The sequence below is a fragment of the Rana temporaria genome, chromosome 2 (assembly GCF_905171775.1).
Source record: "Rana temporaria chromosome 2, aRanTem1.1, whole genome shotgun sequence".
NCBI lineage: Eukaryota > Metazoa > Chordata > Amphibia > Anura > Ranidae > Rana > Rana temporaria.
Genome location: NC_053490.1, coordinates 373,837,049 through 373,909,137, shown reverse-complemented (window position 1 = coordinate 373,909,137; position 72,089 = coordinate 373,837,049). Strand labels below are relative to the sequence as shown.

General features: G+C 44.6%; 1 protein-coding gene across 1 annotated transcript; it reads right to left on the bottom strand.

Moving 5' to 3' along the window:
• Window positions 1-12,632: 12,632 nt before the first annotated feature.
• On the bottom strand, window positions 12,633-57,868 carry LEMD2 (LEM domain nuclear envelope protein 2). The gene is made up of 9 exons (XM_040337807.1): window positions 56,584-57,868; window positions 26,143-26,183; window positions 25,604-25,679; window positions 22,789-22,865; window positions 22,631-22,710; window positions 21,972-22,114; window positions 15,251-15,352; window positions 15,050-15,152; window positions 12,633-13,688 (listed from the first exon to the last, which is right to left on the bottom strand). Exons 1-9 carry the CDS (start codon window positions 57,848-57,850, stop codon window positions 13,505-13,507), a joined length of 2,073 nt encoding a protein of 690 aa, XP_040193741.1. The 5' UTR covers window positions 57,851-57,868; the 3' UTR covers window positions 12,633-13,504.
• Between the last annotated feature and the right edge of the window lie 14,221 nt (window positions 57,869-72,089).

Here is a 72,089-nt window from a genome sequence, read left to right as displayed (position 1 = left end):
TTGAATTTTGAATTGAATTGAGGTGAGCGGAAGCCAGTGGAGGGATTGACAGAGAGGAGTAGCAGACACAGAGCGGTTGGTGAGATGGATGAGTCTGGCAGCAGCATTCATGATGGACTGAAGGGGGATAGTCTATTTAGAGGTAAGCCAATGAGGAGAGAGCTGCAGTAATCGAGGCAAGAAATGACCAGGGAGTGAATTATGAGCTTTGTTGTGTCATTGGTTAGGAAGGGGCGTATTTTGGAGATGTTGCGGAGGTTGAGGCAGCAAGATTTGGACAGTGATTGGTCATGAAGCTTAAAGTGGAGATTCACACTAAAACAATTATCTAACATTGCATCCAGCATACTAACGACATGTACAGTATGCAGGTATTTTTTTTTTTCGCTGTACATACGGTTATATTGTTATTTTCCCCCCGGCTTCCGGGTTCTGATTCCCGCGGGACAGGGCGTTCCTATCCCTGGGTTAGATGATTGACGTCTGGTGAAAAACTTCCCATGGCGCACAAGGTGCGTCACCAGTTTTCCGTAAATAGCCGACCTGCGAGTCGGCGCTCTACGGCGCCTGCCATGTAGATCTTACTGCGCAGGCGCCATATAGAGCCGACTCGCAGGTCGGCTATTTATGGAAAACTGGTGACGCGCCTTGTGCGTCATGGGACGTTTTTCACAAGACGTCAATCATCTAACCCAGGGATAGGAACGCCCAGTCCCAGGGGAATCAGAACCCGGAAGCCGGGGGGAAAAATAACAATATAACGGTATGTATGGCGAAAAAAAAAAATACCTGCATACTGTACATGTCGTTAGTATGCTGGATGTAATGTTAGATAATTGTTTTAGGGTGAACCTCCACTTTAAAGAAGAGTTTAGAGTCGAGGACTACACCTAGGACCTTGGCATGTGGGGATGGACAGGATAGTTGTGCCATCAATTTTGAAAGAGCGATCAGAGGAAGAAAAATGATAAGTTTGGTTTTGGATAATACAATGTAATGCCTGTAAGTGAATAAAAGTTCTGTTTGTTAACATAATAAATATAAATGTACACCATGTACCTTTAGGTGTTTTTAATGGGCCAAAGATAAAGTATATGAACAGGGGACTATATTTAGAAACCCAAGCAATGGAAAAATAAAGATGTTTCATGAGAAATGGTGTGTGGAGTGAAACAAATAAAAAAAATGGGCAGCCCTGCTAGTCTTCAAGACCAAGCTTTTTATGTAATGCCTTTAACTGCAATCATAACATTTGCACACATAAAAGTGATTCATTGAATAAGGATCATCAACTCTAATGTATGAAAGAAAAATTAGCACACCCTCTATTCTGAATTTCGATTAAACACATCCACATAATGAGCACAATGGTGAAGATTATCTATAGTAACAATAGCTGCCATGTGTAATCTAAAATTCTGTCCCCTCTCCAAACCTCATAAATACTCAGAAAAGCACATTTGCCGTGGTTCACTGACTCTGCTGCCTTTAAAAGATGTTTGCCTGGAGGATGCATCATATGGAGGGAAATGGACCGAGCAGAGACATAGGCAAGACTCTTGCTTTTAACCTACACTAAGTTTGTTGCAGACACTCAGATTTTTATGTAGCACTTCATGTTCATTTTTAGATTTTAAATGCTCAACACTGGTAAAAGAACATGTTTATCATAATGGCAGTGATAACCTATTCTAGATGCATTGCTAGAAGACTCATCGCTGCAATGGGGGATAATGTATGCAAATGATATACACGCAACTATGCACCACACACACACTTCTCTAGAGGTGTGTGTGTGTATGCGTATGCAAAACAGACCAATGTTTAATTGCTTGTGTATTATATAATTAGCAACAAAGAATACTAATAGCTGGCACAGCCTAGCCCTTCATCCAAGTCTGATAATTTATTATATTCACCAAAATTACAAATTGTGTTTCAAGACTTATTCCAGTTATGTTTAAATTTGGCTAAAGGTACAGTCATGCTTCCAGCAAGACTTCATAATGTTTGGCTGTTAATACTGCTGTGTCTTGGGCCCCAACTAATGACCAAGTACATAAGATGTTTAGTATATTAGTATGCCTCTGTACCTCCAATGAATCTTAAAGGGGTTGTAAAGGTTTGTTTTTTTATTTTCTAAATAGGTTACTTTAAACTTCCATACTGGGCACTTAAACACCCTCCTGACCAGACCAATTTTCAGCTTTCAGCACTCTTACACTTTGAATGACAATTACTCAGTCATGCAACACTGTACCCAAATGATTTTTTTGTCCTTTTTTTCCCACAAATAGAGCTTTCTTTTGGTGGTATTTGATCACCTCTGCATTTTTTATTTTTTGCGCTATTAATGAAAAAAGACCAAGAATTTGTAAAAAAAAATTATTTTTTTTTAGTTTCTGTGATAAAATTTTGCAAATTATACATTTTTCTTCATAAATTTTGGCCACAATTTATACTGCTACACGTCTTTGATAAAAATAACCCAACATTTTTGGAAATTATTTGGTCTGTGTGAAAGTTTTAGAGTCTACACAAGCTATAGTGCAAATCATAAAAAATGATCACATCTGATCACACCTGATGTACTGAAGGCCTATCTCATTTCTTGAGACCCTAACAAGCCAGGAAAGTACAAATGCCCACAGATGGCACTGAGGCGGCACAGATGGCACTGAGATGGGTACTGATGAGCACCGATGAGGCCTGTGTACTGGTGGACACAGGTGGGCACTGATGAGGCGGCACAAATGGCACCAATGAGGCGGCACAGATGGCACTGAGATGGGTACTGATGTGCACTGATTGACTGTGGCACAGGTGGGCACTGATTGCAGATGTGCACTGGGCACAGGTGGTACTGGTGGGCACGGTGGCACAGTGGTACTGGTGGGCACGGTGGACACACGGTGGTACTGGTGGACACACGGTGGTACTGGTGGGCACATGGTGGTACTGTGGGGGGCACAGGTGGTCCTGGGGGCACTATTTAGTCACTTTTTTTTTTTTCGCCGGTTACTCACAGATTTCTCTCCCTCCTCACACGCGGTGTCTGTGTGAGGAGGGGAGATTCGGCAATGAGAGATGATCTCATATGTTTACATGAGATCATCTCTCATTGGCCCCACAGATCGCGCTGCAAATAGCCACTGTGATTGGCTATTTACCGCGATCTGTGTTTGGCTGTGTCCAAGGGACACGGCCAGCACAGCAGTTCCCGGGTGCGCGCGCGGGGAACGAGCAAAGGAGCGGCCGTAAAAAGACGGCCTGTTAGAGATTGGGAGCCGCGCTGCAGCCGTACAAAGTCGTACGGCCGCCATCTAGTGGTTAAGCTAGTGCATTCTTGGCTCACTTACCTTTTCCTTCGATTTCCCTTATAAATGTTTTTTTTCTTTGTCTGAATTTCTCACAGCGTCTACCCGCAGGGATGTAGTCCCAAGGGAGGGGGCGAGCATGCTGACTAACCCCCAGCCAGAACGGCTCGGATGATGGGGGGCAAGCTTACTGAGGAGAAACAGGAAGTGAGAAATTCAGACAGGAAAAAAAAAAAACTTAGAAGGGAAATCGAAGGAAAAGGCAAGTGAACCAACAATGCACTAGCTTAAAGGAACCTATTTAGGAAATTAAAAAGGAAGAAGCATCTTCTTCAGGGCACAAAATTGATGTCCCCGCAAGCGCCTCCTCCCAGGCAACATCACTGCTAATAGTTGTACTTTTTACCTGTACTGCCAGTGATGGTGAACCTTGGCACCCCAGGTGCATTTCCCATGCTGCTCAACTACGCTCCAGAGTACATGAGCTTCATAGGAAATGTAGTTCCAAAACATCTGGGGTGCAAAGGTTCACCATCACTGTCTGTACAAATTGAATCATGCTTTGGTGGGTTTGTTTGCCTTCCTCTGGATTAACTGTGGGTATAGGATTGCATAATTTCCCCCACCTTTTAATGGTTGAACTAGATCATGGGTCTTCAAACTATGGCCCTCCAGTTATTCAGGAACTACAATTCCCATCATGCCTAGTCATGTCAGAGTTATACAATGCCTAATGGGATGTGTAGTTCTGCAACAGCTGGAGGGTCATAGTTTGAGGATCCCTGAACTAGATGGACTGGTGTCTTTTTTTTTTTTTGAACCAGACTATACAACGATGTGGCAGCATGTATGTGTACTTACCATTAGCTCCTGCTCTCAGAATGAGCTTCAAGTACTGGCTCCTGATTGTATGATCATTGTAATAGCAAATCACAGTGATCACTGAAAGGAAAAGCCTTCCATGTATCTTTGACAAATGGTAAACTGTTGGGCGCAAATAAGGGAAAATGTCAATGCCTCTAGCAGTTGTCCTGAGAGGAAGCCAACTCTACAACAGAACCACATAGAGAAGATGGCGGCGCCATGTGTGTGTGTGTATATATATATATAAATAAATGCAACCCGCATGCTACTCAGTCAGGCCAATAGAAGACGCAGCCAGGTCCAAGCACATAGCCTGTAGCAGCCTGCCAACTCCCCCGCCACAGACATCTCCTTACACTGGTCAGGGGCATTTCTGGGATCCCACTCAGCATCCCCGACATGGCTCTGCACCACCAACAGCCTTTCCATTGCTGCAGGATGGGAAAACGGAGGCTCTTATTCTGTACATGGACATATATCCACCATCTTGTGAGTTTTACTAAATGCTTTTTAACTTCCATCTTCTGTGTGTGGTCCCCTGTCTCTTTGGCCCCTTTCACATGGGTGGACCAATTTAGTCAGGCGTTCAGCTTTTTTTTTTTTTTTTTTATGGGACCATCCATTGCCCTCTATGGAGCAGTGAATGTAAATGAACATATGTCCGTTTACACCCAACAGCCAATCCAAAAATAGACAGATGGGGATCCATTCCCCATCCGACTGGCGGATCAGATGACGGTGGTCGTTTACATCTGACCGCCCACAGAAGAAATAGGGCTATGTCCCTGTCTGCTCTGCATAAGTGGGAACAAGAGAATGCATGGCAGGAGCCCTGAAGAATTATGGGAAACCGGCTTCAGATAATTGAAAGCTGCTTACAGGTATAAAAGGGCAGCACCCAAGGAATTCTCTGCTTTACCTGAATAGCAGGCAAAATAGGTTTAGCGCACTCAGTAAATACTTTCACATGCAATTCTTTGAAATCATCTTTGACAGTGAAGCTCATCACAGAGGTTGGCTAATAACAATGTGTATGGGTAATGTTTAGTGGCAAATTCACACTCACCAAAAGTGTTGGCGCTTTGCCCAATCAGACCCATCTGGCATTCAGGTTTGAACAAGGAACAGAGGATGCTGAAAGCTGCAGTTGCCATCTACAGTTACTTCTTACCTTTTATTATTCTTAACATGACAGGCTCTTATAATTATGATTTTATGTATAACTTTGGCAATCGAATGTGTTTACTGGTGCTTAAAACCGGCTAGGGATCAGGCAAGATAAACAAAAATAAAAAAAACGCAATCACCAAAAGTTTTAAATATATGGCATAAGACACAGTGATGAAGTAGCTGATTGGACAAGCTGGCAGCGTCTTCTTTTACCATTCCTCCATTGGCAAAAGCATGATTATTGAGATGGTATACAGAGTCTGGCATCATACTTACAGGAAGTACACCAATTATGGCAAAAATATGTGGACTGCCGTCCTGGCCCCACATTTGGCAGCCATGTATAATTCCATAAAGAAGGGTCAGTCGTTCACGCCTGATCTGCTGACCACTAACATTGTAATGATCCCGAAGACGGATAGGGACCATTCCTCTTGGGCTAATTTCAGGCCAATCTCCTTAATTAATATCGATATGAAAATCTTGACTAAGATTTTGGCCAATCGCTTGAATTCTTTTCTCCCACGCCTGATAAAGAAAGATCAGGTGGGCTTTGTCCCTCATCGACAAGCGGGGGATGCGATTAGACAGCTTCTCCAAATTCAACATGCCAGGTCCCTGGAAACGATGTTTTTGTCCCTCGATGTCAATAAGGCCTTTGAAACATTGTCTTGGCCTTATTTGACACAAGTCCTTAGCCATTATGGCTTTGGCGCTTCTTTTTTGAGCTGGTTTTCAGCGATCTATGACTCCCCCCAGGCCAAGGTTCGGTACTATGGATTTGAGTCGTCCACCTTCCCCATTAGGAGGGGGACACGGCAGGGGTGTCCGCTTTCCCCGCTCCTGTTCGTCCTGGCCCTTGAGCCTTTGGCTGAGGCCATTCGATCCTATCCGGACGTGTCGGGGGTGGAGGTGGCGGGTACTTCGCACAAATTGTCACTATTTGCAGATGACATTCTGTTTACCATCACCAAACCTAGAATTTCTCTCCCCAATTTGTTGTCACTTTTGGATTCTTTTGCCTTGTTCTCAGGCTTAGCAGTAAACCAGGCAAAATCGAAGGCAATGTCTATCAACATTTGCCCCTCAGATTTAGACTCCCTACGGTCTGCGTTCCCTTTTCAATGGTTGACCTCATTACCCTATTTGGGGATTAAGCTTACCCCGAAGTACTCCGAATTGTATCAAGCCAACTTTCCTTCTTTGTTTGGCAAATTGTCAGCTATGCTCGCCTCTTGGTCCACTCTTCCGCTCTCTTGGTTCAGGAGAGTGGCGATGGTACATATGACCTATCTTCCGAAACTGATTTATTATTTTCGGGTTTTACCTGTCAAGGTACCCTCTCACATCCTTAGAATACACCAACGTAAATTTATGCAGTTTATCTGGGGCCCTAAGAGGCAGGTGCTTTTTGCATGCAGAATTAATGGTGGCCTGTCGGTTCCTAATTTGCATGCTTACTATACTACGGCGGGTATCGCTCCATTGTCTTGTCTCCATGAGAAACAGCAAATGCCATTGTGGGCTACTTTTTATTTGGTGGACTCCCACCCGACACCTCTAGCCTCTCTTCCATGGTTCCCTCGAGCACATCGCCCGCCTTCTATAGGTCCTTGTCTGGCCCATTCCCTTAGGTTGTGGGATGCGGTTAAATATTCTGCGGGTCTGATCTCCCCTCATCTTCCGCTACTTCACCTCCTTCATAGCCCGTTATTTCCACCAGGTAGGGATAATCCCTTACAGTTTGCATGGTGGACTGAACATGGCTTTGTAGACGTTCATTCTATGCTTTCTCCAACCAAGATTATTGCTTTTTCACTCTTACGTTCCTCCCATGATATTCCCCTCAGGGAACACTATAGCTACTTACAACTCCGACATTTCCTTGAGCGCCTTATCAGATCCCAACCTACCCCCTATACCAGGGATATGCAATTAGCGGACCTCCAGATGTTGCAAAACTACAATTCGCATCATGCCTCTGCCTTTGGGTGTCATGCTTGTGGCTGTCAGAGTCTTGCTATGCCTCATGGGACTTGTAGTTCTGCAACAGCTGGAGGTCCACTAATTGCATATCCCTGCCCTATACCATGACCCCCTTCGAAAGCTTATGTAGATCGCGCCCCCATTCCCCGGGTCTCATATCTCTGATTTACACAGCGATTATCAATTCTAAGAGACCGCCTTTGAGACCTTATCACCTTCAGTGGGAGGCTGAGCTTGGGAAGCAACTCAATCCGGAAGACTGGCGGGCTATGACCATGGCATTGTCTAAATGTTCTACGAATGTTCTCTTTCAGGAGAACACTTATAAAGTGTTTTATAGGTGGTACTATACCCCGGCCAGGCTGGCGAGTTTCATACCTTCCTACTCTCCTTTGTGTTTCCGTGGATGCTCTCAGGAGGGTACAATGGCACATGTCTGGTGGACCTGTCCCAGGGTATGCAGATTGTGGGTTAGAGTTTATGCGTTGCTCCGCAACCTCTTTGATACCAACTTAAAGAGGGACCCTTTTACGGAAACCGATCACGGAGCTTCTCTGCCCTGAACGCCAGTTGGTGGTGCATGTTTTTACTGCAACTAAATTGATCATTGCAAGGGCCTGGAAGACCCCGGTTCTCAGCTTCGAAGCAGTTAAAAACTGCATTAATGATATCATGGTTAATGAGAAACTTACTGCTGTGTTAGCAGATACCTACAATAAATTTCTCCGGGTATGGCAACCCTGGGTGGCTTACAACCACCCTTCACGATTTGACCCAACTCTACTTTCTCTTTGATGAGTCTCTGTTCCCCCCGCCCGTGGACCCCCGTCCTTCTTTCTTCTATTTTTTTTTACTTTCTTCTTGCTGTTCTTTTCTATTTCTTTTTCTCTTCATTGCTACTTGTTCATGCTACTTTTCTAGCTGACTTTCTTTCTTTTCATCCTCCCTTTCTTTGTGGCTTGGGCCCTCAGGCTTGGTCCTGTTGGCCTTGGACACAGGATGCATTATTTGTTTTACAATTTGGAATACTGATATCCTCTGCTATGTGCCTGCTTGAACTTTATTTTTGTTATTTTTTATAATTTTTTTGTAAGGTTGTGTATCGTATAGCAACTGTGCTTTTAAAGCGGATGTGCCATGGGAAAAAATATTAAAAGCCAGCAGCTACAAATACTGCAGCTGCTGACTTTTAATATTAGGACACTTACCTGTCCTGGAGTCCAGCGCCGATCGCAGCAGAGGACGAGCGATCGCTCGTCTCTCTGCTGCTCCCCCTGCCATCCACGCTGAGGGAACCAGGAAGTGAAGCGCTTCCTTTGCCCGTGAATGCCGGGCCGGAAGTGGGTGCAAATACCTGTCTTTAGACAGGTATCTGCACCCCCCTCCCCCTGAAAGGTGTCAAATGTGACACCGGAGGGGGGAGGGTTCCGATCAGCGGGACTCCACTTTAGGGTGGAGAACCGCTTTAAGTTCTACATTTACCCTGGTGTGTTAACCGGTATGTTCAAAAGGGAGATGTACCGCGCTTAGGAGAGAGTATGTAAGGGTGGAGCAATGAACTAGGGTGGTATTGGTATTGAAATGACTCAAAGACGGTGATAGTGAAGACTGCAGCCCCCCTGATGTATAATCCCCTAGGGGATACAAAACTAAATGTAAAAATGAAAGGGGTAGTGGCGCTGTCTAGAATAGAGGCTGAATGTATCTAAAAGGTACAGATGTGACTTGTATGTGATCAAAACAAGTGAAAAGGATACAAGTGCCTGAGTGTGATAGTATGTGGTAGCCTAATTGGCATATAGTATACACTCTGAATGTAGTACAACAGGTGTGCAAACAATTGGCTATTAAGCCGCAAAGGTGGTCACACAATGTGTGAAATATAAGTTAAGTGATGCAAAAAGGTTACAAACTTATATATATCAAAATAAACCGTGATCGTCAATCAACGATAAGTGGAATCCGAAAATGTAAAATCCAAAATTGTATATGTACCAGCAGAGTGGTAAATACCAATAAGTGTGTAACTCAGCAAAAAATGCAAATGAGGCTATAATCAAAAAAATCAATGCATAAGTCCAATGGTTAGATATAGCAACCACAATATGTAGTCCACACAATGTCAAAAAATAAAGATAAAAATAAACATAAGAAAATGTATATATAGATAAGTGTCCGTGAACTGGTGCACCCACAAGGGTGGTGAATCACAAAATGCAGTGGTGGATTCGCACAGTGCTCCGGTGCTCCCCTCCTGGGTCCCTACTCACCAAAGACACTCACCCCTGCAGGGGTAAAGTGCAAGTAGAAAGGATCTCCAGCAGCTGCGATATCGATCTTCCTGGGTCCTATGGATGCACAGATGTCCTAGCCCGAATGGCTCTGCTTCTTTTTTATTTATTAGTTCCGGGGATCCTCCAATGAAAAAAATATTCTCATGGTGCAGTATGTTCAAAAAATGGGGGGTTTATTTATTAACACTACCGCTGGGGCATGTGCAATACAACATACATAAAATAAACGTTTTTTTAAAAACCAATTTCCAAAGGGTTAATGGGATGAGGACAATTGGTGGGGATAAATTATAAAAACAGAGTGATAGGCAGTCAGTATGCAAAAGCATAAGCCTCCCAGCACAGCACTACTATCCGGTAAGATCGTAAGTGTCGTCTCCAGCTGGGGAACGCCGCGCGCTCAACAGGGTAACAGCTGATCAGTCCGGCAGTGCGTGTGGGTGTGCGTGTATCCGCTTTACGCACGTTTCGTATTGATTACGTCTTCTGAAGCGGGGCCCGCTTCAGAAGACGTAATCAATACGAAACGTGCGTAAAGCGGATACACGCACACCCACACGCACTGCCGGACTGATCAGCTGTTACCCTGTTGAGCGCGCGGCGTTCCCCAGCTGGAGACGACACTTACGATCTTACCGGATAGTAGTGCTGTGCTGGGAGGCTTATGCTTTTGCATACTGACTGCCTATCACTCTGTTTTTATAATTTATCCCCACCAATTGTCCTCATCCCATTAACCCTTTGGAAATTGGTTTTTAAAAAAACGTTTATTTTATGTATGTTGTATTGCACATGCCCCAGCGGTAGTGTTAATAAATAAACCCCCCATTTTTTGAACATACTGCACCATGAGAATATTTTTTTCATTGGAGGATCCCCGGAACTAATAAATAAAAAAGAAGCAGAGCCATTCGGGCTAGGACATCTGTGCATCCATAGGACCCAGGAAGATCGATATCGCAGCTGCTGGAGATCCTTTCTACTTGCACTTTACCCCTGCAGGGGTGAGTGTCTTTGGTGAGTAGGGACCCAGGAGGGGAGCACCGGAGCACTGTGCGAATCCACCACTGCATTTTGTGATTCACCACCCTTGTGGGTGCACCAGTTCACGGACACTTATCTATATATACATTTTCTTATGTTTATTTTTATCTTTATTTTTTGACATTGTGTGGACTACATATTGTGGTTGCTATATCTAACCATTGGACTTATGCATTGATTTTTTTGATTATAGCCTCATTTGCATTTTTTGCTGAGTTACACACTTATTGGTATTTACCACTCTGCTGGTACATATACAATTTTGGATTTTACATTTTCGGATTCCACTTATCGTTGATTGACGATCACGGTTTATTTTGATATATATAAGTTTGTAACCTTTTTGCATCACTTAACTTATATTTCACACATTGTGTGACCACCTTTGCGGCTTAATAGCCAATTGTTTGCACACCTGTTGTACTACATTCAGAGTGTATACTATATGCCAATTAGGCTACCACATACTATCACACTCAGGCACTTGTATCCTTTTCACTTGTTTTGATCACATACAAGTCACATCTGTACCTTTTAGATACATTCAGCCTCTATTCTAGACAGCGCCACTACCCCTTTCATTTTTACATTTAACCGGTATGTTACCTAAGCCAGCATTAGGTCAATCTAGCAGGCCACTTGAGTTGAGGACATTCTATTGCCGGCCTTCTGGATTCGCTTTTGGATCCCTAGGAGCTGGATTGATCTCAGGTCTACGGACTATCTTTTCTGATATATGATAGCTTATGGTGTGTCCTCCACTGCTTTTTTCTTTGCTGATGTGTTTTTTTCAATAAAACTCTTTGTACAAGAAAAATATGTGGACTGCCTCCTCTGGAAAATTCTAGTAGCCCGGCTTCCACATTTGTAGCAAATTAAAATCAGACAAAATCAGAGTTCCTTAAAATTATACTGGTTTCTAGCTCAGAACATACTAAAAAAAAAAAAAAAAAAAAAAAAAAAAAAAGTAAAAAGTCATACTTATCTCCACTAGGCAGTTCATTTTGCACAGAGTGGCCCCGATCGTCCTGTTCTGGGGTCCCATGGCAGCTCTCTCAGCTCCTCCCTGCAATAGCTAGCCTCTGTGAAGCTCTCTCCCGAGGGGGTTACCTTGCGGGCATGACTCGGTCCTGCCCCCCCACATTATTGGATTTGATTTACAGCAGCAGGAGCCAATGGCTGCGCTGCTATCAATCTATCCAATGAACGCAGAGACTCCATGGAGAAGAGAATGCCGGGGATGAGCCGAGCAGTTGAACAGGCTCAGGTAAGTAAAACAGGGGGGGAGGGCTGGTGATTGCTAGGTGTTTTTTTCACTTTAATGCATTTGGATGCATTAAGTTGAAAAAGCACAAACCTTTACAACCCCTTTAAGCCAAGCATTTACAGAACAACTGGTGTATGTGTGTAATTTATATATATATATATATATATATATATATATATATATATATATATATATATATATATATATATATATATATATATATATATATATATATATATATATATATATATATATATATATAAAATATATAAAATCTCATCAATAGTAGGCTGCATCATTTCTCACAGTAGGTTTGCTTTTTTATGTTTAACAATGATCAGTTAGGAGTTTTACCTTCTAACCAGCCTTCTACCTGGCTGTAAATAAAGCATAGGACAAGCAAGTTAAAGCATGTATTAAATCTGTTTTGGGTAGCTACTAATACATTTTACTTAATTCACCAGAGGGAAGTCCACCTTTAAAACCCTCACTTGTGTCACACTTCTTTGAATTTGCTTTGATTTTATCAGTCTTTCCATTGGTGGGGTCTAATTACTGATTTGACACACAGAGAAAGTGAAATGTGGAAACAGACCTCCTGCCTACATGAAATTCATTGTTCTCTATCGTAATGAACAAATCAGGAAAAAAAGAAAAGCACAAAATAACCCTTGAAATTATAGCTAATCAACATACAGGTGCTTCAGACTGGCACTCAGAATGATACATTTATTCAGCACAATAAAATACAGCAATGACTAACATATACAAAACAGCTCTTTGTTCTACATAGTGGCTGGTGTCAAAGAAACTGATTTTCATCACAGAACGGTGGCAAGTCACTGGTTAAATCCAGTGAAGGTATTGTGTTATTCTGTAATAATTGAATTTTATGCCTCTCTGCTGCAGCTTATAAACAACATCTCTGCTGTGCAGGAATAACTGCTGTCCAGAACGAGAGCAGCCAAGCGAGGAGACAGCAAGTGTCTAGATCTCCCATGAGCCCCTGCAAGAACAAATTACAACATCTCATGCACCACCCCTTCACTCCCCCCAACCCTCTTCCTACTCATGAAGCAATTACAGTCAAAGAATAGCACAGAGCCTTGCAAAAGTGTTAGGGATAATAAGCTTTCATTGAGTTCATCACCTTTTAGGTTACCAAGAAATTTGGATAGTGTAATGCTAGGTTCAATAGACCTATGGGGCAAAGAACTGCTTGTCGGGCATCCACAAACAGATGTAAGCAACTGCAGATTATTACAAATGTTATACATGAAAACATTTAAATACAATGTACAAAAGGAAACATAAAAAAGTACAACGCTCCCAATAACAGAAAGCAAAGCGCGAGTCATTCTGCACCACAGGTATTTTTATGTATTGCCATGTATATATATAAAAAAAAAGTCAAGTTAAAAAAGGTGGAAAAGATGTCTGACATTACCAAAAACCCTTCTTCAGTGCAAGGATGCATAAATCCCAAAAGCCAACTAGTGTGCCATAACAGAAAAACTTGCTTACAATTGCTGAACATTACTTTTCAGGTCTCAAACTAGCATCTATCTGCCCAATGTAGACAACAAAGTGGGTGAAAATCTTTCACTGGAAATGTCATGTCGTGTTTGGGTCCAGCGCCACACAAGCAAATCTGCTCCAGCCACCCGTTGGGATTCTGTACGAAGTCGAGATTCATTGTCTTCAATAAATTGCACAGCCCGATCCCAGACACTTTTTAAACGTTTCCTAGAAAGATTAATGGAAAAGGATTTATATACATTTTTTTTTTTTAAAGTTTGTCATTATATACTATAATGTCTATGCTACCACTCGTATTTTTTGTTATAAGATATGCCAAAACCTGGTGTGGACGAACAGTCGGAGCCAACTGGCCAAAGCAAAGTGAATTTTTATGTGCAAGCAATATGGTGCTTGGGGAGGGAACAAGACAATACTGTTCCACTGCATTAAGCTGTTGTGCAATATACAAGTGCAATATCCACTTGAATCAACTACAACCGTCCCAATGTCATCACTTTTATAAAACACACTTACTTGGAATGAAGTGCCCGAAGCCTACACATAATCAAAATGTGGAAAAATTATGAATTAAGCAAAACAAGCTCAGTAAGACAGGGGTAGGCAACCTCTCAGAGGCTGAGATCTACCTGGACAACATGGAGGGGAGGAAAGCAAAGTTCCCTGCCCCCCTTTCACATCACCGCCCACAGAAGTGTACCCACCCATGCTGCCTCCCGCTCTGCAGTTAACATAAGAGTGAGGGAAGCTGGGGGGAGGCAGAGCCGTGGTCACAATACACTTGCCGGCTTCCTGCTAATGATAGCTTGCTGAACTAGGGCAGAGACAACTAATTGGCATAATCAATTATCAAAATAGTTGTCCACTATTTTCATAATCAATTAGTTGGTCAGCCGATTAGTTGGTCTTCATACAGAATGCATTAATATAGCGCAACACACCTTAGTACACTATCCATACACGTCAGTATACACAGTGCAACACACACATAGCTCAGTACACCATTTATACACGTCAGCAAGTGCCTGAGAACTTGTGAATGTGTGAGTAGTAATGTCTCATCAGACATGTAGTCCTGGGCAGAAGGGATTGAGCAATTCTAAAACGAATCAAACTTTTTTTTTTTTTTTTTCAAAATTGGTTCAAATCTTGGGCGGTTCAGCAGGGACTGGACGAAATTTTAACCATGTATGGGCAGGACTCGGGTACTACCAGCATTTTGGATTTTTAGGATGCTATAGCCCCTAGCAATACTCACACTGCACTCCCCTGGCAGACGGCTACCCACGGGCCCCTGCCCCCCTCCACCAGTGGAACACAATAGCTCCACGGGTTGTAGAAAAGAAAAATCGCATAATCCATGGCTTGCTTTTAGCAGTGCTGCTGGGTGACTATTGCCGATCCAGTTGTTGCTCTGCAATTCAACCACATAGGGGTCTTTCTTCTTGCAAACAGACTCTTTGCAAGCTCCAATAACCTGAAAAGCAGGATGCCCCTAGTAACTGCAAGTTACATATCCTTCATCTGTGCACTTTAAGACAAGATAAGTATGGGCTGCTGTTGCTTACCTGTCCTGAGGCATTATAAGTGTATCTCTGACATGTAAGATACCAATGAACGGGATGCGTTCGATTCCATGCTGATAGTCTTTGTAGTGATGTTTGACAACATCTTTGAAAATGAGAAAGAAAAGAGAAGCAAGAGATATCAGACATCCACTGACTTATGCAGTCGCATTGCATTAACAGTACAGGATATTTGATATATACCAATGATTTTCTCGACCATAGCAAACATCTGTTTTTGCTCCTCTTCTACCTTTCTCCAGTGATAGCGCAAGTAGATCAAAAATAACCAGAGAACAAAGACAACTGATGGAAAAAAAAAAAAAAAAAAAACACTGGTAAATGTAAAATCAATAGCAGTAGAATCACAACCAAGCATCATCAGTAGCAAAGTGCTCTCGCAGCCCTGGAAAAAAAAGAAGACAATATGCTGCAAAAGAGAAGGCTGGGTGTATGTAGATTTTTTTTTATATATATTATATATATATATATATATATATATATATATATATATATATATATATATATATATATATATATATATATATACACATACATATATACATATATACATATACACACACATATTATATATATATATATATATATATATATATATATATATATATATATATATATATATATATATATATATATATATATATATATATATATATATATATATATATATATATATATATATATATATATATATATATATATATATATACACAGTGAGGAAAATAAGTATTTGAACACCCTGCTATTTTGCAAGTTCTCCCACTTGGAAATCATGGAGGGGTCTGAAATTGTCATCGTAGGTGCATGTCCACTGTGAGAGACATAATCAAAAAAAAAAATTCCAGAAATCACAATTTATGATTTTTTTAACTATTTATTTGTATGATACAGCTGCAAATAAGTATTTGAACACCTGTCTATCAGCTAGAATTCTGACCCTCAAAGACCTGTTAGTCTGCCTCTAAAATGTCCACCTCCACTCCATTTATTATTCTAAATTAGATGCACCTGTTTGAGGTCATTAGCTGCATAAAGACACCTGTCCACCCCATACAATCAGTAAGAATCCAACTACTAACATGGCCAAGACCAAAGAGCTGTCCAAAGACACTAGAGACAAAATTGTACACCTCCACAAGGCTGGAAAGGGCTACGGGGAAATTGCCAAGCAGCTTGGTGAAAAAAGGTCCACTGTTGGAGCAATCATTAGAAAATGGAAGAAGCTAAACATGACTGTCAATCTCCCTCGGACTGGGGCTCCATGCAAAATCTCACCTCGTGGGGTCTCAATGATCCTAAGAAAGGTGAGAAATCAGCCCAGGACTACACGGGAGGAGCTGGTCAATGACCTGAAAAGAGCTGGGACCACCGTTTCCAAGGTTACTGTTGGTAATACACTAAGACGTCATGGTTTGAAATCATACATGGCACGGAAGGTTCCCCTGCTTAAACCAGCACATGTCAAGGCCCGTCTTAAGTTTGCCCATGACCATTTAGATGATCCAGAGGAGTCATGGGAGAAAGTCATGTGGTCAGATGAGACCAAAATAGAACTTTTTGGTCATAATTCCACTAACCGTGTTTGGAGGAAGAAGAATGATGAGTACCATCCCAAGAACACCATCCCTACTGTGAAGCATGGGGGTGGTAGCATCATGCTTTGGGGGTGTTTTTCTGCACATGGGACAGGGCGACTGCACTGTATTAAGGAGAGGATGACCGGGGCCATGTATTGCGAGATTTTGGGCAACAGCCTCCTTCCCTCAGTTAGAGCTTTGAAGATGGGTCGAGGCTGGGTCTTCCAACATGACAATGACCCGAAGCACACAGCCGGGATAACCAAGGAGTGGCTCTGTAAGAAGCATATCAAGGTTCTGGCGTGGCCTAGCCAGTCTCCAGACCTAAACCCAATAGAGAATCTTTGGAGGGAGCTCAAACTCTGTGTTTCTCAGCGACAGCCCAGAAAACTGACTGATCTAGAGAAGATCTGTGTGGAGGAGTGGGCCAAAATCCCTCCTCCAGTGTGTGCAAACCTGGTGAAAAACTACAAGAAACGTTTGACCTCTGTAATTGCAAACAAAGGCTACTGTACCAAATATTAACATTGATTTTCTCAGGTGTTCAAATACTTATTTGCAGCTGTATCATACAAATAAATAGTTAAAAAAATCATAAATTGTGATTTCTGGATTTTTTTTTTGGATTATGTCTCTCACAGTGGACATGCACCTACGATAACAATTTCAGACCCCTCCATGATTTCCAAGTGGGAGAACTTGCAAAATAGCAGGGTGTTCAAATACTTATTTTCCTCACTGTATATACACACACATACACACCTATTGTCCAGGTTAGATGTCACATGCTCTCCCCTCCCTTCTTCCTCTGGTGATCAGCAGATACGAAATCCCACCCTCTAACATACTCTTAAGCCCAGGGTGAGGAACACAGCCCCAAGGCTCTGGGCTTGCAGGAAGTGGGAGCTAAAATCTGCATTGCCCAATATAAGATTTTATGCTGTAGGGCTTTTGTTCTGCTAAATCTTAACTGCCGATTCTGCCAGTTCCTGTGGTAGGGCAAGAATGCTCACTCATAATGAAGGAATACAGGCAGGTGTATCATATACACAGACAGTGTACAGTATCTATAGTCTCCTTGTGACCATGCATGATGCTGCTCATCAGTGCCATAGTGGCTTGCAATTTAAGACCCTGACCTGATGAAGTCAGTTTGATACTTGGCCAATGCTTTGTAGGGAAGTATTTCTTTGTTGACATGACCAACTAAAATTTTAAGAAAATGAGTTATACAAAAGTACAAAAATATTTCTCAAACTTTTTAAAAATGGGTAGAATACGTTTTTTTTTTATTTAAATATGGGACTCTGAAGCCGGCAGAAAGCTATTAAATGAATTGAGACAGAAAAAACCCCACCTGTCAAATGATAGAACTCCGATTGGAGAGCCTTTCTACTGCATTAGGCAGAGAGAACTTTGTGGTGTACCACGAGCAGTATGTGCGATATGTAGTAGTATTGCAATTTATAATGGAGAGCAGGTAGCGATATCAGTTTTGCTTTAAAAGAAGTCCCTAAATGACAGAATACCATTTATACAAAGCAAAACCATGGAAACATACACTGCACCATGCCTTTCTTTGTTCAGACTAGTTCTCAAAATTGTAAAAAGAAGACACAAAGGCCAATATATCTAGGGAAAGCAGAGTAGAGACACAAGAAAAAGAGCCTGAAAAGGAAAGTAATACAGTCATCACACCTAAGAACTTTACTTTTGCGCATAATTCTTAAAGTGTTTGTAAAGCTGCGTTTTAGTTTTTTTTTTAAACAACAAACATGTCATACTTGCCTCCACTGTGCAGCTCGTTTTGCACAGAGTGGTCCCAATCCTTCTCTTCTGGTACACCCCACATCGTATAACCGCCTAGGAGAAGCGCAGGTGTGCTCTCGAGTCGGACTGCTTCATAGGATTTGATCGACAGCAGCGGAAGCCAATGACTGCACTGCTATTAATCTATCCAATCAAGAGCTGAGAACCCCGGGCAGAGAGGAATAGCGCATCTTTGCCATAGAAATTACAGGGCTCAGGTAAGTAAAACAGGGGGGGCTAGGGGGCCAGTCAATGTCAGAAGTTTTTTCACCTTAATGCATCCTACACAAGGGTTTACAACCCTTTAAGTATTTGTGCTAAATACTGGGTTCATAGGACTTTTCTGCCTGTTTCTTATAATTTAAAGCCCAACTCTTGGCAAAAGCCGCTTTCCCTTGCAGTGTCTTTATTTGCAGAAGTATTATCATCTTAAATTAAATTACAAAGTGGTTCTGCCATGCTGATGTTTTATTACAAATAGTGCCTAGAGCAGTTGTCCTTTTTATACTTTACAACTTATAAAGCTCAACTCCAGGCAAAAAAAAAGTTCTCCCATGCCTTGGGGCTGTGACTGCACGAGTTATCTGCTCGTTTTGTCCAGAGGCGACCAAAAAGTTTACACTCCCCCAATACTCTGCTCTAGTGGCAAATGGCACTACGCCACAATCCAGCTGTGGACTTGACGTGAGGACGTCAGGAACAGAGCAGGTCCATGGGCATGATGACATCAGAATAGTTCACTGCACAAGACTGCAGGGGGGCAGGAGCCACAAGAACACTGTGCTGGGAGGAATGGAAGATTGGGTAAGTATATCTCCCTTCTCCAATCTCTTAGACAAAAATGAGCTGTTAACCCTTGCAGTGCAGGTACAGCCCCCACTGCAAGGGAAAGCTTTTTTTGCCCCAGAGTTGGGCTTTAAATTATAAGATGGAAAAATATTAGCTGCGCTGCAAAATAATAATAACTTGTGTGTAACAAGTGATGATTCTAAACCAAAAATCAACCATCAAAAAATTAAATCAATAAATAAATGTTGAATTAATGAAAAGTATGTTATAAGAGTTCTGTATGTGAAACAGACTAATTCACATATTCATATCACTGTAGTGAATCAAAATGACTAAAAGAGTGAGAGCTGTTCCAAATAACATAATAGAAAGTCCTCCAGTGAGTTGATCAACGGTGACTATAAACAGTTAAACACCCAAGGAAAGTGATGTGATGTGATGTTATAGGAAAGATTCCTCCACCTCCGATATCAGGTCTCCTTACCGACTCCACTAATCTCCTGTAAGAGATCGCAACAACCTGTGGCTAGTTACCCCCGCCTGGGGTCTCTCACTGCTGGATGTCAGACACCTGTCTCTTCCACGTCTAGGAATCCTCAACATTTCTCCCATGTGAATAGTCCCCATAAAAGTATAAAAACTGCCAATAGTGAAGTACTGTATGGTACTTTTTATTAAAAATAAAAAAAATTGCACTTCCAATGTGTTTGTAGTATGAAAACGTGTCATAAATTTCCAAGCCGGCCGGCTTCAACTAACCGCCCGTCCTTCTGGGATAGTGGCGTTGTATAGTTGGTGACTTCAGCACGCCGCTCCTCCCTACGCAGTTTTGTCAAATGGTGACGTCTTCCAGGGGCACGAGCAGCGTGCTGACTCACCGCTATTTATTCTACATAATGGGGAACGCCCAGTTCAGAGCTCCGGGAACCCCCACCACTAATCCACCATAATTGAATGGGGAATTTTGCCAGTACTATAAGAAAAACTGAGCAGCACTAGTTCATTAGTAGGAAAAACATACTGCTGTAGGCAAAACAAGGAAAAAAAGGGCAACTATCAATTGAATGACAGCAAACAATATTACCAGTATAAAGTTATTTGCCAATCGCAATAAAAAAAAAATCTAAAATGAGCTGAATACATAGATCGGCAGATAATCTATGTATATCACTAACCCATATGAAAAAAAGAATCACTTTAAAATAATTGGACCTACTATTAGAGGAAAAGGAAAAGTAAAGAAAAGCAGCAAGTATTTGATTATTGTTATAAAACGGTTGGTCTCTCCAAACGAATAGATAACCGGTTGGTATATGACAATCTATTAGTGCATATATCAATCAAAACAGAGTATGGGCAAATGTGATCAGCCGATAAATTATAATCGGCCAATACACATAATATCCCTCACTGCATAAGGCCACGATATGCTAAATACACACCAATTGCTGTATAGATTTAAGAACAATGTTGGTGCTACACTGTCCATAAAATCGCTGAATAAAAAAAGAATATATAAATGAATTGAATCAAATTCTAAGAGCCAGACAGAATAGTGCTATAAACCTAGTATGGAGCACAAATACATGCAAATGTTTATTATATTGCAGCTTACAATTCTTAGATGTGATGGCTGTACTACTTTCCTTTTCAGGCTCCTTTTCTTCTATTTGTGTCTGGTAATCCAGCCAGCAAGTCTGTTTTTCAGAAGCACAAGATCTCTAGCAGAATGTATCACATAGATTTACATGGATGAGACAAAGCACTTAAACACCAACAGGGGTGAATAAAATGATCACCTTTTAATTTATACATGCAAAACCTTTATCCCAAAAGGAACAAAAATGTTTGCTATAAACGATTATAAAAGTGTGAGCTGGAGTTTGCCTCCATTTTGTTAGTGTACCTAAATCTACGAATACATTAAAGACTACCCTCCCCATGCAAAATGACAATGCTGCCGTCTACTGTTCCTCATGTTCTCATTAATACAGGTAGTGTGTTACTGGCCAGATTACCAGGTGAAATCAGAAGGTTGATTGGCAAGTTGCAATACAATTCATTGTTGGTGTTGGGTTTTAGGCCGGAATCACACTAGTGCGTTGCTTTTTTGAGCTGCGTTGTTGTTGCAGATTTCTCTAGAGGGTGTTCTGCAGATCAACTGCGGTTTAGCTGCAGATCAGGTGCGAATTTGGAGACCTGGGAGAACTTCCGGGTGAGAGGAGAGTGGGGGAGAATTGTATTGAGCTGAATGAGAGAAACTCCTGCAGAGAACTGAACACATGTGCGAATTAGATGCGTACCCATAGAAGATAATGGGACTGAATTCGCACCTGAGCCGCACCGCAAGACATAAAAACCGCATGCGGTTTGGAGGCAATACGCAGTGCGAATGCATCGCACATATGTGAACCAGCCTCATTGAAAACAATGTATTTTGAAATGTCCTGCGAATTAGATGCGGTTTAAACCGCACTCAATTCGCATAGGTGTGAACCTAGCCTCAAGGATAAGTTCACTTTTTAGAAAAAAATTATAAATGCACATTATAGTTGTAAGATCTGAGAATCTGGGAGGTAGAGGGGCCTGTCTGTTTATAAAATGTTACACGCTGAATATGGGAGTAACATGTTACGAAAGGTGAACTTATCCTTTAATACCCTTTTGAAAGTGACCACACTAAACAGAAACAAGTAAAATAACTGAAAGCATAATAAAGCATTTCCTACCAAAAAGGGCCAGGAAAAGGTTAGAAATAGCCGTGTAAAGCGCATTTATCAGTCGGCAAGTGATTCCATAATAGGGGCGTGAAGACTCAACACAGGAGACGAGGGAGCCTGTGGCGACAATCTCACCGTCTTCATCTTTTGCCCTAAAAGAGGCCACAAATTAGGAAGAAAACAAGCAATACATTACTAAATAGCAAATGTTGTGTTTAAGACTTATGCCTCGTACACACGATCGAAATTTCCGTTGGAAAAAGTCAGACAGAACTTTTTCATTCGTGTGTATGCCCCATTGGAATTTACCGTCAAAAATTTCGACAGTTAGAAAGAGAACATGCGCTCTTTTTATCCGACGAAAATAAATTCCATCAGAAATTGCGTTTGTCTGTATGGAACGCCGGAGAAAAAAAAAACAAACACGCGCATGCTCGGAAACATTGTGACGTATCCTCGGAAGCATTGAACTTCATGTTTCTAGGCTCGTCATAGTGTTTTACATCACTGCGTTTTTGACGGTCGGAAGTTGGCGTGTCCATGTGTATGCAAGACAGCTTGAACGCAAAACGGAAAAACTCAGATCGTGTGTACAGGGCATAAGATCAGATATAACAAAAAAAAGACTGGAATTATACAGATTAGCAGCAGTATGCAGTTTGACTCACCAAATGCCTAAATGCTCATCCCTGCTCAGCAGCCAATCTAGAGCAGAATCAAATTTCTCTGGTGCATGGTCAAAAACATTCTATTAAAAGGAAATGCAACAACATAAGGTTAAGCTTTTAAAATCCAATGACTCATGACAGTCATCACTGATACTTACCATTACATGTTCCTTTGCTCTTCTAACTGGTATACACTTGCTTTTCAGATCGGAAGGATTTCCACACTCAAAGCTACCTAATATGATGACGAAAAAAGAAATGTAGGTTAAAAAAAAAAAAAAAAAAAAAAAAAAAAAAAAACACATATCCTCTCCTCTACCCGTCAGTTGTTTGGGTTTTTCTGCACAATGAAAAGTCTGCACAGTTCTGTGCCAGGACAAAAAGTAACCCCTGAGCAATGACAGGGAGATCCATCATCCCAGAGCAGCCAAATGAAGGGTGATGGAGGGGGTGGTCCTGAGCCTACAGCACTAGAAGGATCGCTTGTTAGGTAATATGTGCAAATATGGCACATTATGGCAATAAGGGGGTCCAAAATGTTCCTTTTGATGTGGTGGTTTACTGCTTTAAAATGGTGGCACTTCTTTACAATGTTAAATCAAGTTTTTTTGTGTAAAACAAAAAAGGTTTTTTGTTTATGTTTAAGATGCATACATTGAAACCATCATAAAATGTTACAGTTAAGGTTACTATTTCAGTTAACCTGCTACCACTGTGAGTGCGTGACCAATTCCTTCTGAAGACTTAAAGCAATGTTCTTGTTAATAAGTCCAACAAAAAAAAGGTAGAACACCTACATATCTGGCTGGTGGTGCCTCAGATCTTCACTTCAGGAGCTACAGCCAACAATGAGCCTTCTGCATCTGTCACACTTCTGGGTTTGTCAGATGCCTATACCCCACCCCCCCCCCCCAACTGCAATAGGCAACCAACACACTTGGATAGTGTGTAACAAATCAGAAGATTTTTCATCAATCGTAGCTCTTAAAGAAAGAAAAGAAGGCTCAGGTTGTGTCAGAACAGTAATGATTTTGCCTCTGCTGCTGACATTGTAACACTGGGTAAGGATATTGATTAAGGTGAGGAGGGCAGACAATGTCAAAGGCGGATTCTGAGAAGGGAAGGGCACATAAGGCACCTGACCTAGGGGAGGAAAAAAAAATAAAAGTATAAAATTGTGGCCTTAAAGCGAACTTCCACCCATTTTAACTCAGTCTGTGCTGCGTGCTTTTAGCTCCTACTTTAAAGGAAAAAAAAAAACGTATGCTCGTAAATACCCGTTTTTCTTTTTCTCCATTTCCCCCGCCTAGGCGATTCCCAAGGATTCCTGGGATAGCAGCGTCATGTATCCCAAGAGTCCTTGTGAATCTCCTACTGCCAAAATATTGCATTATTTGTAGCTAGGAAATTACACAAACGGGAGCAGATCTTCTGGGACTAAATGTCTAATGATACTCCTGTTATGACCGTCGCTCCACTATGGGCAATGGGGAGGGAAAAAGAGCCAGCAAGAAGCTGGGCGGGCGAACCCAATGAGAGCCCCCTCTCTTCTCTGACAGGAGAATGGGAGGGGGGGGGGGTGAGCGGGAAAAACATTCTAACAGCCTGCCTCCTCCCCCCAGAACACCGCTGCCTGAGTTCAGCAAAATGCTGCAGCCCGCTGGCCCTGTCACCACTTCACAGTAATGCCACGGTACACAGTACACCTGGCGGCAGCTGGAGAGACTTGTTACCTTCCTCTCCTGTCCTCTGACAGGTTGCTATAGCCATGGGGTGGGAACTTACGCCGACGTTGCTATAGCATCCTATCAGGAAGGACGACGGCTTTGCTAAGGCAATAATGCGCGGGATCTAGAGGTGCATGCTGGGAAGCCAGCTGCACAGAAATCCAAGAAATTAACATAGGAGGGCTTCAGATGCCCACAACTAAAAATGGAACATGCCTGCTTCTGAGATCAGTGAATAAACTATTTTTAATGAAACTAAAAGTGCAAAAAAATGCGACGTTAGAAATGTCTACATGTTATGACAATTCCAGAGCCATCTTTTTTTCTTTTTTCTTTAAATATGTTTGAGGGGATACAGAGGTGACTTGGGGGATCAGCAGGACTTCATTCAGACTTCAGAGGAAGATTTCTACTCAATGGAGCCGCAGTCTGGCAGCACAGGCTGCAGTAAAGGGAGAATTTATGCCTTTTTGAAAATATATTTACTGCCAACAAGGTCGCTTAAAGCATACTTCATGCGAGCAAGAAATACATTTACCTCCTCTGTTTACATTACACTGGAGTTAATAACCTAAGCATAAGTAAAAATAAAACCAGTGTACTGGATAATGCAGATTGAATCATTGTACACTAGGCGACAGCTGCATCTCCCCTTGTGCTTAGCAGAAGTACAGCTGTCACTGAGTGTACAACACCAGTCCTCTCTTCTATATAAACTTGGAATGTCTTTAAATCCTGCTCCATTTTAATTCTCCTAGTGACCACATCAGCATTACCATCTTGCCCAACTTCCTCTTCCATTGTCAGCTATCTAGCGAGAGATTGCCCAGCAATGGTTGGCGTGTCCCTGTGAGGATTTTATTCTGACGATATGCCCTTATGTCACCTCTTTACAAGTGCAATTTTAACTTTTATTTATTCACATTAACCTGCTTTACTCTGCACTAGCCAAAGTGCTTTGTTTTTATCTTTATGTTTGTGTATCTGGCCTATGGACACTCGCAGAGCTTAAAAGAATACTCAGAGCGGCTTTGATTTCAGTGAAGCAGGGTACATTTAAATATCCTATATATGCAAGTTTACTTCTGTGCAAAGAGATGTTCCTAACCAGCATTAAATATAATGAGCAACAAAGCAGAGTAATATAAATGAATGTAGTCTGTTAGCTCAAACTCTGACACAAGTACATGAAAATTACTGGCAGACCATACTGTCCATTTGTAACAAAGGAGCATTAACCACTCACCAGCCTCTAATGACAGAAAATTATACAGCTCTGAAAGGATCTCAAGAATGATCTGCTTCTGCATGGTTTGGCAATACTGAAAAAATACAAATAATAAAAATACATGGAAAGGAGATCTGGGAGGCCATTTAAAGTTGCACGCATATCAACATACAATAACACATGCCCCTGGACAATGGTCCAATCTTACATATGAGACAGCCTCGACGACAAACGTCAATTTTTTTTACGCTAAACTTTTATAATAAAAAATAAAAAAAAACTTTATAGTAAAAAAAACGGATCCAAGATTATGATTGCTCTTTTCAGATTTTTTTTGCCTTTCAGCTATAGATGGCAATACCTTAATTCTATTTACATAACAGACACACAAAACATAAAACACAGAATAGTCATTTAAGATTAGGATTTAGATAATGCAGAATGCAACAATGTTATATAGTTTAGTGGTAGACAGGTAGCAATTTTAAAGGATGTACAGATATAGAAAAATTACAGTTTATCACAAATTATAAAAAATGAATAAATAAAAATCTTACCTTATCGGCTTTGCCTTCACAGTCAGGAGGAATGAGTTCGACTGAAAAACAAACCATGAATTTCAGAAAAGGTGAAAAAAAAAAATTTATATAAAAAAAAAAATATCTTCAAAATGATTGCCAAAGTGCAACTCCAGCCAAAAAGTTTTGCCAGAATAGGTGAAGGTCCCCTTCATCCACTTCCTGCCTGGCCAATGTATATACAGTATAGTAAACGGCCAGATGAGTGCAGGGACGTCCTTCCACTCGTGCGCAGTGGCACAAACCTGTAAGCTCATGTAACCACAAACCTTCGGTACCATGCTGCTGCAATTGGCCCAGGTACCATGTGATCGCTGTGACCAACAACAGCGATCACATAACACGTAAAATAACGATCATTGATGGCCTTCATTCATGACAGTCATCTTACTATTGTGATCTCTGCGGTCGTTCACAGTGATCACTTGATACAGGGCCATTTACAACTGCACTGTACCATTTGATAGCTGTAGCCAATCACAATAGTAAGCAAACTGTCATGAATGAAAGCCATCTGTCAACTCAAATTAGTCCGCCCATTCTCCTCTGACATCAACAAGTCATGTTTGCCAACAAAACTACCGCTCCCTGGATATTTTCTCCTTTTGGGACTGGTCTCTGTAAACTCTGTAAATACACAGAGCAGCCCGTCAAGCACCAACAGCCATGCCACGTTCAAAGTCACTTAAAGGGTAAATTCACCCTTACAGAAAAATCTGTAAGGTGAACTTACACAGGACGCCGATTAGCAGGACCGGGGGGGGGCAGTGCATTTTCACCCTACAGATTTTCTGTAAAAGGAATGTGATCTTACACTTAAATCACCTTTCTTCCCCCATTCTGGTGCATGGTTTGAGTTCCTGCCATGTGATTGGCCGATTAGCAATTGAACAGGTATCTCAAGACAGCTAGGTAAGAAAGGACTTTGCTAATTTAAAGGAAACAAAAAAGTTTGCAACTGCACGTAACAGCCTTTAGTATACACAAGAAGAAAAATAAAAACAAAAAAGTTTAAAGTGCGGTCTCGGTGGATTCCTGGAAAATAAAATATATGACATAGCGCACTAATACCTTCATGATTCATCCTAGAGGACAGCCAAGAAAAATACCTAGGGGGTCTAAAGCCCAAAGAAAATTACTTTCAAATAGACAGTGCACTTTGCAAGTGCAGTTGCTCCAAAGTTTGGTAAATGAGGGGAAGCTATGCTGATTTTCACCATCCAAATCATGTGCAAGCTAAAATGCTGTTTGTGTATTCTTTGCAAAGTGAAGTTTCACCTCATGTATTAAACTCTAGAGCACTACACTTGCAAAGTGCACAATATTTGTCTTTAGTAAATCAGCCCCATCGTCTTTATTGCAAGCTTGATCCATGTGGTGTAGTTAACTGTTAGGTGGAGATCATTTCTTGGCCCTCTGAACACAAAAAGTGAACTGGAATTCTAGTCTTTGAAAGTACTTAGCAAACGCATATGATCTTGTACGACATGGAACTACAGAACTCTGTACTACCACTTGTACCTACAGGCAAGCCTATAAAGGCAGCTTACCTGTAGGTGTTGTGAACATTTCCTAAACTTGCACAGTTTAGGAGATATTCAGAGTGCATGCAACCAATGACATCACCGACGCATGCGCGCTGAAGGTTCGGCTTACAGTGCCGGACCTTCAGAGCCCATGTTGTAAACGGCATCATCAGCATTTTTCAGCCAGTGTTTTTTTCTAGCTTTTTTTAAGCTTATGAAAAAATGCTACTATGCGTGGAGTTTGACTCTCCAGCAGAGGCAATAGCCTCCAAGAGATCCAGTTAAAACGTTTTTGACTCTGAAGCAGCTTTAAGTGCACCTCCTCTGCCTGAATGTATTCTGAAGACACACAGGTCCCAGAAGACAGCATGGACCAGTGAGGACGCGCAGCGTGACCAGCCCATGCGCAGCAGGGAACCAGGAAGTGAAACCGCAAGGCTTCGGCTGCCGACAACGCAGGTGCCCTGGACAGGTAAGTGTCCATATATTAAAGTGGTTGAAAACCCTTACAGACCACTTTGACCTACACGTAAGCCTAGATTAAGGCTTACCTGTAGGTCCAAGAAATATCCCCATAACCTACACGGTTAAGGAGATATTTGCAAGAAATACAGCACCGATGTCTACGGCGCATGGCGTACAGGCGCACCGAGCGTGCCGCTACCAACGGCATCATGCCGTTAGTGGCAGCTCCCGCGCATGCGCGGGAGTGACGTCATCGCTGCTCCGGCCAGTCACAGCGCCGGAGCAGCGATACCCGGAAGTCACTCTGGGTATTATGGTAGCGACGGAGGACGTGTCCGAGGACAGCTGCTGGGGCTTCGTTCTCAGGTAAGTAATTCATAATGAGCTAGTATGCTATGCATACTAGCTCATTATGCCTTTGTCTTGCAGGTTTTTTTTTTTTTTTCTTGAAGTGTTAGAGGGTTTACTTTCTCTTTAACCACTTAAGGACCGGACCAATATGCTGCTACATGACCCAAGGGGTTTTTACAATTCGGCACTGCGTCGCGACGTTTTTTCCAAACAAAATTGGCGTCCTTTTTCCCCCACAAATAGGTATTTGATCACCTCTGCGGTTTTTAGTTTTTGCGCTATAAACAAAAATAGAGCGACAATTTTGAAAAAAATGCAATATTTTTTACTTTTTGCTATAATAAATATCCCCCAAAAACATATTAAAAAAAAAATGTTCCTCAGTTTAGGCCGATACGTATTCTTCTACCTATTTTTGGTAAAAAAAAAAAAAAAAAAAAAAAAAAAAAAAATCGCAATAAGCGTTTATCGATTGGTTTGCGCAAAATTTATAGCGTTTACAAAATAGGGGATAGTTTTATTGCATTTTTATAAAAATTTTTTTTTTACTACTAATGGTGGCGATCAGTGATTTTTTTCGTGACTGCGACATTATGGCGGACACTTCGGACAATTTTGACACATTTTTGGGACCATTGTCATTTTCACAGCAAAAAATGCATTTAAATTGCATTGTTTATTGTGAAAATGACAGTTGCAGTTTGGGAGTTAACCACAGGGGGCGCTGTAGGAGTTAGGGTTCACCTAGTGTGTGTTTACAACTGTAGGGGGGTGTGGCTGTAGGACTGATGTCATCGATCGAGTCTCCCTATAAAAAGGGATCACATGATCGATGCAGCCGCCACAGTGAAGCACGGGGAAGCCGTGTTTACAAACGGCTCTCCCCGTTCTTCAGCTCCAGGGAGCAATCACGACTGGGCGGCTAAAAAAGAATAGCCGCGCCGTCGTCCCGGATCGCTCCCCGCGGGAATCCGACCGCCGCATGTAGCGGGGGGGGGGGGGGGGGGTCCCGATTGGACCCCCGACACATGTCTAGGCAGGGACGTACAGGTACGCCAATGTGCCTGTACGTGCCATTCGGCTGACGTACATATACATGCGAAGAAGATCAAGGCCCCTTTTACAATGGGGTGGTGGCAAAGCGCTGCTATTTTTAGCTGCGCTTTACCGTCAATTGCACGGCGCTTTTACCCCCCACTAGTGGCCAACAAAGGGCTAAAACCACCACAAAGCGCCTCTTCTAAGGCGATTTGCCAGCGGTATAGCCGTGGTGCATTGATTTCAATGAGCAGGAGCGGTATACACACACACACACACACACACACACACACACCCCGTTCCTTCACCGCTCCAAAGATGCTGCTAGCAGGACTTTTAAACCGTCCTGCCAGCGCACCGCTTCAGTGTGAAAGCCCTCGGGGCTTTCACACTGGCGAGACAGCAGCAGCTGTTCCAAGTCGCTTGGCAGGCGCTATTTGGTAGCGTTAGAGCGCCTGCAAAGCGACCCAGTGTGAAAGGGGTTTAAGAATTGAGCTGAGCAATAGCTCCTCAAAAAGGAGACTAACCATATCAGCCCTCAAAAAAATCCACTCGCCTGCTCGCATTTTGCGAGTGGATTTTGAGGAAGGGCGAGTGTGGGCTGCCTGGGAGCGGCCCCCACCCTCCCCCCCCAAGACTGCCGTCGGCCCGGGTTGTATGGGGGCTTTTGTCCGAACGATCGTAGGGGAATAGAGAGGAGAGCCGCCGCAGCTGCCTGGCTGATTAGAGCGATGGGGAGTGGGGAACATTACAGCTTTCATTACAATAGCTGTGCGTTTCCCCGCCGTGTGGCGTCATATACAGCCCCTCCCCCTTGTCCGGGAACTTTGATAGACAGATCACCGTCCAATCCTGGGACAGTGATCTGTCTATCAAAGTTCCCCGGACAAGGGGGAGGGGCTGTATATGGCGGTGCACGGCGGGGAAACGTACAGCTATTGTAATAAAAGCCGTTATGTTCCCCAGCACTCAAATTAGCCAGGTGGCAGCCTCTCATCCCCTACAATCGCGGGGACACAGGCTGCTGAAACTGGGGACACAGGCTGAAACTCTGAACACATGCTGCATTGGGGACACAGGCTGCACCGAGGACCGGGACACAGGCTGCACTGAGGACCGGGACACAGGCTGCACTGAGGACCGGGACACAGGCTGCACTTTTGGGTATGAATAAAGTTGTTGTTAATATTTATTTTTATAACTTAATTCTGCATAGAACATTTAAGTGTAATTTCATGAGATAATATATGAGGGCATGTTTAGGGGCGGAATTGGAGGCAGGGCAGGGTAGGGGTTGAGCGGGGCAACTGGTGGCGAGTAACACTTGAGGCCTGGCTAGTAGCTCAGGACTTAAAATTTTGAGCCCTGCTATATATTATTGTATACAAAACCTGTTGGACAAGAAGCAAAATGATTTGAAGAAAAAAAAGGAAGAGAAAAAAGAAACTTGGAGTCATTTATTGGCATGTTTGATTAGCTCTGACATTCTAAGAAACAGTAGCCAAATACGGTTTGTTTTCTACGTGTTCTTATTACTGAACTCTTATATGAACATTTTGCTCAGGAACGGTGCTTACTGGATCTCCTTAACATCAGGGGCATGAATCTTGCTTATATCATACAACCTTGGCTTACGTTTCCTTCAGAAGTCTGAAGAAACTGGTCCCAGTACAGTATTCACTGGAATGAATGATCCTATTTCTCTTTGCTCATTTATAGCTGTAGAGTAAAACGGTAAACAAAATGATTTCAAGTCAGATGAATAGTAAGAAGTTCATTTTCTAATATTGATTTTGTTGCAAAATGTCCAATAAGTCTTAGCAACCAGTCTTTATTTATCCAAATGCACCCATAAACTTAGTCTAACTGTTGAATATGAACAATTCTAGCACGATTTCAAAACAACCTGACCTTTAATAGAAAGGAAATATATCCCATATAATCACTTCCAAGAATTTCAAAAGCAGACCAGGCCTCAGTAAAAAAAAAAAAAAAAAAAAAAAAAAAAACACCTGCACTAATCATAGTACCGTATGGGCAACACTGCCAGTAAACCTATTAAATGGGCAGCAGGCACCTACAGCTCCTACACTTAGCCATTCGTCTGTCCATTGAAATGAATGGCAACCACTGCCAAAGGGCTTCGGCAGCAGCACTACACGGGCGCAATTAACCCTTTATTGGGCCAAAGAAGAAATACTACACAAGGTAGTGACAAGGCGGACTTTATAAGGCAATCACAGGGACATAGGGATTTAGAAAAATATAAATTTAATTACAAAAAAATACATATAATAAAATCCATTGAAAAAAATACAAAATATACATTCACAAGCAATATTTTCTTTCGTCTCGCCTACGCGTTTCGCCTAGCGGCTTCTTCAGGACGAGTTTGAGAGAGAGTTTGACAATAAAGTATTGCTAATTTCATATATCTGAAATGAAATATGAAAAGTTGTGACGTACAAAAAACATAAGGAGAAGATTAACGAAAAATTAAAACACTGAGAGTCAATATGCAATAAGGAGTCTCTGAAAATACCAGATAGATTGCTAGCCATCCAAGTGCACCGAGGACAAGATAGAGTCACAGATGTACAGGTGGTATAAAGCTTGTGATAAAGCTCAATGCAGCTGTAATATGGAAAAAAGAAAAAGATATATCATATCCACTCACATTTAACTTTAAGCCTATAGATGGAGAAATGTCAGTAGATAAAATAATGCCTACCCCAATAGGAAATTTCCTATAGTTGGCAACAGACCGTAGTATATCAAAAATAAATAAATACGGATAGATTCTATAAGGGGTAGAAAAAAAAATGAATCCATACATAGTAGCTGACATAAAGGCTTATAGAAGCTTGAAAATGTGCCTATTTACCTGAAGTAAAACAAGAACCAAAATGGACCGGGACCAGTAAGGCAGGGAGCAGGGGGCAAAGCCAGGATGGAATTTAGATCCAAAAAACAGGCAGCCACGCTGCAATGTCCAATATAGGACAAGCCAAGGAGTTGGAAGCCTGGATAGGTACAAATATAGTAAAAGCACTGATCAAAGGAATGGAGAAGGTTTGTCCAGTATAACAAAACACAAGGTGCATACCTTAGTAGGGAGAGAAACTCGTGTGTCCCGGGGGGGTAGCCTGTGCTGCACGCCAATTAATCCACTGTTGAGGCTGGCTTATATAGGGTAGTAAGAAAGGGGGGGGGGGGGATTGGGCTACGGCGTCACGTTCGAAAAACGTGATGGCGTCACTTGTAGAGCGCCGAGAAACGAATGACGCATAAATATTGCTGTCTAAGGATGCAGGAGAGAGGGGGCGAGTGCTGAAACACATCGCAACCCCGCCCATCCAGGTCCGCAGCACATGATAGAAGGGGAGCGGACGTATCCGGGGGGCGGCGCCAGGCACGAAGGCAGATGAGAGAATCCCGCCCATTACCATCACTATAGATGGCATGGGTGTGTATAGGGGCAGCACCATGCATCTCACTGCTTCATACCTAAAAAAAAACATCAGGGAGGCAAAGGACACCTCCCATTGGCATTGTGGGCGTGGCGGAACGGCGTGGCCGTGCTGGACAGAGCAACCAATAAGGACATAGCCTTTATTGGGCCACTAGCAGCGTTTTACTGTCAACACCCACCCACCCCAGTGTGAAAGCAGCCTTAGAATTTTACATATTGCAGCAACATCTACACACATAGGACACCCAACTCCAGAGGAGATGTATTCTTCCAAAGCAAATACACCACAGGTACTGACTAGTATTCCAATGCTTCTCTTCTCCCTCAGCTTCTCTTCTTCACTCAGTCAATGTGATCCCAATGCTGACAAAGGCAGGGAAGGGACAAACAAACAATGATGCGATAGCCTGATGTCCTTATCAACCAATGACATCATAGGCTGGCCCAAAGTTATAAAAACCTGTGATTTTATGTAACAAAATGCCAGGCTTGATCTACTCGCTGGCTTGTTGACAGTATTTGGGCAATTTTTGGGCTTTTTCCCCAAGGCTGGCCTAGACAAGGGATGATTTTAAAGGTAAATAACATGCATCTTCCTAAAGAATATATTGTTTACTTTAACCACTTGATCACTGGGCACGTAAACCCCCTTAATAACAGACCAATTTTCAGCTTTCGGTGCTCTCACAATTTGAATGACAATTACTTAGTCATACAACACTGTACCCAAATGAAATTTTCGTCCTTTTTTTCCACACAAATAGAGCTTTCTGTTGGTGGTATTTAATTACCGTTGGGTTTTTTATTTTTTGCGCTATAAGAGAAAAAAAGACTGAAAATTCTGTAAAAAAAATGTTTTCTTTGTTTCTGTTATAAAAATTAAGCAAATTTAGTATTTTTTCTTCATTCTTTTGCGTAAATGTGAAAGATGAAGTTACGCCGAGTAAATAGATACCAAACATGTCACCCTTCAAAATTGCACACGCTCGTGGAATGGCGCCAAACTTTGCTACTTAAAAATCCCCATAGGCGACGTTGCAGGGTATTGCAGAGTAGTGCACAGTATAGGTGTGTAGTATTGCACAGTATGGGGCAGGGATGGCTGAGCAGGGAAGGATGGCTGGCTGGGTCTGTGACTGCACGTGTCACAGATCCAGCCCAGAGCACTCGTGCTGCATCCGCTCTCTCCCCCCCCCCCCTCTCCTCTCACACTGTACCGTTCGGTAGGGATCGCTCCGTCATTGGACGCTATCAGCGGCGATTTACCGTGATGCGCCGGGTCCTCCGGACCCGGCGGTCACAGACATTCCCGTGTGCGCGCCCCAGAGGGCGTGCGGGAGCGCGATTCTGGGAGGACGTCCTCCCAGAGTTAAGCAACCGCCTTGTAGACGTATATCGTCTATAGGGCGGTTGTTAACTGGTTAAAAGCAATTCTAGTTTTTTTTTATCACAAACATGTTATACTTTCCTGCTCTGTGCAGTGGTTTTGCACAGAGCAGCCCCGATCCTCTTCTTTTAACCACTTAAGTGGTTAATGCCGATATACGTCAGCAGAAGGGCACGGCTGGACACAAGCACGTACCTGTATGTCCTCTTTAAAGTGGAGTTCCACCCATAAATATAACATTACATCACTAGTTTTAAAAAAATGTCATTAGTCCTTTAAGAAAAAATTGTTTTTTTTTTTTAGATGCCTTCAAAGTGTTGTTGCTAGGCAGAATAGTTAATCTTCCCTCTTCCTGCACCTAGGTGCTTAAGCTTCACCGCACAGACTCCTAGGAATGTAGTGGGTGTAACTTTCAAGGAGTCTGCTCTCCCCAGTCTCGAAGAATCATGTGACTTGGACAGTACAGGTGCTGAAACCTGATCTGAAAACGATTACACGGCTTGTGCAGCACCGGGCATGTGCGAGATCTGCAAGGCTGAAATCCAGGAAGTCATACAGTCTGGCTTCATGATGCCCACACTTAAGATGGCCTCAGTCAATTTCTATTTTATAAAGTGTCTAAATGCTGTAACAACCCAACAAAACGGACCTTAGTTTACAGACTAACTTTACTAGAATACATTAAGCTTGTGTATTACAGGGGTATTTATATATAAAAAGTGAAATTGTGGCCGGAACTCAGCTTTAACCACTTCCCGCCCGGTCAATGTACAATTGACGTCCAGGAAGTGGTTGCGAAATCCTGACTGGACGTCTATTGACGTCCAGCAGGATTTCATGCGGGGGCGCGCAGCACGGCGATCGGTGATGCAGGGTGTCAGTCTGACACCCTGCATCTCCGATCTCGGTAAAGAGCCTCCGCTGTCCAATCACGGCAGATCACAATGTAAACAGGAAGAGCCGTTGATGGCTCTTCCTCACTCGCGTCTGACAGACGCGAGTAGAGGAGAGCCGATCGGCAGCTCTCCTGACGGGGGGGGGGGGGTTTGCGCTGATTGTTTATGCCCACACTGGACCACCAGGGAAGGGGGCAGTAAAAAAAATGAGAAAGATGCCAATCAGTGCCCACGAATGGGCACTGACTGGCAACATGGGCACAAGTGATGCCCAGCAATGCCATCAGTGCCACCCCTCAGTGCCCATCCATGCCCAGTGCCCACCTATCAGTGCCCTTCTGTGCCACCCATGAGTGCCCATCAGTGCCCGTAATCGAAAAGGAAAACTTACTTATTCACAAAAAAATAAAAATAAAAACTTGGATTTTTTTCCCAAATTTTCGGTCTTTTTTTAGTTGTTGCGCAAAAAAAAAAACAAAAAAAAAAAAACCGCAGATGTGATCAAATGCCACTAAAAGAAAGCTCTATTTGTGGGAACAAAATGATAAAAAAAAAAATGTGGGTACAGTGTAGCATGACCGCGCAATTGTCATTCAAAGTGCAGGGGGCGCTGAAAGCTTTAAATTGGCTTGGGAAAGAAGGTGCGCAAGTGCCTGGCATGGAAGTGGTTAAGTGCCCAGCCATGTCCGAAGCTCCGTGACCGCGGCACCCGATCGCCGGAGTCCCGCAATCGGTCACAGGAGCTGAAGAACGGGGAGAGGTGTGTGTAAACACACCTTCCCCGTTCTTCACAGTGGCAGTGTCATTGATCGTCTGTTCCCTGATATAGGGAAAGGCGATCAATGACGTCACACGTCCAGCCCCACCCCCCTACAGTTAAAAACACATATGAGGTCACACTTAACTCTCAAACTGCAATTGTCATTTTCACAGTAAACAATGCATTTCTATAGCACTTTTTGCTGTGAAAATGACAATGGTCCCAAAAATGTGTCAAAATTGTCTGACGTGTCTGCCACAATGTCGCAGTCATGAAAAAAAAATTGCTGATCGCCGCCATTAGTAGTACATTTTATTTTTTTATAAAAATGCAATAAAACTATCCCCTATTTTGTAAACGCTATAAATTTTGCGCAAACCAATCGATAAACGCTTATTGCGATTTTTTTTACCAAAAATAGGTAGAATACGTATCGGCCTAAACTGAGGAAATTTTTTTTTTAGATTTTTGGGGGATATAGCAAAAAGTAAATAATATTGCATTTTTTTTCAAAATTGGCGCTCCATTTTTGTTTATAGCGCAAAAAATAAAAACCGCAGAGGTGATCAAATACCACCAAAAGAAAGCTCTATTTGTGGGGAAAAAAGGACGCCAATTTTGTTTGGAAGCCACATCGCACGACCGTGCAATGGTCAGTTAAAGCGACGCAGTGCCAAATCGCAAAAATGCTTTACCTGCATATTGGTCCGGGTCTTAAGTGGTTAAAGGTCCCTTGCTGGCCCTCCAAGCTCCTCCCTCTTCACCAGTGTCCCCAATAGCAAACCACTTGCTATGGGGCACTGGTGAATGCGCACTCCCGAGCCCTGCTCTATGCGTCCCCATAAGACACCGCCCCCGCTCTCTCCTTCCTCGCTTACTGGCTGTGATTGACAGCAGCACACAGGCACATAGAATGCATGAAGGCAAAAAACCTTCAGCCTTTAAAACCATTTTAACCCTTTTACTACTCCCATTGTAATAGCCGAGTGAAGCTGCACTGCTTGCAGCAGGGTGGATTTGATTTAAATCAACAATTTAAATCACAATTTTTAAAGAGCAACTGTTATCTCTGTCATGCAGCACCTCCTCCTCTGACCTGCTGTGGATTTACTGACAATCCCATTCACTTTAATAGAACGGCTGGTGACACAACAAGGTAAGGGACGTTGCAGCAGCAGTTGAATGGATACCCACTAACACAGGGTTTGACAAATTTGCTTGGAATCTAGGAGCAAGCTAAAAAAGTTAGGAGCCAGAAAACGCACCCCGTCCCAACGAGCTCGCGCACAGAAGCGAACACATATGTGAGTAGCGCCCGCATATGTAAACGGTATTCAAACCACACGTGAGGTATCGCCGGGATCGTTAGAGCGACAGCAATAATTCTAGCCCTAGACCTCCTCTAACTCAAAACATGCAACCTGTAGTTTTTTATAAACGTCGCCTATGGAGATATTAAAGGGTAAAAGTTTGTCGCCATTCCACAAGCAGACGCAATTTTGAAGCGCGACATGTGGGTATCAATTTACTCGGCGTAACATTATCTTTCACAATATAAAAAAAAAAAAAAGTGGGATAGCTTTACTGTTGTCTTATTTTTTTTATTAAAAAAAGTGTATTTTTTTTCCCAAAAAAAAGTGCGCTTGTAAGACCGCTGCGCAAATACGGCATGACAAAGTATTGCAACGATCGCCATTTTATTCTCTAGGGCAGGGATATGCAATTAGCGGACCTCCAGCTGTTGCAAAACTACAAGTCCCATCATGCCTCTGCCTCTGGGTGTCATGCTTGTGGCTGTCAGAATCTTGCTATGCCTCATGGGAGTTGTAGTTCTGCAACAGCTGGAGGTCCGCTAATTGCATATCCCTGCTCAAGGGTGTTGGAATCAAAAACCTTAGTTAGACTTACCGGTAACGGTATTTCTATGAGTCTTTCAGGACAGCACCTGGAGAGAGCGCAGCTCCACCCACTTCCCAGGAAACACTGCAGTCAATGCTATAACTTCCGCCCCCTTCCACCATGGCCTCAGTTGTTCACGAGTACCTCCGGCCACGCTGAAATTAGATAAGCAGAACATAGCAACTACACACATTAGCATATATATATTATCTTTAATAACAAAAGGGCAGGTTATCGGTGCTGTCCTGAAAGACTCATAGAAATACCGTTACCGGTAAGTCTAACTAAGGTATTCTCACCTTTCAGGACAGCACCTGGAGATGATAACCGAGTACTTACTCTAGGGTGGGACCACCGCTTGCAGGACCTTCCTGCCAAAAGACTGCTTTGCCGCAGAGAGCAAATCCATCCTATAATGACGAGCGAAGGTGGAAAAACTCGTCCACGTTGCCGCTTTGCAGATGTGCTCTGGCGAAGCTCCAGCCCGTTCTGCCCAGGAAGTTGCTACCGCCCTAGTAGAATGGGCCACCACTCCTGGACGGGGTTCCAAACCTTTAGCCTTGTATGCCTCATGGATAGCCATACGTAACCATCTAGCCAGAGTACTCTTGGAAGCCCTTTGCGGGATCCCGAAAACAGAACGAAAAGCGAATTCACTTTTCTGAACTCACTAGAGACCTCTAGATAGCGTCTAATGCATCTCCTCACATCTAAGGAATGGAATTCTCTCTCCTTCGGACAAGAAGGAGCTGGACAAAAGGTAGGTAACACTATTTCCTGCGTCCTATGAAATACTGACACTACCTTCGGAAGAAAACCCGGATCAGTTCTTAATACTACTCTATCAGGGTAGATTGACAGAAACGGCTCCAAAATGGAAAGCGCCTGAAGCTCGCTAACCCTCCTCGCTGAGGTGACCGCTACCAAAAGCACCAATTTCAAAGTCAGAAACTTTATAGAGGCGTCTACCAGTGGCTCGAAGGGTTTTTTAGTCAAACCCCCCCAGGACCACTGATAAATCCCACTTGGGGAAAAATTTAAACGGGGAAGGCCTAGCTCTGGCTAAGGCCTTAAAAAATCTAATAACGTAGGGATCTAGAGATAAACGTCTCTCTAGAAACACTGACAAAGCCGCCACCTGAGCCTTCAAGGTGCTGGCTGCCAGACCCTTATCCATACCGTCTTGTAAAAACTCCAAGACAGAAAATGTATTCATAGGAGAACAATTTTTGCCTTGAAAACTTTCCAAGTCTTGAAGTAGATGGCCCTCGTGACCTTTTTCCTGCTACTAAGTAGCGTATCTACTAAGCGTTTAGACAAACCCTTACTGCTAAGAATTAGCTCTTCAGTAACCAGGCCGTGAGTTTTAATCGACTCACGTCTGGATGGCCCTGAAACAGTAAATCTTTTCTGACTGGCAGTACCCAGTGATCTTCTACTGCCAGTTCCAACAGACCCGAAAACCAAGGCCTCTTGGGCCAGTACGGGGCTATCAGGATGAGAGTAGTCTTCTCCTCCTGAAGCTTCCGTAACACTAAAGGGATGATCTGAACTGGGGGGAAAGCATAGCACAGGCGGAAGGGCCAGCGTTGGACTAACGCATCCAGACCTTCTGCCTGGTCCATCCTGTTGAGAGAAAAAAAAGCCAGAACCTTGGCATTGGACTGGGACGCGAACAGGTCTATCTGAGGGGTTCCCCACCTGTTTACTAGCTCTTGGAAGACCTCCGGGCATAAACACCATTCTGATTCCAGAACCCTCGTCCGACTTAAAAAAAGTCTGCCAGAAGGTTCAGGCTGCCTTTTAGGTGTACTGCAGATAGGGATGCCAGGTTCACCTCTGCCCAGGACAGAGTCTGTAAGGCTAGACTGAGGAGTACCCTGCTTCTCGTGCCCCCCTGTCTGGAAATATACGCCACCGCCGTGGCGTTGTCCAACAGAATCTGGGACGTGTTGGTCCAGAATCAGCTCCTGGAAGGCCCTTAGCCCTAACCAAATGGCCCAGAGTTCCCTCCAATTGGAGGACCTTCTGGATTCCTCCCTCGACCAAGATCCCCGTGGCATCTGCCCGTTCAGGTGAGCACCCCATCCCCACAAACTCGCGTCCGTTGTTAGGACCCTTGTAGTGGGGAAGGACCAAGACAGGCCTAGGCGCAGATTTGCCTGGCCTCTCCACCACCAAAGTTTCCTTTTTACTGAAGGAACTCTGAACCTCTTCTCTAGGGATTCCCCATGGGTCCAATTCTGAAGGATCGCCTGCTGTAGGTCCCTTGAATGGAGACGAGCCCACTGCACCGCCGGAATGGCGGCCGTGAGTAAGCCAATCGTGGACATGGCTGAGCGAATAGAAATCGGCACATTCGACTGAATTGTCCTCACCGCAGCCTGAACTTTCTTTATTTTTTCTTCTGGTAGAAAAATCTTCCCCCGTACAGAGTCTATAGTGTATCCTAGAAAAATTGTCCTCTGGGAGGGCACTAGATTTGATTTCTCCTTGTTCAGAATCCATCCGAGCCCTTCCAAATGAGCCGGAGTCCTCCTCAGGTCTAGGAGAAGCTGCTCCTCCGACTTGGCGAAAACCAGGAGGTCGTCCAAGTATGGAATTATAGAAATCCCCCTGAGCCTGAGTGGTGCTAAGGCCTCTGCCACCACCTTTGAAAAGACTCTGGGAGAGGAGGAAAGGCCGAATGGGAGGGCTCTGAATTGGAAATGCCTCACTCCGCTCACTGTTCTGATGGCTAGGCGCAGATAGCGCTGGGAAGAAGTCTTGATCGGGACGTGCAAATATGCATCCCTTAAATCTATCGATGCTAGAAAGCACCCCAGAGGAAGAAGCTTTCTCACCGAGTAGATGGAATCCATGCGGAATCTCTTGTACCGGATAGATAGATTCAGGACCTTTAGGTTTAAAATCAACCTGAATTTGCCTGACGGCTTTCTTACCAGAAATATATGGGAATAACAGCCCTCCCCCTGTTCTTTCTGGGGCACTGGCGTAATCACCCTCTGTTGGAGAAAATCTTCCACTAACGACAGCATTGCCCGAGATTTCTCCTACTCCCTGGGCAATTGGGTCAAATAAAACCGCGACGGTGGTCTTCCCGAGAACTCCAGCGCGTAGCCCTCTGCAATCAATTTGAGGACATACGGACTGGACGTCGCCTCTGCCCACTGTGGAAGGAAGGCTTGGAGCCAACCTCCCACAGCCAGGAGACCGTCACTGGGGTTTAGCAGGCTGGCTGGGGGAACGAAATAACACCCCAGGCTTCCCACGGCTCCTCTGGGACCGCCAGGGTCTACCACCCTGGCCTTTTTGCGCCTCCTTAGGACCCTTGGCTTGGAAAAAAGGACGAAAAATTTTCTTGGGCCCCGAATCCACCTTTTTTAAAGGAAGAGCCTTCTTTCTATCCGCCGTCCTATCCAGAACGGCGTCTAGCCCTGTGCCAAACACCAAGTCTCCCTCAAACGGTAACCCACACAGTTTAACCTTAGAGGCTGTGTCCCCCGACCAGGTCTTAACCCATAAGGCCCTTCTGGTTGAATTGATCAACGCCGAGGATCTGGCGGAGAGCTTCACGGATTCAGCAGATGCATCCGCTACATAGCCTACCGCCTTCATAAGAACTGGAAAGGATTCCAAAAGTTCTCTACGAGAGGTCCCAGCCTCGATGTGACCTTTAAGCTGATCCAGCCAATGTTCGAGGTTCCTAGCCACAACAGTGGATGCCATAGCTGGCTTGAGATTAGTCAAGGTGGCATCCCAGGCTTTTTTGAGCAGGGTATCTGCTCTTTTATCGAGGGAATCTTTAAGGGTACCTGTATCCTCAAAGGCTAGGTCAGTATTGCGAGAAACTTTCGAAAATGCTGCATCCAGCTTAGGCTTTTTATTCCATACCTGCGTTGGATCCTCATCGAAAGGAAATCTCCTTTTCAGGGACCGAGAAAAGAAGGGTGCCTTCTCTGGGTCCTTCCATTCTCTCTTAACTGCCTCGGACAATACTTTATGTACCGGAAAGGTACAATGTTTCACCTCATCCAAGCCTTGGTACATCCTGTCATGCAGAGACAGCTGTGTCGCGTCTTCCTTAATGTTTAGGGTAGAATGAATAGTCCTTAATAGGTCATCCACCTCCTCTAAGGACAGTTTATAGCGCGAGGAAGAAGTATCCCTCTCCTCTTCTTCCTCCGCCTCTGATCCTGAAACAACATTTTCAGGCTCCTCCTCCTCGGACTCACTGTCTAACCTTCTAGATGTGGAGGGGGTACTGGCCCTGACCTTAGATCCCTTAGCTGGACCCTTGTCCAGGAAGGAGCGAAAAGACTGGAAAGTCTGGTGCAACTCGTCCCTAAACGAAGAGAGCAACTCCCCGTACCCTTGACAGTGGGCTGCTCAGAGGCCGAACTAGTAGAGGCCTCCCCCCTGACAATCTCTGCAATACAAGTTAAGCATAAAGGTTTGGTCCAGGTCCCTTTAAGGGAAGCTTTACAAGTAGCACACAGCTTCTTGGAAGGAGGAGGTTCTACCACTAAGTTTTTCTTTAACTTTCTGAAACGACACAAAGGACAACAACACTATGTTTAACCCTTGTACGCCAGTCTAGCAGACACCAAAGTGCACACAGCCAGTGAACAAATAAAACCAGAACCCATCACCGCTGTACCAGAAATAACTACACACACCCACAGACGTGACTAGGGTGAGTGAGGCAGGCTCCCCTCCCCCGAAGGGGCAGAAAGAGGGACATAACAATACCCTGGTACATTGACCACCGCTGGGTCTCCTACCTGGGCCGGGCTGGTGCTTGTGGCTCCTGCTCCCGCCACCTCCGCTGCGTCTTCTGGCTCCATGGTCCTAGAACGCTGCGGTCGTGCGACAGCTTTTTCAAATTTCCCGGCTCTTCCTCGCCGCTGCGAGACCTGGAAATAGCACCGCCGAGGCCACTCCTCCTCCTGCGTTCCAGCGGCCGGAACCGGAAGCCGCCACGCGCCGCCGGAAGTCCCGCCTCCACCCGGAAAGGTCGTCACTCGCTCTCCGCCCCGGGACCACGTATGCCGGAAGACGGCACCTGACCGCCCCCCGCATGCTACGATGCCCGGACTAAGGGAGCGGGACCACCAGCAGCCTCTGTCCTCGCCGGACTCGAAGAGGAGAAGTACCCGACCTTCACCCGCACGTCAGGGGAGAAGTCGAGTCCGCCTCCTGGAGGATCACCTCCTAAGAAAAAACAAACACCGGTATGCTCACAAAACACCACCTTCCCCACCTGGGGAGAGTACAGCACACCCTTGGTTCCCTGCAGCTCTTCCACCATGGCCGGAGGAAACACTACAACTGAGGCCATGGTGGAAGGGGGCGGAAGTTATAGCATTGACTGCAGTGTTTCCTGGGAAGTGGGTGGAGCTGCGCTCTCTCCAGGTGCTGTCCTGAAAGACGAGGTGAGAAAATATATGTAATGTTTGGGGGTTCAAATGTGAGGAAAGGAGATGGCAGTGAAAATTTTCATTTTTCACTCAGAATTGCTGTTTAACATGTAATGCCAACGGCCACCACCAGATGGCGCCAGCTCACAGAAGGGAGAGCTTGGGACTTCACAAGGCCGCAAAGCCGGAGCCTCAATTACCGGCCATCGCGTGCCTGCCGCGATCGAGCGGCGGGGGGGGGGACGCACGGTGACACAGGATCCTGTGCCTCCGTGCGCCCCCACCTCCCCCCGATCGCGGCAGGCCTGTGGCGGCCGATAATTGAGGCCCCGGCTTTGCGGCCTTGTAGGCCGCAAAGCCGGGGCCTCAATTACCGGCGGTCCCGGGCGCCAGGTCACAATTTCTTGTCGCAATTGCAACCTGGCGCCCGGATATTGTCGACCCCTGCACCAACAGGCGCTGCCATGATGGATCTGAAACGTCAGGTGCTCTTTAAAATGTAAGGACTTACTCTTACTGGTAGTTAGAATCGTTAATATTTAAAATTAAAGTTTCCTATTTAAAATCATAAGCTGTCAGATTAGTAAAACAGCGATATCAGAACCGATTCCATCATACAGTTTATAGTGTACATAGACAATACAAAGTAATAAAGGAATTTTCCTGAACTTTCTTTTATCTCATGTTTACTGTGAAATTGTGTGAATGCATCAATGCAGTGCATGTTCTCAGTTTGCAGAGCTTGGAGTCATTAAACGAGTTTACCAAAAATGTAAATATTTCAGATCATACATGCTACATAACCAAGCTCCATTTCATGCTGAATAAACACAATTATTAATTTATCTTAAATAGAAAACTACTCTTAGATTGCTTTTGGAGTAAAAATATTTTTATTAAAATGTAATAAAAAAATAAAAATAAACATCATTGATTTATATCCACCCTGGCTTGCAGCAAGCTGGGTCAACATTTACCCAGAATGTAAGCTCATGGGTCATTTTAGTAACCATGACCCTACAGTTATACTGTGCCTGGGACTTTTTTAGAAATGGATGCGATCAGCAACTGGCAGGCTGCTAACAATATCTAGGCATGCTGAAAAAATAAAAATAAGCGTGACATATGCTAAAAATCCTACCTGCTCTATTTAGTGCTATACTAAAATGCCACACACTCAAGGGGGATGCTCTGTAATAGAAGCAAGCCATATTTGTACCAAAAAAAAAAAATAGAACCAATGACTGTATTGAATGCCCATTCATATATGTTCTGGCCAGCCTTCCTAGCGCTGTCCCAACCCAAAGACAAGGCAACTTGCCTGGATTTCCTATGAGGTCAGTTGACACCAATGCATTTTGTTGGCAATTGCTAAAAAAAAAAAAAAATCTAAGGCCCAGATGCTCAAAGGACTTACGCCGGCGCAGCGCCATGTACGCCGTCGTAAGTCCTAATCTGGGCCGTCGTATCTATGCGACTGATTCTTAGAATTAATTACGCATAGATATCCATTGGATCCAACAGGCGTAAGTCTTACACCGTCGGATCGTAACTGCAATTTTTTTTCTCCGCTAGGTGGCGCTTCCGTCGATTTTCGCATCGAGTATGCAAATTAGCTAGATACGCGAATTCCCGAACGTACACGCGGCCGACGCAGTAAAGTTACGACTTTTACGTTAGGCTTTTCCCGGCGCAAAGTTGCCCCTGCTATATAAGGCGCAGCCAATGTTAAGTATGGCCGTCGTTCCCGCGTCAAAAATTAAAAAACTTACGTCGTTTGCGTAAGTCGTCCGTGAATGGGGCTGGATGTCATTAACGTTCAGGTAGAAACCAATGACGTCCTTGCGACGTCATTTGGAGCAACGCACACTGGGAAATTTTAGGGACGGCGCATGCGCAGTTCGTTCGGCGCGGGGACGCATTTCAGTTAAATTAAACACGCCCCCTACCCGCCGAATTTGAATTCCGCCGGGTGTTTTACGCTACGCCTCCGCAACTTTACAGGCAAGTGCTTTGTGAATAAAGCACTTGCCTGAAAAACTTGCGGCGGCGTAACGTAAATGACATAAGTTACGCACGATGTACCAGAATCTGGCCCTAAATGTTTTTCATAGCAGCAGGCTGCAAACCACTGCATCCCAACACCGCTGTGTGAGCAGAAGTTAATCAAATGTCACTTAAGACATTTCAGTAAAAGTTCTAATAAAAAAAAAAAAATCAGTCAATACGCCAGGATCGACACTTTAGCAATGTGTTCTCCCAACAAACACTAGCAGCTGTGCGTTCATTGTGAATCAACCATTAAGTTCGATTATCAGCAAAAGCTAGTAAACTATCAATTTCAAGAAACGGACAATGGCTGCCACCATAATTTATCTCATGAAATGCTTGGTTGAAAATGTAGAAAACCCTTTAAAATAAATTTACACTTGCGCTCATTCCAATAATGCCCATTTAGCAATGATTACCATATATAAAATTACATGATGTGATCAATCAGCTACTATACCAAGGCCTGCAACTATTTTACAGGCAAAGCCATTTTCTGCTCATTCTCCCTAATAATAATGTAGCTTTTGTACTAGATCACAAAAAGTCCAGAGATACAACCAGCCGATAAGTATTCAAACACTGGGCACTCTCTATTATACTCTGGATGACATTTCGTTTATTCACAAGGAGATAATATTACAGCATGGCACTTCTCGGAGACAGCAAATGGCATTTCATCCAATTTTAGCCAGCAACAGGTGTCATCGCTTGTTCCTTTCAGGCTACCTGTGCCGTTTCTTTATTCAGCAGATCAGAGATGTATTTATGGGGAAATGAAAACGGAGATTCTAGTACTTGCACTAAATTATGGAAACCTATGGAGTCCTAAAGTAGAACTATAGGAAAAACCTTATTCTGGATAGAGCAAAGAAGGTTTATAACCCCTCTCATATTTTGTTTTCTCCATCTGTGTCCCATTGTGGAGATTTCCCTTCACTTCCTGTCCCATAGTGAAACTGGCAGTAAAAGGAAATCCCTGCAAATTAGGGGAATTTCTTGGGGACCACCAAGTCACAAGAATTAGTGTCCACATTGGAAAATTTCACCTCCATTACATTTCTGGGGACAACCCAAAATTTGGGATTTTATTTTATTTTCAATGAAAATTGTAAATAGGAAATCTAGAGAGGGCGAATCTCCTATACAGGGGGCACAGACTGCAATAAAAACTGACAAGTGTTAAAATCCTTCTCCACTCTTTCCAAAAGCAAAAAAAAAAAAAGAAAAGCTTTTGCCTTTAGTCATACTTTAACTTAACCACTTCTATACCAGGCACGTTCCCCCCCCCCCCCCTTCCTGCCCAGGACAATTTTTTGCTCTGTTGCCCTTTGAATGACAATTGCGCGGTCATGGAACACTGTACCCAAAATAGATTTTTATCATTTTCTTCCCACAAATAGAGGTTTATTTTGGTGGCATTTGATCACCTCAGCAGTTTTTAATGTTTTGGGCTATAAACGGAAAAATAGACAATTTATTGAAATAAAGATATATATAAAAAAAAAAGCCTGGGAGAGCTGCCGATCGGCTCTCCCTGTCAGCATGAACTGAGGAGAGCCATTTACCAGCACTTCCTGGTTCACGCGATGATCAGCTGTGATTGGTCACAGCTGATCATGTGGTAAGAAGCCTGTCAGAGGCTTCATACCACGATCGGAGTTGCTGTGTGTCAGACTGACACACAGCACCTCCGATCACCGCACTGCGTGCCCCCGCGGACGCGCGCTGGCAGTGATATCCTGATCACATCCGGTCAGGATATCACAACCACTTTGCCGCCGTCATTCTTCTATATGGCGGGCGGCAAGTGGTTAAAGCTGAACTTTGGACAAAAACGTATTAAAAGCCCAGAACAAGTCCGCAGTTCATAAGTTCTGACTTCTCTCGTGTCCTTGCTCCAGCCCAGTAATTATCCTTGCACTGAATCCAGAGGCCATTCCCCAATTGTCTCTGGATTCTGAGCAAGGATGATTGCTAGTCTGGAGCAAGTACAAACGAGAGGAAAACTAAGCATTGATGGCCCTATATTTCTCTTGGTTCAGGTTCAAAGCTAAATTTCTGACAGACGATTTTTTTGACATGTGCAATGAAAAAAAAAAAAAAAAAAAAATGGAGTAGTGAGGATAACCGTGGCCAAGAGCCACAGACAGAGTAGGCTGTGAAGTACAGAAAAAGTTATAATAGAATTTTGGGCAAAACTCCCCCCCCATTTTGGGTAGCGTAAGAGGGTTATAACCTCTGTCAGATTTTTCTTCACCATCTGTGTCCCATAGCCAAACAGGAAGTGAGAGGAAATCTCTGCAAATTAAAAAGGAATTTCTTGGGGACCCCCAGCTCACCAGAACTAGAGTCCCCATTGGAAGATTTCCCATCTGTTTTCTGGAGACAACCCAAAATTAGAGTTTACTTTTTATCTCCTTAACAGGGGGCACAGATAGCAAGAACAATTGACAGGGGCTCTAATTCCTCTCCACTCTGTCCAAGAGTTTTGCTTAAGGGCTTGTTCACAGGTGTGCTTATTATTGTAGCCCCTTTGAAAATTGTTTTGTAGTGGATCGCCCTTCAGGCGGCATTGGATTGGTGTTGAGGGGGCAAAGGGTTTTCACCTTGCAGCCGGTTTTAACCCTCACTTGAATGTGTTCCATTCTGCATCTGTACAGTTTTTGCCATGGCTGTGAAGCAAAGCATTGTGGCATGTGTACAGTTCTGAATAGCTGCATGTCTGTTTTGGTGGGTGACAAGGAGGCAGCAAAACCATACCCCTACACCCAATGGAACAAACCCTAATATAGCTTCTTCTGAAAACTCAACATTTAACCCTTGCAATGTCGGGGGGCAGTTGTGGCCACTGTAAGGGTATTTTCTTTTTGTTGTGCCTAGAGTGGGCCCTTAAAGCGATCTTCACCCAAAAAGGGAAATTTCTGCTTCCTCTCCCCCCCTTCGCCTTTTGGATAGGTAAATGCTCCCACTCACGCTCAGATCACCCAGGAAATCCGTGTTAAAATCCCCACTCTGTTGGGATACATCACAGGTCCCTGAAGGCTGTGGAGAAATTCACACAGTGCTGCCCACGCATGCGTAGTAGGAAGCTACAAGGAGTCGCAGTCGGATTCCCACAGTTAGCATGTCAGTGCCAGGGACCCCAAGTCGAGGAAATGGGCCAGGTGAGGATGGCACTAGAACCCTGGACATTTATTTAAAATTTAACAGCTACAGTATTTGTAGTTGCTGAATTGTAATACTTTTTTTGAGGGGGAGAAAGAGAACCACTTTAAGAAATTCAAACAAGGTTTCTATTATTTTTGCAATATCAATGGATTTTTTCTACTTCCCGTCATTATTATGAAATACGTTCCCTGATTATGTGTGTGTGGATTAGAATAAAGCAGCTGACACAGTTAACATTTATTTTTATTACTGCAGTAACTCTTCTTGTAACAATCCAAGTGGGAGGCTTTGTTTGATTATGAATCTTGTGATATCTAGAGGGCACTACATTTAGGTTTTTACTCTGTTCTGTAACAATTTGCTTCATAAAGGCCAAGCCAATTTACAAAAAGCTAATGCTGGTCACATACTTTTCATTCGGAATGCATTACCTATGACCAAATAAGTAGCAATCCATAGTGCTTATTTCTGGAAGGCCCTTGCATTACAGAATGGCTGGTAAATAAAATAAGGGGATGGCAACATGAACAGCCAACTATAACACTAACTAAATATAACTTTACTACATTCCAAGTTTTGTTGCTGTGCATTCAAAGTATGGGTTGGCAGAGCTCTATGTTTGCCCCGGAGTTTAACCACTTGCTGGATGACCACCCCGTAGCAGATTTAAAGCAGAGTTCCACTCAAAAGTGGAACTTCCGCTTATCCGCCTCCTCCCCCCTTCCAGTGCCACATTTGTCACCTTTCGGGGGGGGGACCCGTTTTTGAAAAAAGGTACAGTTTCTCACTTCCGAAGATGGCGCAGTCTCTCAGAAGTTCGGCCCTCCTCCGCTGGGCCAATTAGAAAGCGGAGCACGTTTTGCGCATGCGGGAACCGGCTGTGAAGCCGAAACGATTAACTGCACAGTTCCCTTACCTGGAATGGCGGCAGCTGCACCCGATAGCCGATCCGAAGTCTGGCTGGGGTGCCGACATCGTGGGCTTCCTGCACAGGTAAGCTTTCATATATTAAAAGTCAGCAGCGGCAGTATTTGTAGCGGACTTAATTTTTCGTGCAGGAGCTGTACCTCCTCTTTAATGCTACAGGGCGGCCGTGCTGTGAGAATTATATATATATATATATATATATATATATATATACATATATATGCATCACCGCCACTTCTGCTGTGATTTGTTGCAGAAGCTAATCAGCAGGTGCCAGCCAATGGATGTTTGCGGGAACCCATTGATCGTCGAGGAGAAAGGCTGGACAGACCTCTGCATATGTATACAATGTAGAGCTCTGTCCTGACACGGGGAGTGATGGATTTTTTTTAGAAACTACTGCGCCAGCTCAAAAAATTATTTCAGCCATTTAGCTAGTGCTGCTAAAGTAGTACAAAATACTTGAGGTTTTAATGCTTTTCATCTTGCATAGGTACATTAGCAGCACTCTAGGTATAAGTAGTTTTGTCCTAGCACCTTATGGCTCTCGATATTCTGTGATAAAATAATTTTAGAATGTTTGACTTCATTACAAGTTTACCGTTATATAATAGAGTGGTTTTATTTGTGCAACACAAACTGCATTCCATCTGCAGGGTTCCCTTGAGCTTTAGTCAAAGCGTGCGCATGCGTGCTGAAGATGCATTATCTCCATTCCCCCTTCTCGTTTATTGTCATGGCTTAATCAGTGGGATTTACTCTAAATATAATGTTGTTTGCTATGATGATGAGAGAAGTGTGTTATTGCAGTAATGCTGTGACCTTGTGTGGGCTAATAGCAGCAAGTAATTTGTAGGGAGAAAAAAAAAAAAAAAGTGTCTGGTTGTGTGCTGTTGCGAGTTTAGGTGGAGCCAAACTAGTCTTTATTTTCCTGGATCTACAGGGAATTAACCACTTGACCGCCGGAAGGTTTTAACCCCTCCACGACCAGGACATTTTGCTATTCAGCACTGTGCTACTTTAACTGGCAATTGCGCGGTCATGCAACACTGTATGCAAATTAAATTTATAGAACTTTTTTCCACACAAAGCTTTATTTTGGTGGCATTTGATCACCACTAGATGTATTTTTTTTTTTATATATAGCGGGGATATGCAATTAGCGGACCTCCAGATGTTGCAGAACTACAAATGAGGCAGAGCAAGACTCTGACAGCCACAAGCATGGCACCCAGAGGCAGAAGCATGATGGGACTTGTAGTTTTGCAACAGCTGGAGGTCCGCTAATTGCATATCCCTGAATAAATTTTCTACTGTTATAAAACATATCCAAAAAAAAAAACTTCAAAAATGTAGGCAAACAAATTTATTCTGCTACCTGTATTTGGTAAGTAAAAGCATCTAAAAACAATGGTATATAAACTGGAGTTTACGCAGCTATGACGCTACACCTGTAATCATTATCTGCTGAAACTGGTCCGCTGACCAATTTCAGCGGACATGTTCGATCGTGTGTACGGCCAACCGGACAGGTTTCCAGCGGACATTTGTCCACCCGACCGTTTTCGAGCGGACAAATGTTTCTTAGCATGCTAAGAAACATGTCCGCTGGAATCCTGTCCGTCGGACATGTTCGGTTGTCTGTACAGACTAACCGTACATGTCCGAGTGGCCGCCATCCCTGGCATGCGTCGAATCACTTCGACGGATGCGTGGAAGCATTGTCCTTCCAGCGTCGCGCACGCCGCCGCGTCATCGTCACCGCGCTGTCTGTCCGCGCGGATTTCTGTCTGATGGTGTGTAGCTGAAAACGGTCCGGCGGACCGTTTTCAGCGGACTGTCCCCTCGTCTGTACGAGGCCTTATAGTAGGGCTCGGATAGGGTGGCAGGAATCTGACGCTAACAGACCCTCGCTGGGAGGTACACTGACACATCAACAGTGACACTAACAGATATAATACTGTATTAATGACACTGGCGGGGAAGGGGTTAACATCGTGCCTAACAAGCGTAATGTGTGTAACATGTGCTGCTTTTACTAACAGATCTGGCTGTTTCTAATCCCTGCAAGAATCAACCAGATCGCTGATCTGTGTACAGAGTCCTGTATGTTTGTAAACACAGGATTCTGTAGTGCGATTGGCTACAGCCGATCACCAGATCTCAGCCATAAATCATTGGTTGGGACCTGCTGACAAAATCCCATTGGAAAACCGATCGCAAATAGTGAAGTTAGGACCTTTCACTTCTGAGAAACGCACATTATCGTGCGGAGTCCTTCAAGGATCCCCCCTGTCGCCAGTGTTATTAAATATCTTTCTTCGCCATCTTTTTGAGATTATTAGCAGTCAAAAACTGCTCTACCACTCATATGCAGACGACACGCAACTATATTTCCGCATTTGCAATAAAAAGGATCATCACCTCAATCTAGAGACATGCCTCTCTTTGATAGAGGACAAAGAGTTATCTTAAACTCAACGGAGCGAAAACAGAAGTTCTCCTGTTTCACGCCAAACGTATGAATCAACCTGCAACAACTTGGACCCCCCCGCCCATTCTGGGCAAAATCATCACCCCTAGCGCCAAAGTCAAAAGTCTTGGGGTCATCTTTGACTCCTACATGACAATGGATGCACAAATAGGGTCAGTAGTCAGCGGATCTCACCATCTGCTGCGCCTACTACGCAGACTTACTCCTTTTATTCCCAAAGAAGACATAGCAGTCGTGGTGGGAGCTATGGTAAACTCAAGATTGGACTATGCAAATGCCCTTTACCTCAGACTCCCCAAGTACCAAATCGCTCATCTACAAGTCGTTCAAAATACGGCCGCTAGACTTGTGACTGGGAAAAAACCTTGGGAATCAATCTCACCTTCACTGAGAACCCTTCACTGGTTACCAGTAAAAGACAGAATCACTTTTAAAGCACTCTGTCTAACGCATAGATGTATCTATGGGAATGCTCCCCATTATCTATGCGAAAAAATAAAAGCTCATAATCCAAATCGCATTCTGCGATCCACCAATCAAAATCTCCTCCAGATACCGAAAGCCAGATACAAGTCCAAAGAAGATTCGCGGTCCAAGGGCCTAGACTATGGAACGCTTTACCAACCAGCATTCGGTTGGAGGAGAACCACTTGGCGTTCAGGAGAAAGATCAAAACTCATCTCTTTTGATACCAAAGGAGACAGGAACAACAAGCGCCCAGAGGCGATTAAGTTCGCATGTGTTGCGCTATATAAGTTTTCATTCATTCATTCATTGTAGCCAGTGACTGCAAATTAGCAGGGGTGTGCTCATGCGTGCCCCTTACATGGAAGGGGCTGAATGACGTACACAATCCATCCCACCCGTGATACTGTACCGTGGGTGGAAAATTGTTTCATTATAGAAATATTGTCCTCTAAACAAACAGTGCTGACCTAAGAAATCCCAGCAATACTGACAACACATGGAATACAGGGGCAAATGTGACATGTGGGCAAAAAATTTTACTTGGGGCAACATATAACAGGAATGACAATAACTGACAACAGCGTCAACAACTGGAGCCAATCTTCCTCACCTTACCCTCTTTACCCACCTTGCTCAAGAGTTCTGATCCTGCAACAGACTAAGCCACAGCCAAAGAAAGTAGGACAGAGAACAGCCCAGAACTCTACACACTGCCTGGTCCCTTCCCCTGCTGCTGGGTGGCCAAATATCGGACATCAATACGCAGTCACCCAGTTAGTGACCGATACAGAACTGTAAGAAATTCCTGATAATTCAGTAACCGGGTAAACTTTTTGCTTAGCTACAGTGTCTGGCCAAAATGCAAAATCTTCTCACATATTCAAAATTATGGGAGCATTCACTAAACAGAAACATTTTTTTTGACTGGAGTTGGGCTTTAATGAATGCAGGATTAGAATTGTATCTCAATGGATATTCTGAAATACTTCGAGTAGACGTTCAGCCAAAAATGAACTCGAAATCTACTGGCAGCCACATTCGAAGACTAATCTATCTAGCCCTGTAAAGCAAAAACTGCTATAAATACCTTTTTCAAAGCCAAGCCGTTTCCACGCTGAGCTGTCAGTGGCTTCTGTGTGTAGGCGTGTTCAGCCGACAAAGGAACCCTCATAGTAATTCTATGGGTGACATCACTTCCCAGGCATTTCACAGCCGTTGTCTCCTGCACACAGCATCCACCGCTGGAGACCAGACCAGTTTGGCTTCAGAAAAGGTAAGTTTAGTGATCTTTGCTTTACAGGGTTGGATAGATTGGTCTTAGAATGTGGCTGCCATTAGATTTAGAGTTACAATGGAACCTCGGATTATGAGCATAATCCGTTCCAGGAGAATGCTCGTAAATCAAAGTACTCGCATATCAAAGTGAGTTTCCCCATTGAATGGAAACTAAAATAATTTGTTCCGCATTGACTTCAATGGCATGCAATACTGCATGCGGCCAGAAGCGGGGCGCTGGAGAGCCTTAGAAATGGCCGAAAAGGCACGAGGACACTTCAGCTGACCTCGTTCACGAGCCTGTCCTTGGGTCTTTCCGTGCATTACCGAACGGCGCCGATTGGCTCTGGCGCCTCCCCACCTCAGGCCAAATGCGGAACTGCAGGCCACATAAGCTTGAATTCTGATTGTTTTGTGAGACACACACAAACAGTCAGAATTTCTTTAAAAAACCTGCTCGTCTTTCAAACGCTTGTTAACCGCGTTACTTGTAAACCGAGGTTCCACTGTAGTTAATTTTTAGAGTGGACCAATATAAGTATGCATATTCCATACCTGAGGGACCATTGCGGAAGAGGAGAATCACTGTAGCAGTTGGTGCTACTAGAACCATTGTTGCATTCTTCTTGCTGCCCTTCTGCATAGTGAATACAATGGGTATATCCATGGCACAGCCGCAACTTGAAAAACAACTTGTATTTGATTTATTACAAGGCATTCCTTAACCACTTACCGACTGTGCTATAGCCGAAAATGGCTAAAGCGCGGTCAGCTAGTTTTGGGAGGGAGGGAGTCCGTGGATGTCCTCCAGGGAACCCCGTCCCCTGCATGCCCCTTGGGGCATGCTCTTTGACCTCTGGACACAGCTGATGCCAATTCGGGGGTTAAGCACCAATAACAGCAGTCCTTTATCATGTGTTTAGCTTTGTCCACTCACAGCTGATCACATGTAAAAAAAGACTTGCCTGTTATCAGAAGTCCTTTGCTCACATGCTGTGTCTGTCTGAGGAAAGGAGAGCCAATAATGGGCAATGCCCTCTGTATATTGAAAAGAAAGAATGTGATCCAATCAATCACAAATATACAGATCGCACCTCATCCCTGAATATAGTAAAATGAGAAAAATAGGAGGAATGGGATGTTGGCGGTGCTAGGTAGAATAAGTAAAAAATTTAAAATTATAACTATCTTATTACTTATTCTACCTAGCACCGCCAACATCCCATTCCTCCTATTTTTCCCCTCGGTATATTGTTTACACCGATAATCAGAACACTGATCAGAGCAGCCAATTGATGCCTATCAGTCCAGAAGACAAGCTACGTATGTACAAAAATTTATAACAAAACTAAAATGTTTTTTTTTTTGTTTCCCTGCAAGTTAAAGTCATAATATGCTAGTATGCATTGCATACTAGCACATTATGTGAAACTTACCTTAAAACAAAGCTGTTCCAGCGCCGCAATGTCATCGCTGCAGCGGGTCCCATCTTCATCCGCCAAGCTTCTGGGTTCTCGGGCTCCGGCTTCAATTGGCCAGAACCGTGGTGACGTCTCTCCCACACGTGTACCACCTTTCACGGCGCAGGGCTCTAAAAAAACGGCACGAGTGGCCGTTCCTTCACAGTACATGCACCAGTGAAGTCACTGGCTGCATGTAATGTAAATATCTCCTAAACGGGGCACGTTTAGGCGATATTTATACTACCTATAGGTAAAAGTCAGTAAAGGACGTTTATTTCCTCTTTAATTGGACAAGGTGAAGAGGAGGAGCAGTGATGTCACAATCTACACCTTGTCCAGAACTTCTTCTATTTAATAAAAAAAGGTGGTCAAAGAACGATAGTTGTGTCAAGCAAGTGGTCCCCTGGGTTCACTTTGCAAAAGAGCAGTATCCATGTGATCACTATAGTGGTTCTCAGCTTGCAAGTGGTCTTTCAGGTATGGAATCTGCAGATTTGCATTGGTCCACGCTGAAAAAAGCAAACAAAAAAAAAAAAAACTCATATCTGGAATTTAGCTTGTACAACTCTTGCTGCCTATATAATCTTCCTTTACCTTAGACCCCATTCACACCTGAGCGTTTTGTAGCTTGAAGCCTGAAGCTACAAAACGCGGGAGGGGAAAAAATCTATTATTCTCTATGGAGATGGTTCACATCTCCACTACAAAATGCCTGAAGCCAGAAGTTCCAAAACGCCTGAAGCTCAAACAAGTTCTGGGACTTTTTTTTTTTAGGCATATTTGTGCGTTTTTCTGCTTTTAACATCGGTGACCCTAGACCTGTCCAAAATCGCGGCAAAAAAAACGCTACGCTCAGTTGTGAATGCAGCCTTAGTGCAGTCCTCCTTCCATTTTGCTTTTAAATGTCCTGATTTCTTCTGAGAAATCCTCACTTCCTGTGCTTCTGTCTAACTCCACACAGTAATGCAAGGCTTTCTCCCTGGTGTGGAGAAAGCCTCTTGAGGGGGCGAACAGGCAAGTCAGGACGCTCTCTACTTTGCAGATAGAGAAAAGAGCTGTGTGTTAGTGGGCGTCCTGACACTCCTGCTCGCCCCCTCAAGAGGCTTTCTCCACACCAGGGAGAAAGCCTTGCATTACTGTGTGGAGATACAGAGAGAAGAACAGGAAGTGAGGATTTCTCAGAAGAAATAAGGACATTTAAAAGCAAAATCGAAGGATGAAGGAAGTGTAGAAGGACTGCAATAAGGTAAAGGAAGCTATTTAGGGGGGAAAAAATCCTTTACAATCCCTTTAAAGTTTGATTTAGTGAGCTACAAAATGAAAAAATAAAATAAAAAATGGCTAACAAAACCAACTTACTGTCATCCTGTTGTGTACTGTAAAGTATTCCACTCTTCATAATGAGAATACCAAAGAAGACAATTACCAGGCCCACCGACAGTGCCCGCACCAGTTTTGATAAATAATACTCTAGAGTTCGACTCCAATTCGGTTTACTTTGAGCAGATTTTCCTTGACTAAGATTTGGATAGTCCTTATAGGAAAGCTGGCCCTTTGTAGCCCCTTCATTGTATCTGGGCCAAGGTCTACCCTCATCCCTACTAATAGGCAAGCCTGACCTTTCACCTGGTGATCTAAATCTTACCTCCTGTCCCAGGTAGCCCCCATAATCAGGAGTGGATCTTTTAAATCTCTCACCTCCTAGAGAGTACCCGGCTTCCTGTTCTAAGGAACCATATCTATTAGTGGTTGTTGAAAATCTATCAACTCCCATGGGTGAGATGACCTCACGTTCCATGGAACCATAATTAGAGGTGGTTTTTGGAAATCTGTCACTACCTCCTAAGGAGGATCTGACCTCTTGCCCTAAGTAACCACTATAATCAGAGGTGTTGCTTGTGAATCTTTCACCTCCCAGGGAGGACCTGACCTCCTGCCCCAGGTAGCCACCATAATCAGGTGTGATCCTTGCAGATCTGTCCGCTCCCAGGGAAGACCTGACCTCCTGCCCCAGGTAGCCACCATAATCAGGTGTGATCCTTGTAGATCTGTCCCCTCCCAGGGAGGACCTGCTCTTCTGTTCCAAGCTGCCACTATAATCAAAATTGGTTCTTGGAAGCCTGTCCCCTCCCAGAGAAGATCTATGTTCATATCCCGTGTAGTCACCATAGTCAGCAGTGCTACTAGCTAAAGGCCCCCCTGACAGTGAGGACCTGTCACTCCTCCATAGTCCCGCGTCTTCCACGTGAGCAGGGACACTTTTATTGGAAGAGTAAAACCTATCCTCTGCTCTTCCCGACCTCCCTCCAAAGCTCTTCCTCGCCAGCACAGGGGCCCGGTCCTCTTCGTCCTCCCAATCCCCTTCATTGTCTTCTAAGGGTTCGCTGCGCCTAGTCCTAGTGCTCGTGCTCCCCTCGCTTCTCCTCGCCCTCCCGCTCTCCTGTCTCTTGCCTTTCGCTGCATCTACTTTTAACTTTTGCAGCTTTTTTTGGTACACCCCTCGGGTACTGTCAGTGATAGGTCCCGGAGAAACACCTAGTTCCTGTAACTCTTCCCGGAGCTCTGCGTCCGACATGTTTTTGGTGGCTGCCATGACGTCGCCTGCCCGCCGTTTCCGAAACGCCATGTTGGTTAAGGGCGAGTAGATGGGCGGGGTTTACGCTGAAGCCGACGCTGACCATATTTGTACAGTATAGAGTGCGCGTAAAGTTTTATTTGGCGCTTTAGGTTTAAAGTACATGTGACCCTTATCACTAAACTCTCATATAGCAGGTTTTAGCATGGTAATGTCATTTTAATAAATCGTTTTTAATGCAGTATTAAACTTTTATATCCACTTCACCTCAGGAAGATTTACCTCCCCCTTCCTGAACAGGCCGTTTATGCAATACGGGCACTGTGTTACTTTCATCACTTCAGCTTTACCCCCTTAACCACTTCCATACAGGGCATTTTCACCCCCTTCCTGCCCAGACCAATTTTTAGTTTTCAGCTCTGTCTCACTTTCAATGACAATTGCACGGTCGTGCGACGTGGCTGCCAAACAAAATTGACGCCTTTTTTCCCCCACAAATAGAGCTTTCTTTTGGTGGTATTTGATCACCTCTGCGGTTTTTATTTTTTGCGCTATAAACAAAAGAAGAGCGACAATTTTGAAAAAAAAACACAATATCCTTTACTTTTTTTTTTTAAAAAAATATTTTTTTTTCCTCAGTTTAGACCGATACGTTTTCTTCTACATGTTTTTGGTAAACGAAAATCGCAATAATCGTATTTGATCGGTTTAGGGAATCGAATTTTGGCATTTTTTTTTTTTTACTAGTAATGGCGGCGATCTGCGATTTTTATTGTGACCGTGGCATTGCGGCGGGCATATCGGACACTTTTGACACATTTTTGGGACCATTCACATTTATACAGCGATTAGTGCTATAAAACTGCACTGATTACTGTGTAAATGTGACTGGCAGGGAAGGGGTTAACACTAAGGGGCGAGGAAGGGGTTAATTTGTTCCCTAAAGTGTGTTCTAACTGTAGTGGGACTCACAAGGGGAGGAGACCGATGTGTGTTCCTCGGTACTGGGAACACACATCAGTCTCCTCACCGCTGACAGGACATGGATCGGTGTGTTTACACACACAGATCCATGGTCCTGCCGTGATTGCGGGCAATCGCGGGTGCCCGGCGGACATCGTGGCCGCTGGGCACGCGCAACGAGTCCCGAGCAAAGATTGGGGTGGGTCTAATGGTACCCCTGTTGAGACAGGTTTTAGGGAGGCCAGGGAGGGCTGAACTAACCTGCAGGCTTTGTCCTTCCCACAGGTCGCCCCAGGTGTGCACCAGCGCTCTGGCCACAGGGAGTGAGCGCCATCGCTGTATTTCAAAAACGCCGCCATTAAGACGCTCTCTTCACTTCCAGGTTTTCCTAGGAAGGAAGCACTGAGCTCTAATCCTCATTCTGAGCACAGCCACATCACAGGAAGTAGGAGGCACTGCAGACACAGGGCAACCCGGAAGTGTTAGGACCACCGGGAGACAGCGTGAAGAGTGGCATGGAAAGCAAGGCGGTGGAAACTGTCGGCTTGCACCCCTCTAGCGGTACCAGCAGTCCAGGACCCAGCCAATCTCCTCATGGAACAAGAGGAAGGGAAGGCAAATGCGACTGCAGGCAGATCCAGGTCGGGGACCGGTGAGTACAAACCCCCCTTGGAAAGCGAGGAGGAAAGGGAATGAGAGGTCCTGGCTTCTAAGGATCTGAGATCACGGGGGCCAGCCAGAACAGGAACTGGATTTCACTTCTCACCTTACCCTTTCCCCTCCCCAGTACAAACCTGCAGTCTTAGGGGAAGACAGAGTAATGTTATGCATATGTGTGTAGCACTACCCCCGAAGGAGCTGCTGGTTTGTTTTGGGTGGCATGTTACCTCATGGCTCCTCCGTCGCCTAAGGCTGGGTTCACACTACTACACTACTTTCATCCTACTTTGCTCTGCTACATTGGTCCTACATTTATCCTACATTGGTCCTACATCCATCCTACTTTCATGAACAGGATACTACTTTGGTCCGACTTCAATGATATTCAATGGGCCTGAAGTAGGATCAATGTAGGACCAAAAGTAGTACAGGGAGCATTTTCAAAGTCGGACCGACTTGTGTAGGACGCTACAAGACGCTCTCATAGGGAAACATTGAACACAGAGCAAAGTAGGATGAAAGTAGTGTAGTAGTGTGAACCCAGCCTAAGGGTGTATGGTAGATGTAGCATTAACGGAATGTCCACGTCAGGTGTCTTTTTCTGTGCTCTTTATTACCCAGCCGGGTAAAAACAATAAATCTTTGTGGTGATAGAAGAGTTGAAGGAGAAATAGCAAATTCAGGCATATCAAAAGGGAAACCGTCCTGCTTCCAACAACACTTAGGGCCAGATTAATGTAGACTTACGACGGGCGTATCAGTAGATACGCCGTCGTAAGTCCGAATCCGCGCCGTCGTATATTTAAGCGTATTCTCAAACTGAGATACGCTTAAATATTGCTAAGATACGACCGGCGTAAGTCTCCTACGCCGTCGTATCTTAACTGCATATTTACGCTGGCCGCTAGGGGCATGTATGCTGATTTACGCCTAGAATATGTAAATCAGCTAGATACGCCTATTCACGAACGTACGCCCGGCCGTCGCAGTAAAGATACGCCGTTTACGTAAGGCGTTTTCAGGCGTAATGATAAACCACCAAAAAGATGGCGCAGCCAATGTTAAGTATGGACGTCGGAACCGCGTCAAATTTTTCAAGTTTTACGTCGTTTGCGTAAGTCGTCCGTGAATGGGGCTTGGCGTAAGTTACGTTCACGTCGAAACCAATGAGTCTTTGAGGCGTAATTTGGAGCATGCGCACTGGGATACGTCCACGGACGGCGCATGCGCCGTTCGTTATAAACGTCAAATACGTGGGGTCAATAGTATTTTGCATAAAACACGCCTCCAACCAGCCTACTTTGAATTAGGCGGGCTTACGCCGGCCCAGTTACACTACGCCGCCGTAAGTTAGAGCGCAACTTCTTTGTGAATACAGGACCTGCTGCTCTAACGGGGCGCAAAGGAAAAAAAAACTGCAGTCTCACTGTGCCCAAACGCAGCCACTGTTACATGCCATCAAACGCAGCCACTGTTACATGCCATCAAACGCAGCCACTGTTACATGCCATCAAACGCAGCCACTGTGCCATTAATTTGCACCACTGTGCCATGCCATCAAATGCAGCCACTGTGCCATCAATTTGCACCACTGTGCCATGCCATCAAATGCAGCCCCTGTGCCATCAATTCGCACCACTGTGCCATGCCATTAAACGCAGTCATTGTGCCATGCCATCAAATGCAGTCACTGTGCCATCAATTCGCACCACTGTGCCATGCCATTAAACGCAGTCACTGTGCCATCCATTGTCACCACTGTGCCATGCCATTAAACGCAGCCACTGTGCCATATATTGTCACCACTGTGCAATGCCATTAAACGCAGTCACTGTGCCATCCATTGTCACCACTGTGCCATGCCATTAAACGCAGCCACTGTGCCATACATTGTCACCACTGTGCCATGCCATTAAACGCAGCCACTGTGCCATACATTGTCACCACTGTGCCATGCCATTAAACGCAGCCACTGTGCCATACATTGTCACCACTGTGCCATACATTGTCACCACTGTGCCATGCCATTAAACGCAGCCGCTGTGCCCTTTAATGGTCGCCGCTGTGCCAATTGTCCCCACTGTGCCCTGTAAATTACTTTCTTCCCCCCCCGCCCGGCACTTACCTTTACTGGTTTTAGGCATCCACGTCCCACGATGTCTTCTCCCGCCCTCGATGACTGGCAGGCGTCTCAGCCAATCAGGTTAACGGTAGCCAGAACCGGCCAACCTGATTGGCTGAGACGCCTGTCATCTTATTCAAGGGGCGTACAGTCTGTGCGCTCCGAGAATAAGCTTCCGGGACCCGAGGGCTGTATTGGGAAAGCCTATCAGAGCTGTTGGCTTTGATAGACATTTCCGTACAGCCAACCAGCTGGCGTTATTCAGATGGCCGGACATTGAGCGCCGACCATCTGAATAACAGCGTCAGCGGCGAAAATAACATAGATTCGTGCAATGCATGAATCTATGTTATTTGACTCAGTGGCGGTGAGAGCCAGAGGGGGCGGCGCTCCAGCGCCCTCTATGGACGAACCGCCACTGGTCTGGTCCCTGCAATATGGATGAAAATCATTGAGAAAAATAGCATGGGTTTCCCACCCTCCCCCCAGGTCATTACTAGCCCCTTTGGCCCTATATACTTTGAACAGCAGTATACAAGCGGTGCAAACAAGACAGCTGGAGGTTTGTTGTTAAGTAGAATCTGTTTGTAATTTTGAACTGGTACTTTTTTGTAGCTCCAGCCATCAAATCTATTTTTAAGCTTTTCTGAAAACATAGAGAAGGGTTATCACCCCTGTAACATTTGTTTTGCGGTCTGTGTGCATCTGTTCAGAAGATTTCAATTCACTTTCTGTCCCAATGACAAATGATTTTATTTTTATTTTATTTTTTTTGTGAAACAAGGATTGGTGATAAAGCATCAGTGGACAGGAGACACCTCTTACAGAAGAGAATTTCCCTTCCTAGGGGTAGATTTCCTCTCACTTCCTGTTGTCTCCTTCCGTTTGCAAGTAGGAGTCGTTTGTAAGTTGGATGTTTGAAAGTAGGGGCCTGCCGTATATACTCTGCATACGTTTTTGGCCCTACAAACACTGTAAGCCCTCACAGTTAGGCCCCGTACACACCATAAATTCCATCCGCAGATAAATCCCAGCAAATGGGTTTCAGCGGATAGATCCTATGGTGTGTACACGCCAGCGGATCTGTTTCCGCGGATATATCTCCCCTGGGATGGATTCCAGCAGATCGAATATTTGCTGACATGCAGAACATATCCATCTGCTGGAGTCCATCCCAACGGATGGATCCGCTGGTCTGTATAGACTCACCGGATCCATCCGTCCGAAGGGATCCCCCGCATGCGTCGTAATGATTTGACGCATGCGTGGAATTCCTTATATGACAGCGTCGCGCATGTCGCCGCGTCATAATCACGACGACGGCGCGACATGTCATCGCCAGAGGATTTCGGCGCGGATTTCAATGCGATGGTGTGTACACGCCATCGCATAGAATGTGGGCCTTTGTTGGTGGTGGTGGTGGTGCTGGTGCCACAACACAGCAACCCCTCACAGATACTCTAGTTGGAGTGCAGGAATAAGCCTGCTGCAAAGTATTGCATTAAACATTGTAATTACACGCCCCTGTTAAACAGGGGCAGAAAAATTGGGCCTTAGGCACTGGTGGCGGTGCCCAGAACCAAAAATGTTCTTACAAGATTTCAGCATGATCATTGAGGAGGAAAAGGATATTCAGTCAGCATAACAGGATAGTCATTCAGCATCAGCATAGGCAGTCTTGAAGGGATCTGACATTTAAAAAAAAAATATTCAGTTACATCAGCATCAGGTGCTTGGTAGCTGGTGGTGATCCAAGACTGATTCATTTTTATGAAGGTCAGTCAATCGACCGAGTCTGTGGAGAGGCGCACCCTGTGATCGGTAACAAAACCTCCAACAGCACTAAATGTGTGTTCTGAAAGAACGCTGGATGCAGGACAAGCCAGTAGCTCAATTGCGTACTGTGCAAGCTCTGGCCAGTGATCCATCCTCAAGACCCAGTAAGCCAGAGGATTTTCGGTGGGAAAGGTGTCCAAGTCTGATCTTGCCCCTAGGTATTCCCGCACCATGTAAAACAGACGCTGGCGATGGTTGCTGGAACCGGTCATACCTTGGGGCTGCGGACTAAAAAATTGTCTGAACGCATCGGTCAGACGGCCACCTTCTCCACCGCTCCTTCTGTGACCAAAGCCTCAGCAACACGTTGTCCAGGACAAGGATTTTGTAACCTCCCAGTCTCTCGCATTGCACAGACCTTTCTGCAAGGCCTCCCGAAGATGTTTCATCTTCTGCTCCCTCTGCGCCGGCAAGATAAGGTCCGCAACCTTACTCTTGTAACGTGGATCAAGGAGGGTTGCCAGCCAGTAATGATCCCTCTCCTTGCTAGCACGAATACGAGGATCCTTCCGCAGGCTTTGCAGGATCAGGGAGGCCATTAGGGCTGCGCATCTTCACCGGTCTCACGATTCGATGCGATTACGATTATCAAGTCCACTATTCGATTCTGCGATGCATCAAGATTACTCCACGCGTTTTCATCCAAAAAATTCAAGCAGTCAGAATTTTTTTTAATTATCTGGTCTTAAAAAAAAATAAAGAAAAATCTGCATGTAGCAAAGTGGAAACACAGCAGACAACTTAACGAAGAGCTCCACACTGACCCCAAAATACTACAAGAGAGGGTCAGAGACTGCAGACATGATACAAGAGAGGGTCAGAGACTGCAGACATGATACAAGAGAGGGTCAGAAACTGCAGACATGATACAAGAGAGGGTCAGAGACTGCAGACATAATACAAGAGATGGACTGCAGACATAATACAAGAGATGGACTGCAGACAATGTCCCCATAACGTCCCCCCAAACGACTATGTATGCCATTCCATAAATTATGGTTTATGTATGTCTAATCGTCTTAGTGATTGATTCACATCACAACTTCATTGATCCCTTTTTTTTCTGTTTTATGATTCATGGTTTTGCTCATTACTGCCCCACACATGCAGTGCAAAATCAAAAAATCGTACAAAAAAAGGGTATCAATTTCAAATCAATGAAGTTGTGATGTTAATTAATCACCAAGACAATAAGGCATACAAAAACCATAATTAATGTTGAAATGGCATTGTCATGCTCATTGGTCACTTTAATGTTTTCATAATATGGCAAATTTGCAGTTCACATAATGGTGCATCAGATATATGATATATTTTATATTATCACTAGTAGTCAGTGGCGGCTGGTGCTCAATTTTGGGGGGGCGCAAACAAAAAAAAAACATCAAACGCCACCACTGTGCCCATCAAACGCCACCACTGTGCCCATCAAACGCAACCGCTGGGCCCATCAAACGCAACCGCTGGGCCCATCAAAAGCAACCGCAGGGCCCATCAAACGCAGCTACTGTGCCGATCAATTGCCACCACTGTGCCCATCAAATGCCACCACTGTGCCCATCAAATGCCACCACTGTGCCAAACGCAGCTACTGTGCCCATTTATTTCTGCCACTACTGTGCCATTTATTGCTACCACTACTGTGCCCATTTATTGCTGCCACTACTGTGCCCATTTATTGCTGCCAGTGTGCCCATTTATTGCTGCCAGTGTGCCCATCTATTGCCGCTACTGTGCCCCATTAAATTCTGCCAGTGTGCAATGTACCTGATGATGATGATGATGATGATGATGATGATGATGATGACTCAGCCTGTGAGTGGAAATGGAGGACAGAGGACAACCGCGCTGTCTGGCATCTCGGGTCTTCCACAGCAGCTGAGGCAGCCTGTGTGTGCACACTGCACACAGCGTGAGGTGAGCCAAGGAGGAAGGCTCTGGGGAGTTCACTCGGGACCGATCGTTGGGGATAGACACAGACACTCACTCCACGTGTCTCCCATGTTGATGCCGCCGGGCGGCTGGGGATGCAGTCAGCAGGGGGGGGGGGCGGGATGCCCACGGCTCCTTCCAGTTCACCGAGGGGCGGGAAAAGAGGCGCGGCTACCGCCTAAGACTCTTGGCCGCTTTGAGTTTATCGGGGTGGGGAAAAAAGGCGCGGCTGACGCCCAGGGCTCCTTCAGCTGTTTTCACTTCTTTGGCAAGCCAAATAGCGGAACGCGGGTGACGTCATCGCATAATAGATTTTTGCAAGTCGTAGCATCGATGCAGAATTGCCGGCGGTCGAATCTCGATGCATCGATGCTACGGTTATATTCAGCAGCCCTAGAGGCCATACAGTGTAGGTTTGCTGAGGCATTTGGTGCAGAGTCCTCTCTGTCACTGAGGACGACAGGATCCGATCAAGGGTTTCTTGGGACTGTAATTGATCCCTTGAAGACTGCTGCTGATGCTGAGTGATAGGCTCCACCTCCATGCTGAAACAATCCTCCTCCTCCTCCTCCTCCTCCTCTTCCTGTGTGAATAGTGGGCAAGCAGGAACACTGTCTGGATAAAGGGGGTCTTGAGAGGTAAGGAAGTCCTCCTCTTCCTCCCTCTGTTCTGCCTCAAGGGCCCTGTCCATTATTCCACGCAGCGTGTGCTCCAACAGGTGAATAAGAGGGACAGTCTCACTGATGCATGCACTGTCACTGCTCACCATCCTCATGGCCTCCTCAAATGGTGACAGGACAGTGCATGCATCCCTGATCATGGCCCACTGGCATGGGGAAAAAACCCAAGCTCCCCTGTCCCTGTCCTTCTGCCACATTGGCACAGATACTCATTGATGGCCCTCTGCTGCGTGTGCAGCTGCTGCAGCATGGCCAACGTAGAGTTCCACCTAGTGGGCATGTCACAGATTAGGCGGTTCTTGGACAGGTTGTATTCCTTTTGTAGGTCTGCCAGCCGAGCACTGGCATTATATGACCGTCGGAAACGCACACAGAGTTTCCTGGCCTGCTTCAGGACATGCTGTAAGCCGGGGTACCTGCCCAAGAACTGCTGCACCACCAAGTTAAGGACATGAGCAAAACAGGGCACATGGGTCAGTTGTCCCTGTCGCAGGGCGGAGAGGAGGTTGGTGCCATTGTCGCAAACCACCATTCCTGGCTTAAGCTGGCATGGCGTCAACCACCTCTGAGCCTGCCCCTGCAGAGCTGACAGCCCCTTAAACGCCTACGGAGCACCGCTGGTTCCGAGGACACATCAGCACTGGAAGAGGCCACAGAGGAAGAAGAAGAGGAGGGGGTAAAGGGGAGAGGTGTGTCACAACCAGTAGTAGCATTTTGGAGGCGTGGTGGCGGAACAACCTCCAACACTACTGTACCTTGTCCTGCGTCCTTCCCAGCTGCCAGCAGAGTCACCCAATGCGCCGTGAAAGAAAAGTAACATCCCTGTCCATGCCTGCTGCACCATGAGTCAACGGTAATATGCACCTTACCACTGACCGCCCTGTCCAGCGAGGCATGGACATTGCCTTCCACATGCCGTTAGAGAGCCGGAATCGCCTTCCGTGAGAAAAAGTGTCGTTTGTGAACTTGCCACTGAGGTACCGCACATTCCACAAACTCACAGAAGGGGGCAGAAAAGGCAGCAGTTGAAGTGATAGCAATTTAGCTAAGCTAGCATTCAACCGCTGGGCATGTGGATGGCTGGGAGAGAACTTCTTTCGGCGCTGCAGCAGCTGGGGCAGGGAAATTTGCCTGGTACAATCTGCCATCGGTGTACCGATAGTAGATTGCCCGTAAGTACTTGGCTGTGACACACCTAATTCTACACCTTCAGTCCTATCAGTGCAGGCTTCAGAGAAGACTGAGGGTATAGTGGGGTTGGAGATCCCTGCTGATGAGGAGCAAGGAGAGGTCCGCTTTGTTCTTTGGTGTGGGTCTTTGAGGTACGCTTGCCAACCAACTGCATGGCAGGTCGACATATGTCTGGTCAAGCATGTGGTGCCCAAGCGGGTGATGTTTTGGCCACGCGAGATACGCTTGAGACATATGTTGCAAATAGCAGCGGTGCGATCTGATGCACTCGTCTCAAAAAAAGCCCACACCAAAGAACTTTTGGAATAACGCTGAGAGACAGCAGCGCCTTGCACATGCGTAGCTCTGCGTTGTGATGCAGTCGGTGTGCTGCCCTTAAGCTGGCCCCTGGAGGGCATCATGCTTCGTTGGAGATGTGCCTCCTCTCTCCTATCAGGCACCCACGTAGAGTCAGTGACCTCTTCATCCCCTCCCTCCTCATCACTGTAGAAAACCTGGCAGTATGCTGAAGCTGGGGGAACATGACTGCCAGATTGCTGTCCTTCTTGAAACCCCCTCTCTCTGGGCTCACGTTACTGCCTTCCTCTATCTGTGTACCATCCTTCAAAATGCTGCGCATCCTCCTGCAGCATGTACCCAACACTGTGGTCAAACAGCACGGGGGACTCCTCAGGAGGACATGGTGGGGCTAGGGAAGGAGTGACTGATGCCATTGAGCAGAGGGAAGAGGCCGCGTTGACAGATGCTTTGCCAAAGTACCCTGAGCCTGGGTGAGAGAGGATGAGGAGGATGAGGACGGCTTGGTCATCCACTCTACCAAGTCTTCGGCATGTTGCGGCTCAACACAGCCAGCTGCCTAAAAAAAGGACGAGCGTGACCCGCGGCCACGTGCTGATGAGGATGCAACGTGTCCACGACCAGCACTGTTGCCTCTAGACGCAGAGCCTGCTTGCCCTCTTTTATCGGCTTGTGACTCTCTGCCTCTCCTTGTTGTCCTTCCAGACATACTAATGGCCTGCAGAAGACAGACAGTACACCACGTGAAAGTACTTGCAGCAATATACCCTGCCTGTAGTATTAATATGAGCAGATCCCTGCTTCTAGGAGTAAATATGAGAAACACCAGCTTTACGTTAGGTGCACAATGTGCAGAGGACACAGACAGTACACACACCATGTAGCTTTAGGTGCACACTGCATAGGACACAGACAGTACACCACGTGAAAGTACTTGCAGCAATATACCCTGCCTGTAGTATTAATATGAGAAGATCTCTGCTTCTAGGAGTAAATATGAGAAACACCAGCTTTACGTTAGGTGCACAATGTGCAGAGGACACGGACAGTACACACACCACGTAGCTTTAGGTGCACACTGCAGAGGACACAGACAGTACACACACCACGTAGCTTTAGGTGCACACTGCAGAGGACACAGACAGTTCACCACGTGAAAGTACTTGCAGCAATATACCCTGCCTGTAGTATTAATATGAGAAGATCTCTGCTTCTAGGAGTATATATGAGAAACGCCAGCTTTACGTTAGGTGCACAATGTGCAGAGGACACAGACAGTACACCACCTGGGAATAATGCAGCTAGCACAATTACCTGCCTGCCTGTCAGTAAATTAGGAAGAGCGGATTTAGCTAAACTATACAGTGTATAAATATATATACAACACCTGGAATGCATATATATCCTCTACACACTGTAACTCTAACTGACTAGCCTGCCTGCTCTATCTACCTGCAATAAATGACACTCTCTCTCTGTCTTCTCTTAACCACCGCAACACATTACACAAGGCCGACCTGCAGGCGGCCTTTTATAGTGTGGGGCGTGTACTAAACCCCCTGAGCCATAATTGGCCAAAGCCACCCTGGCTTTGGCCAATTATGGCTCTCCATTTTTTGCAAGCTGTGATTAGTCAAGCATGCGGGTCATAGTGCATGCTTGGCCAATCATCAGCCAGCAATGCACTGCGATGCCGCAGTGAATTATGGGCCGTGACACGCCACTCAAATTTGACACGAACGGCCCGTAACGTTCTTATTTCGACGAATTGTCGAATATACGATGTTGGAGTCGAACGTGAGTTCGACTCGAACACGAAGCTCATCCCTACCAATTATAAACACTCTGCAAGGTAAAAAAGAAAAAACACACTTGAAAAATAAAAAATTTAAAAAGAAAAAATGTGAGTGTATAGGAGGGGAAGACTAAAGCAGTGTCCCATTCATAAAACGTCCATGTGAGAAGTTAACTTCAAAGGTAAAGTGATTCCGAAGGAGAGACAATGAATGAACACCAATCTTCCCAAAAAGAACCAAGGAGCGTGTCTTCAAACACCCTCGAATGTGGTTGTCTGCTTAGCAGAAAAAGGGACTGTCTCATCAAACGTAGGGATATGGGTCTCCCAAAAACCAATCAGGTCTGCAGCTACTAGATCCAGGGATGGCTCAAAGGATAAAAAACAACAAGATCTCTCATAGGGCAATAAGTTGATATATAAGTGTTTAATGAAAGAAGTATTGCACTTACATCAACGATGAATAATCCAGCATGTCAATAAATGTAAATCTGCGGCTTCTCCATCTGCCAGCTCTTACTTCCTATGTGTCTGTAACACCACCGTCTCAATAGACAAAAACGCAATGACGTCACCCTGCTTTTTGGCCAGGGCTTGGATGATGTCCTGTCAAGGTCATCAGAAAAGGGTAAAAAGTTTCCAGTTAAACCCAAAAAAGATAGGTTTAGGGAAACTTTTCGAGGCCCACCTGGACAATCAAAGCATAGAACCAAAAAGGAACCCAACAAACAGTGGGGTTGTGGTAAGGGAAAGAAAAATTTACTGTTCCCCTCTCCCAAAGCTGGTGCCAAAGAAACTAAGTGACACCAAGATCAGAGTGGAGGGACGACTGTCCCAATTTGTTCCTCAGTGGGAAAAGATTTCGGACAGCACTTAAACTATGCAGAATCTTACGAGAAGGTTATCGTATAGAATTTTCGGCAACACCCCCCTCTATGATCACCCTTACACATCCTTCCAGGGATGCCCTAAAAAGATCTGCCCTTCTGGAGGGTATCCAGGAATTGATCAAACAACAGGTAGTGGTACCAGTACCAAAAGAACAACAATACCAGGGTTTCCATTCCCACGTATTTGTTGTCCGCAAGCCATCGGGAAAATACCGTCTGATAGTAAATTTAAGGAACCTGAACAAGTTTCTGGAATACAAAAAATTTACTATGGAAAGTATCTACTCGGTACGCAAGAACCTCATGAAAGAAGCCTTCATGACGACTCTGGACCTCAAGGATGACTACCTGCACGTGCCAATCCACATGGATCATCAGGCATATTTGAGGTTTGCAGTGGTAGTCGGAGGAGAGATTCTTCACTGGCAATTCAAAGTCCTAGCATTTGGACTAACAGCCAGTAGCCTTCCTACACCTCCAGGGTATATCCCTAATACCTTACCTGGGCGATCTACTGATCTCCGGGCAGTCAGCCTCCCATGTCACGTTGGATACCAACAAAGCAGTATCAGTTCTGAAAAACCTGGGTTGGATAGTCAATACAAAAAAATCCTCCCTCAAACCAGAACAGGTCAAGACCTTCCTGGGCTACATAGTAGACACCAGGCAGCAAAAGCTCTTCCATAAGTCAAAGTGGCAAACTAGCTTCAGCAGTAGGGGATCTTATAAAGACCCCGTCACACTACAGAGGAAATTCTGAGAACTCTGGGCCTGATGTCAGCGAGTATACCAGCAATAGCCTGGGCACAACTCCACTCAAGGACGCTTCATTTCTTCTTCCTGTCCTCTTGGGACAAAAAGGAGGAGTGCTTGGATCAGGAGAAACTTCTAACCCCTCAGGTCCTGTCCTCCCTGGAGTGGTGGACAATTCCCCAAAACCTAAAAGAAGGTTCACCAAATAAAAATTTCCAGAAGGAAAAACACTGCGCTAGATAGATAAGTGGGTAATAAACCCCAATAATATGTGATAAATTAATAATTAGCTGCCAGTACCAAAACATTTTGTGATACAAAAAATTCCTAAAATATGTGTCAAATACAGTACAGCGCTCAAAAAACAAATAAAAGAGATCTAAAAAAAATTGATCTTAAATAGACAATATTGAATAGTGAATGAGAAACACTTCTCACACTGGCAAATTCATATAAAAAACATATGTGACAAAAAACATATGTGAATATAGAAAAGTCCCACTGTGTTGAATATATGAAAAAAAACATATGAAAAATTAATGAAAAAATAAGTCCTTGCAGGATAAGTGACTCCTTGAGGGGTAAATCCAAATAGACACCCAAAGAAAAAAGTTGAAGGATAGAGAAAACTTCATCCACCAGGAAGGCACCCAAATGTGGTATTGTAGTCTCCTTACCCTGTCAGTGTGACCACCATTACAGTGATCTCAGCGCACCTGAGGATTTTAGGTCTCCCTCTGGACCATCTGTGGGATGTGTGAGGTGGTGTCTATGGTCTCGGATGATCGGGAAATAAAAAGGAAGAAGACCATAGCATAATACCGTAAAGATGAGTTTAATAGGCAAAATACTATGCACTTACGAATTCGATGACATCTGATTGCGATAAAAACACATCCAATGGAGGCACGGCGGCTTCTCCTGTTTCTCCTGTGGTATAGGTTCCGAGCTCCTTTGTCAAGAGCGTGATGACGTCAAGTCTGCAAGCCACGCCTACGCGTTTCATCACCACGGACGTCGTCTGGGATTGGCTGCTCAAAGAAGGTTGACCATGGGCTCAGTGGAATCCGTTAAAGGTCACCACAGATGCCAGTTCCTGGGGGTGGGGAGCCCACCGAGAGAAGAAAAAAGCCCAAGGGCAATGGAACAGCTCACTAGCTCGGATGTCATC

Bases quoted from the DNA above. Each gene is read 5' to 3' on its own strand.
- LEMD2 (XM_040337807.1), bottom strand. From the start codon at position 57,850: ATGGCGTTTCGGAAACGGCGGGCAGGCGACGTCATGGCAGCCACCAAA. The intron at 22,866-25,603 runs GTGAGTGGTTAA...TCATCATATTAG, and splicing joins TTTTCTGTCATTAGAGGCTG to GTAGCTTTGAGTGTGGAAAT. The intron at 15,353-21,971 runs GTAGGAAATGCT...TTTTTCCATCAG, and splicing joins CCTTTTCCTGGCCCTTTTTG to TTGTCTTTGTTCTCTGGTTA.